Source organism: Tamandua tetradactyla, chromosome 7 (genome assembly GCF_023851605.1).
Source record: "Tamandua tetradactyla isolate mTamTet1 chromosome 7, mTamTet1.pri, whole genome shotgun sequence".
In the NCBI taxonomy this organism is placed as follows: domain Eukaryota; kingdom Metazoa; phylum Chordata; class Mammalia; order Pilosa; family Myrmecophagidae; genus Tamandua; species Tamandua tetradactyla.
Window position 1 is genome coordinate 173472165 of NC_135333.1, and position 72089 is coordinate 173544253.

The window sequence follows — 72089 nt, forward strand, 5'->3', positions numbered from 1 at the left end:
AGTTTTAAACTACAGTTATTTCAGACTTAGGAGACTTTTTTAATCTTCATAATAAAAACAATTTAATGCAATAAAATGCATAAATATTATTTGCTTTTTAGGTCTCTAAGGTAGAATGACATTTTAAGATTCATGTCTTATTGAGTAAATTCAAATATGCATTTGAAATTTATAATTTATTTATGCACTATTGGTACTTTGGCAAGGTAATGTTATCTTAGAAATTCAAGTGACAGAAGTTCACCTGGACCCAAATACCCAGTCAGAAAAGAGGAAAGATTTTTAAAAGCTTCAAGAAAAAAATTAACATGTAAATCAAAAAGGATAATGAACACAGAGAAACGGGGGAAAATGAGGTGATTCTTAAGACCGTTCAGATTTCCTGGCTGTGCACAGAGAGGGTGAGCCCTGGCATAGCCTCAAGGACACCCTGGGTTGGGATATAGAGTTGAGAATAACAAAGGAGCCAGAGTTCCCAGGGAAGAGTTCCCATGAGAGATAAAGAGAGAGAACTCTCAGGAAACCTGCAGAGGGTCCTCTCCGGGTAGTAAGCAGAGTGCTGGTCAGGGAGGGGCAAAACTGCTCTAGGTGGAGAAGCAACCAGCTGACAGGGTAGAGAGGAGCGAGCCCAGCACTCACAGAGCTTGTTCTCATCAGCAGAACTAGAAAACACCCTTAACTCCCGAGCACAGGGAGGAGCGCTCAGAGGGTCTTGCCTCAGTCGTGGAGAATTAGCCAGACTAAATGCTGCCTGCATCCTGCCTGACAAGTTTTATAAGCAAGATCCAAAAGAATCAGAATGTTATTAAATAACTTAACTGTGTCATAGAGCAAAGTACAAGGATATTTATAGGAAAACAAAAATGTTCAGCACCCAAAATGGTAAAAATCACAATGTTTGAAACCCAAACAAATATTCTCAGGTATGTAAAGAAACCAAAAAATACAGCCCATAATAAAGAGAAAAATCAATTAATCTAAACTAACCAAGAAATGACACACACTAAAATTAGCAGACAAGGATATGAAAGCAGTTTTAATGAATGCCATAAATTCAAACAGTTAAGTAGAGACAAGAAGACACTTAAAAATACCCACATTGAGCATGGAAACTATAATGTCTGATATAAAAAAATATACTGGATGAGGTAATGACAGATTAAACTTGTAGGAGGAAATCGAATTACTCTGAATACATAGAAAGAGAAACTATCCAAAATAAAACCCAGAGAGCAATGCTTTTTATTTTTTAAAGCATTGATGACATCAAGAAGTTTAATACATGTATAAATTGCTGTGCCCAAAGGAAGATGCAAAAAATTAGCTGAAGAAATAATAACAAAATTTCCAAATTGATGAAATTTGAAATCATATACAGTGATGCAAGAACCTCAACCAACTAAAATGCAAAAAAAAAAAAAAAATGCAAGGAGATAAAAGTAGAAAATTACTGTCAGAAATTTCAATGCCTTTCTCTCTCAATAACTCAGAGGATAAGTACACAGAACCTACAAGGTAAGTACATAAACTCACAGGATAAGTACACAGAACTCACAGGTAAGTACACAGAGCTCACAGGATAAGTACACAGAACTCACAGGTAAGTATACAGAACTCACAGGTAAATACACAGAACTCACAGGATAAGAACACAGAACTCACAGGGTAAGTACAGAATTCACAGGTAAGTACACAGAGCTCACAGAATAAGTACACAGAACTCACAGGTAAATATACAGAACTCACAGGTAAATACACAGAACTCACAGGGTAGGTACACAGACCTCACAGGGTAGGTACACAGAACTCACAGGTAAGTACACAGAACTCACAGGTAAGTACACAGAACTCACAGGTAAGTATACAGAACTCACAGGTAAGTACACAGAACTCACAGGGTAGATACACACAACTCACAGGGTAGGTACACAGAACTCACAGGGTAAGTACACAGAACTCACAGGTAAGTACACAGAACTCACAGGTAAGTACACAGAACTCACAGGTAAGTACACAGAACTCATAGGGTAGGTACACAGAACTCACAGGTAAGTACACAGAACTCACAGGTAAGTACACAGAACTCATAGGGTAGGTACACAGAACTCACAGGTAAGTACACAGAACTCACAGGTAAGTACACAGAACTCAAAGGGTAAGTACACAAAACTCACAGGGTAGGTACACAGAACTCACAGGGTAGGTACACAGAACTCACAGGTAAGTACACAGAACTCACAGGTAAGTATACAGAACTCACAGGTAAGTACACAGAACTCACAGGTAAGTACACAGAACTCACAGGTAAGTACACAGAACTCACAGGTAAGTATACAGAACTCACAGGTAAGTACACAGAACTCACAGGGTAGGTACACACAACTCACAGGGTAGGTACACAGAACTCACAGGGTAAGTACACAGAACTCACAGGTAAGTACACAGAACTCACAGGTAAGCACACAGAACTCACAGGTAAGTATACAGACCTCACAGGATAAGTACACAGAACTCACAGGTAAGTACACAGAACTCACAGGTAAGTATACAGAACTCACAGGTAAGTACACAGAACTCACAGGTAAGTACACAGAACTCACAGGTAAGTACACAGAACTCACAGGTAAGTATACAGAACTCACAGGTAAGTACACAGAACTCACAGGTAAGTACACACAACTCACAGGGTAGGTACACAGAACTCACAGGGTAAGTACACAGAACTCAAAGGGTAAGTACACAAAACTCACAGGGTAGGTACACAGAACTCACAGGGTAAGTACACAGAACTCACAGGTAGGTACACAGAACTCACAGGGTAGGTACACAGAACTCACAGGGTAAGAACACACAACTCACAGGTAAGCACACAGAACTCACAGGTAAGTACACAGAACTCACAGGATAAGTACACAGAACTCAGAGGTAAGTACACAGAGCTCACAGGATAAGTACACAGAACTCACAGGTAAGTACACAGAACTCACAGGTAAGTACACAGAACTCACAGGTAAGTACACAGAACTCACAGGGTAAGTACACAGAACTCACAGGTAAGTACACACAACTCACAGGGTAAGTACACAGAACTCACAGGTAAGTACACAGAACTCACAGGGTAAGTACACAGAACTCACAGGTAAGTACACAGAACTCACAGGTAAGTACACAGAACTCACAGGGTAAGTACACAGAACTCACAGGTAAGTACACAGAACTCACAGGTAAGTACACAGAACTCACAGGTAAGTATACAGAACTCACAGGTAAGTACACAGAACTCACAGGTAAGTACACAGAACTCACAGGTAAGTATACAGAACTCACAGGTAAGTACACAGAACTCACAGGGTAGGTACACACAACTCACAGGGTAAGTACACAGAACTCACAGGTAAGTACACAGAACTCACAGGTAAGTACACAGAACTCACAGGTAAGTACACAGAACTCACAGGGTAGGTACACACAACTCACAGGGTAAGTACACAGAACTCACAGGTAAGTACACAGAACTCACAGGTAAGTACACAGAACTCACAGGGTAGATACACAGAACTCAAAGGGTAGGTACACAAAACTCACAGGTAAGTACACAGAACTCACAGGGTAGGTACACAGAACTCACAGGTAAGTACACAGAACTCACAGGTAAGTACACAGAACTCACAGGGTAAGTACACAGAACTCACAGGGTAAGTACACAGAACTCACAGGGTAGGTACACAGAACTCACAGGTAAGTACACAGAACTCACAGGGTAAGTACACAAAACTCACAGGGTAGGTACACAGAACTCACAGGTAAGTACACAGAACTCACAGGGTAGGTACACAGAACTCACAGGTAAGTACACAGAACTCACAGGTAAGTACACAGAACTCACAGGGTAAGTACACAGAACTCACAGGGTAGGTACACAGAACTCACAGGGTAAGAACACAGAACTCACAGGGTAAGAACACAGAACTCACAGGGTAGGTACACAGAACTCACAGGGTAAGTACACAGAACTCACAGGGTAAGAACACAGAACTCACAGGGTAGGTACACAGAACTCACAGGGTAGGTACACAGAACTCACAGAGTAACTACACAGAACTCACAGGGTAAGTACACACAACTCACAGGGTAGGTACACAGAACTCACAGGTAAGTACACAGAACTCACAGGTAAGTACACAGAACTCACAGGTAAGTACACAGAAGGCCCCTAGGATATAAAAACAGTAGCAGCAATAATATCGACCACACTGACCTAATTGACATTTAGAGAACTTACACCCAACAAATGAAGAATGCACATTGATTTCAAGTACACACAGAAATTTTATCTAGATAGACAATTTTCTGGTATATAAAACAACTATTGATCAATTTAAAAGGGTTCAGGTCATACAAAGTATATTCTTTGAACAAAATGGAACTAAAATTAAAAAAAATAAATCACTGGAGTATCCTCAAACATTTGGAAACTAAATAACACACTTCTTTTAAAGTTCATGGATCAGAAAAGAAATAAAAAGAAAATTAGAAACTATTTTCAACTGAGCAAAACAAACACCCCACAATGTATCAAAATTTGTGGGTTGCCACTAAAGCAGCATTTAGGGGGAAATTCGTATCACTAAATGCCTTTATGATAAATGATGAAAGACATCTAATAAATGACCTCAGTTTCTACCTTACACAAATAGGCACAAAAAAAGGAAATTGAACGTCAGGCAAGCAGAAAAAGAAATAATCAAGATCTGAGTAGAAATCAATGAACTAGAAAGGAATAAAACAATGAAGAAAAGATATGAAACTGAAAGCTGAGTTTTTGAGAAAATCAATAAAACTGATAAACCTCTAGCCAGAATGATCAGGAAAAAAAGAGAAGATACAAAAGTGGTGACAACTCAGTTTTCCTTCATATAATTAATAGATAAACAAACTATGATGCATTTATATAAAGAAATACTATTCAGCCAAAACAAAAAGAAAAAAAAGAGAGAAGAAAAACCTACAGATATGAGCAACAATTTGGATAAATTTCAAAAGCATTATGCAAGGTGAAAGAATTCTGCCTCAAATATAGCCTACTACGTGATTCCATTTAAATGACATTCTCTGAAAAATGAATCTGTAGTGACAGAGAATAAATCAGTAGCTGCGGAGGGTTGGGAGTCAGGGAACAGTGTGACTCAAATGGATAGCATGTGGGAGTTTTTCCCGTAAAACCATCCTGTGTCCTCATAGCAGTGGTAGATGTGTCTCTATCCATCTGTTAAAATTCACTTTACCAGACACAAAAAAGCCAACTTCATCGGATATTAATTTTAAAAAAATTTAAAAGACACTGTTAGGAGAATAAAAAGGCTCGGCACAGACAGATTTATATTCATAAACTAGATATCTGATGTTCTTTTATATAAAGATCATATAAGGAACTGTCAGTTTCTTACAGTAGTAAAAAAAGATGGGGAAAAGATTTGAAAACACACTTCACCAAAGCAGATTAATGGGTAGCAAATAATCACATGAAGCAATGCTCAACATCATTAGTGATTAGCATGCAAATAAACTACACTTGACTGAAATTATAACATGACTACACAAAACGTTGGTGAGATCACAGAGAGTCAGGAACACCTGCACGTGGTAATGTAAATCGTGCAACGATATTGGAAAACAGTCGGACAGTTGCTTAAAGAGTTAAACACACTTCTATCATATGTTCTAGCCTTTTCCCTCCAAGGTATTCACGCAAAAGAAATGAAGACACATGCCCAGACAAAGATATGCACACAAATGTCTGTATTGTTGTTATTTGTAGTTGTGAAAATCTGGAGACAAACCAAACGCCCCGAACAAATTGCTGGCTGGTCAAACCATGGAAGACCATACCACGGAACCCCACAGGGGAAGAAGGGGCGCCAAGTATCGGTAGACACAACGCTATGGAAGAACCTCAAAAGACTTGTGCTGAAAGAAGCCATAACAAACAAACAAAAAAACCACCCATATAGTCCCATTTGTACACCATTCAATAAAATGCAAACAGACGAAACAGGATCGTGTTCTGGGGCTGGGGGCATCAGTGGGCATGAGGACACTGGGAGGGTCACAGCTGGTTCTCTCTCATGACTGTGCTGTTGGTTTCATACTGTGTACATCTGGGTAATTCCACCACATTTGAGCACTAGCAATATGTACAGGTTATTTTTGCCATTTATACACCAATTAAAATGTCCCCCAAATTAAGTTTATCTTACATTTTAAAGAAAGAAAGGAGCCAGACAACCAAAATGGGGACATAAGATGCCCCAGGGCTCTGCTTCAACACCTAGCAGGAACTGGCAGCATCATTGCCCTCAAAACTCTAACAAACAGTTAAAGGATTGTAGTAACTGGTTAATTGGGAATCAAGAAAATGCTGTTATAAAAATGGTAGAAATGATGTCTCTGCCGGCCTGTCCCTCCTTCCCCCCCAGGCACAGTGTGGAGCTGACCTGCAGCCCCATCGGGGTCCCTGGCCATGTGGCCAGAGTGCACACGCACTGCGGTGCCTGTAGGCAGAGGCAGCCCACCAGGTGCCAGGCAGGAAGTCCGAACTAGAGGACTCACCTCTCCTCTCACTCACCTTCTAGGTATTTGTCCTGCAGGCAGAAGCAGCTTGTGGACAGTTAAACAGTGTAAGAAACAATCAAGTAAAAGTGACCAGGAGCCAATGATTACCATCTTAAGTTACACAACACAGCACCTGGGAGGAGTTCATAGTGAGTAGAGGGAGCATTCAAATTCCTGCAAATGCAGGAACTCCTAGGGCCAAAAGCAGGCACAAGCCCAGGACATGAAGCAGGTTCAGAAAAGACTGACAGGGCAATGCACTTCTGCTCTGAGTGGTTACGCTGGAATTTAAATGTGGGTCCTGTACAACACAGTGGAAAAGTGAGGCCATGATGCAAGAGGAAAGATGGTTTCTCACTTACAGGTCCCAGAGAGAGGGTGCAGTGATGGGTTGAGAGGAAGCACGGCTGGCTGGGGAGCTCAAACAGCAGGTGGGGAGCACGCAGGCAGGGCAAGAGGACCTGTGGGTCTGGGCCTTTGCTGAGGGTCCGGGTAGAAGGTAGCAGAGTTCCCACAGGAATCAAAAGCTGCTTAGTTTAAAGCAAACGTCTGTGAACTCGGAGAGGGACTGGAAGTCTGAGGGTGGTGGGGACGGTAAGTTTATCATTTGGGATAAGCAGTGGGCTTGGGGTTGGTGTGTGGATGGTGTGGATACAGCTGAAGATGCAGGCTTGGACTGGGGGACGTTTATGCCCTGGGCTGGAAAGCTTACTAGCTAGGTCAAAGGTCAGGGCTGCAGCAACTGACTAAGCCAAAATAAGATGGATACCATGCAGCCCAAAAAGTTTTTGAGAGTTGTAACAATTTCACATTTGCCTCAGCTAATCTTAATAAGAGCGCTAATCTCTGAGGGAGAACACTAGTCAACATATACCCAATTTGCAAAGAATGTGAAGTGTGTTATTTACAGTGGTTTGTTTGTTTTAGTTAACTCCTGACACTCAAGGAAATCTATATATCACTAGCTAGATGCAAACTTAAGGAACAGACAGCTCAGGGACTAAACTACAGAGTGAACACTTTAAAAAATTAAAATGTACAGTATACAACAAAATATTATAAGACAAACAAAGAAACAGGTAATAGTGGCCCATCCAAAGGAACAAAATGAAAATCCAGAAACCTTCAGTGAAGAAGAATTGGACATAATGAACAAAAACTAAAAAAAAAAAAAATCCCTAATATGCTCAAGGAGATAAAGGAAAACACCTATGTAGAACTAAAGTTTACTAGTGGAAGAAAGGATGAAAAATATGAGACTCTCAATAAACAGAAATTTTAAAAAGGAACCAAACAAAAATACTAGAGTTGAAGACTGAAATAACTGAAATGAAAAATTCCTTAGAGGATTTCAATAGCAGACTGGAGCTATCAGAAGAAAGACAAAGATTTTAAATTATTCAGGCTAAGTAGCAAAAAGGAAAAGGTAATTTTTTTAAAAAAAGCAAATAGAATCTAAAGACCTATGGAACACCATTAAGCTTGTCAAAATATGTACTAAGGGAATCTCAGAAGGAGAAGGAAAGAAAGAGGCAGAAGGAATATTTAAAGGAATAATAATAGAAAACTTTCCAAATGTATTGACAGAACAATGTCATTAAAAATCTGAGAAGACAGTGCATATTTGCACATTCAAGAATTCCAGTGAAGCCCGCACGGCTGCCGGCGGAAGGGCGTCCTCGGCCCGCTCTCTTTGTGCCGCAGAGGAGCCGCCGGAGCCGCCGGGCTCGAGAGCGCGCCGAACTGACCTCCGAGACCCAAGGACCCGTTGTGTTCGCGACAGAGAAAGACAGGCGGCCATGGTCCAGCCTTGAAGGCTTGTCAGGAGGGCAGACTTCCAAAGCTCTTAACCATGAACGGCTCTGAAGATTTTCTGGAGTCCTATGACTATGACCTGATCATCCTTGGAGGTGGCTCCGGAGGACTGGCTGCTGCTAAGGAGGCAGCCAAATATGACAAGAAGGTGATGGTCCTGGATTTTGTCACTCCAACCCCTCTTGGAACCAGATGGGGTCTTGGAGGAACATGTGTGAATGTGGGCTGCATACCTAAAAAACTGATGCACCATGCAGCTTTGTTAGGAAAAGCCCTACAGTACTCTCGCAACTACGGCTGGAAAGTTGAGGAGACAGTCAAACACGACTGGGACAAAATGACGGAAGCTGTACAGAACCACATTGGCTCTCTAAACTGGGGCTACCGAGTAGCTCTGCGGGAGAAAAGGGTCACCTATGAGAATGCTTATGGGCAGTTTGTTGGTCCTCATAGGATTAAGGCAACAAATAATAAAGGCAAAGAAAAAATTTACTCAGCTGAGCGATTTCTCATTGCCACTGGTGAGAGGCCGCGTTACCCGGGCATCCCTGGTGACAGGGAGTACTGCATCAGCAGTGACGACCTTTTCTCCTTACCTTACTGTCCGGGTAAGACCCTGGTGGTTGGAGCATCCTATGTCTCTTTGGAGTGTGCTGGATTTCTTGCTGGAATTGGTTTAGATGTGACTGTTATGGTGCGGTCCATCCTCCTTAGAGGGTTTGATCAGGACATGGCCAGCAAGATTGGTGAACACATGGAAGAACATGGTGTCAAGTTCATAAAACAGTTCGTGCCAATAAAAGTTGAACAAATTGAAGCAGGGACACCAGGCCGACTCAGGGTGGTAGCTCAGTCCACCAATGGTGAGGAAATCATCGAAGGAGAGTATAATACGGTATTACTGGCAATAGGAAGAGATGCTTGCATGAGAAAAATTGGCTTAGAAACTGTGGGGGTGAAGATAAATGAAAAGACTGGAAAAATACCTGTCACGGATGAAGAGCAGACCAATGTGCCTTATATCTATGCCATCGGTGATATACTGGAGGGTAAAGTGGAGCTCACCCCAGTAGCAATCCAGGCAGGAAGATTGCTGGCTCAGAGGCTTTATGCTGGCTCTGCTGTCAAGTGTGACTATGAAAATGTTCCAACAACTGTATTTACTCCATTGGAATATGGTGCCTGTGGCCTTTCTGAAGATAAAGCTGTGGAGAAATTTGGGGAAGAAAATATTGAGGTTTACCATAGTTACTTTTGGCCGTTGGAGTGGACAATTCCATCAAGAGATAACAACAAATGTTATGCAAAAATAATTTGCAATATGAGCGACAATGAACGTGTTATGGGCTTCCATTTATTGGGTCCAAACGCTGGAGAAGTTACACAGGGTTTTGCAGCTGCACTGAAGTGTGGCATGACCAAAAAGCAGCTGGACAGTACGATTGGAATCCATCCTGTCTGTGCAGAGGTATTCACGACCCTGTCGGTGACCAAACGCTCTGGGGGAAGTGTCCTGCAGACTGGCTGCTGAGGGTAAGCCCCGGTGTGGGTGCTGCTGCCAAGGCTCCCAGCCACTGGCTTGTCTCCCTGCCCACATCTGAGATGAAGTCGTCAGGAAGGTTGTTGGGCTCTCGGCCCTTCCCTCCATCCAAGCCCTTCTTGGAGCTCCTGGGTAGGAGGTGGTGGAGAAGGCGGGCAGCACCACACTGGGGTCACCTTAATGGACTTGAAGCTGACATTTGGCAGTGCGTCTTTGATGCGTTCATGATGTCACCAGCCCTAAGCCCCTGGGGGTGGGCAGTGATAGAGTTGCTGTCAAATGTTTTAGCATAATCTTTCCTTTGTGTGGGTTTGCTTCATTCTCATTGTTAAGCTTTCTAAAGTTGATTATTTTCTCTTTTTTCAATGGTGTTAATGATAATAGAGATGAAAAATGTTACAAAATGTTAATCGGTCTTTGTCCAAATGCAGGTCCGAGCGAGAGCATCCAAATACGTTGTCTTGTTGCATGAGAGGGGCGTTTTGGCTCACTTTGGGGGTACATAGGCTTGTCCCCTGAAAGAGAGCTCGGTCCTCCTGTGTGCTTCTGAGGGTTAAGGTGCTCTTCACTTCTCCGGTCCAGGTTAGCAGTGTCTGTTTTAATGAATTAAATGCCCCCAAACAAGTAAATCTTTGCCAAGTTTATCACTGATTATTATTTTAAGTTTGTTTAGGCAGGGAAATGATTGCCTGCTGGAATCAGTACTCCTTTGCCAGAGGTAGAGCAGAATAGAACAGGCTGGCTGGCAGACTAGTGTGATTTTCACCACTCCGCATCATGGAGGCAGACGCCCACTGTAAATGGGGAAAACGAGTAAATGTCTTACATTATCTAGTTTATTGTGTCTTAGTCTAAGGGAACTGAAATCTTTTATAGTGGGAAACTTGTCTAAAACTTTTTTTGATGGCTTTAGCTTTAAGCTAAAAGCACAGAATATCACAACATTTTCATGTATGTTATATATTTAACCCTTCCTAAGAATGAACTACATTTATAGGAAAACAGTTGTTTCCACACTTAGGATTTAATGTTTTTTGGTAATTATTTTGTTAAGGAAGTTGTTAGTATCATAAGTTATTATTATTTTTTGAACACAGGTGAATGTGAAGGATTTTCATTTAAAAACCAAACGGTTTTTACTTTTTCAGTTGAAAAAACAGTTGTACCTGGAGGAATTTTCAGTAGACGTGTTTATGCACTGTTAGCATTCCAGCTTGTATTACTGCAGAGGTATTAACCCCTAGTGTTAGTGTTTGTGTAAGTGTCCTTGCTGAGCATTATCTTTAGGCTCTCTTTTCTCACTATATACATTCATTTTGGAACATGTGCTGCAGATACCAGGCTCCCACCATCCTTTTCCACCCTACCGCAGTCACCTCCTCTATTTCTCAGCCATGGCACTGGGTGGTTGTTTCAAAGTACGTTTCTGGGCCACTTGAGGAATTTGTGCGTCTGCCTAGCATTAGGTCAGCAGAGTATGCTCCTCCTCGCATCCTCCTTCCATTTGGCCATGTAGAGGAAGTGGGGAAAAGGTAAAACTAGAAGGGGATCAAGGCAGTTAACTGTGTTCAGTTTTATTTATTTTTTTAATTGTTTTTTTCCTACCAAGGCTGCCAATCCCTGAAATTAGGACAAGGGGCAGTGTGAGATGATTGTGCCTAATCATGTTGTGATTCTCTCTCTTAGTAGAATAAAATGTTTTGCCTCCATTTTATGGTAAAAAAATAAATAAAAAAGGATTTATTTTTTAGACTTGTCCTATTTAGATTCTATAATTGCCCAGTGTACTGAAACTTATACTAAATTCTATGTATTTTGGTTACAAATCTTCTGACAAACAATGTGAAACATTAAAATGTATTAATATCAAAAAAAAAAAAAAAGAATCCCAGTGAACCCTAAACAGGATAAACTCAAAAAGAACCATGCACAGACAATAGCAGTGGAACTGTCAGATGCAAGGACAAGAAGGAAGAACAGCAAAACCAAAAGTTGATCCTTTCAAAAGATCAACAAAATCTACGCATCTTAACTAAACTGACAAAAAAAAAAAATGAGAGGACAGAAACAACTAAAATCAGAAATGAATGTGGGTACATTACTGCCAATGCCACAGAAATGAAAAAGCATTATAAAAGGGTATTTTCAACAATTGTATGCCAAAAAAATTAGATGACCTAGATGAAATATGCAAATTACCTACACTGACTCAAGAAAAAATAGAAAATCTCAACAGACTAATAACAAGTGCAGAGATTGAGTCTGTCATCAAAAACCTCCCTACAAAGAAAAGCCCAGGACCAGAAGACTTCAATAGTAGTTTTTACCAAACATTCCAACTAGAATTAACACCAATTCTGCTCAATCTCTTCCAAAGAACTGAACAAGAGGGAGCATGCCCTGGCTCATTCTACATGGCCAACATCATTCTCATACCAAAGCCAGGTAAAGGTACTAGAAAATTACTGACCAGTATCCTGTCTGATGCAGATATCCTTAAAAAATACTAGCAGACCAAAAGTAATAGTATATTAAAAGAATTATGCATCATGGCCAAGTGGGATTTATCCCAGGTGTATGCAATGATAGTGCAACATAAGAAAATCAGTTAATGTAATTTACTCCATTAATAGAGCAAAAAGAAAGAAAAAACAACCTGTGATTTTGAAACAGAATTTGGAACAGAGAAGGGCTTTGGCAAAATCCAGCACTCTTTGATAAAAGCACTTTATAAAATTAAGAATAAAAGGAAACTTTTGTGACATGACAAAGGGCACAAATGAAAATCCCACAGCAAATGACAAACTTTGTAGTGAAAGCCTGAGTTTCCACTGTCGCCATTGTTATTCTACATTACACTGGAAGTTCTTGCCAGAGCAATTATTCAAAAAAAAAGTCAACCAAATTGGAAAGAAGGAGAAAAACATTCCTTGTTTGCTTATAACATGTTCCTTGTCCCAGTTTGAAAGGCCATGTGCCCTTCCAGCTGAGAGAGAAAGTTGAATGCCATCGGCCTTCTTGAATCAAGGTATCTTTCCCTGGATGCCTTAAATTGGACATTTCTATAGACTTGGTTTAATTGGGACATTTTCTCAGTCTTAGACTGTAAACTAGCAACTTAATAAATTCCCCCTTCTAAAAGCCATTCTGTTTCTGGTATATCACATTCCAGCAGCTAGCAAACTAGAACAGGCATATATATAGACAATCCTGAAAAAAATCCATGGCAAAACTACTCGGACTAATTAACAAATTCAGCAAATTGGCAGGATACATGATCAACACAAAAAACTCTGTGGTATTTCGATATACTAGTAATGAACAATCTCAAAAGGAAATCAAGAAAAATTGTATTTACAATGGCAACTTAAAGGAACAAAAATCTAGAAGTATATTTAACCAAGGAAGTAGAGGACTCATACATGGAAACTTACAAAATGGCACTAGAAGAAATCAAACAGTCTAAATAAACTGAAGGATACTTTATGTTCATAGATTGGAAGACTATCACAAGACATCACTTATGCTCAAAATGATGTACAGATTCAAGGCAATTCTAATCAAAACTCCAATATCCTTCTTTGCACAAATGAAAAGCCAATCATTATATTTATATGGAATAATAATGGACTCAATGGCCAAATCCCATCTTGAAAAAGAAGAATAAAGTTGAACTCACGTCCTGATTTTAAAACTTATTACAAAGCTATAGTAATCCAAATAGCATGTCACTGGCAAAAGGGCAGACATACAGACAAATGGAATAGAATTGAGAGTTCAGAAATAAACCCCCACATTTATGGCCAATTGAGTTTTTACAACGGTGCCTAGTACACTCAGTGGGGAAAGAATAATCTACTTAACAAATGGTGCTGGGAAAACTATATATTTATATGCAAAAGAATGAAGGAGGACTCCTACCTCAAACTATATATAAAAATTAATTCAAAATGGATCAAAAACCCAAACATAAGAGCCAAAACTTTAAAACTCCTAGAAGAAAACCTTTAGAAGCATCTTCAGGACTGTGTGTAGATAACAGTTTCTTAGACTTTACACCAAAACTATGATCAACCAAAAAGGAAAATAGATAAATGGGGATTCATCTAAATTAAAAACTTTTGTGCACCAAAGAACTTTGTCGTGAAAGTAAAAAGACAACTTACAGATTGGGAGAAAATATTTGGAAACCATATGTTCAATAGTAGTTTAATCTCTAGTATATAAAAGAAATTCCACAACTCAACAACAAAGAGACAAGCGACCCAATTTGAAAAGTGGGAAAAGATTTCAAAAGACATTTCTCCAAGTAAATGAAAATACGCTCAGCATTATTAGCCTTTAGGGAGATGGAACTCAAAACCACAATGAGATGGCATTTCACATCCACTAGAATGGCTGATATTTAAAAAAGCAGGAAATAACAAATGTTGAGAGGACATGGAGAAATAAGAACGCTCACTTATTCATGGTTGGCTGGAATAAAATGGTGCTGCTGCTGCTGTGGAAAACAGTTGGGCGATACAGCCGGACGTAAGTGTGGAATTGTCTTCATCCAGCTATCCCACCTCTAGGTGTACACCCCAAAGAATTGAAAGCAGGGCTCCAGCAGACGTTTGCACATTGATGCTCGTCAGAGCGATATTCGTAGTTTCCAGAAGATGGAGGCAACCCCAGTGTCCATCAACAGATGAATGGATTTATGACGCATGTACATGCAGTGGAATATTGATCAAATGTAAAAAGCAATGAAGTCCTGATACCTGCAAGAGCTTGGACAAACCTGAGCACATCATGCTGAGGGAAATATGCCAGACACAGAAGGACAAATATTGTATGTCACCAATAAGAAATAATTAGAAAAAGAAAATTCATAGAGCCAGAAACTAGAAATCAGGTTACCAGGGTCTAGAATTGGAGTAGAAGTGGGGATTTAATGGTTAATTGGTTCAGAATTTCTGTTTGGGGTGATGAAAAAGTTGTGGATGGTTTATGGATGGGGCTGATGCTAGGGCAGCACTGTGGCTGCAATTAACACCAATGAATTATAGATTTGAATGTGGTTAAAAGGGGAAATGTTAGGTTGTATAAATACTACCAGAATAAATTAAAAAAAAAAAACTCATAGGACTACACAACACATACAGTGAACCCTAATGTAAATTATGGGCTTTAGTTTATAATACAATTATATAATTATAATAACATTCTTCCTCCATTGTAACAAAGCTGCCATACTCATGCAAAGTGTTAACAGCAGAGAAAACACAATGTATGAGGGCAGTATATGGGAACTCTGTATTTTCTGCATGGCTTTTCTATAAAAGTACAACTTCTCTAAAAAATAAGTTCAAGGAAAGAAGGAAGGAAAAGAAAGAGAAGGGAAGAGAAAAGGGAAGACCCTGCCTGGATTAGTGTGGAAGGACGATGCTGTGAGGTGTCATCTCTTAGACCCCCCTGTCCTGTAATACTCTCCACCTACCATGCATCCATTGGCTATATTATAGAATCAAAATCTCTAAATAAGTAAATAGATGGATATATAGGTAAAGAGATAAAAATGAATAAAATATCCTCACCAAGCCAATCAGTTTGTGGGCACATTTCAGTGGCTCTTCCATATCGAGAAGTGCTTGGTTGGCTTAACCTAGGGCCCAGCAGACTCTGAAAATACTTCATGGGCCTCCCCAGCCTTTGACTTTTATCCAAAGGACCAGTTTTTCTAAGACCTAAAGGATTGAAAAGATATCAAGAGACGGTGTCAGATTTTACCTCTCATCCTATTTAGTCTGCACTGCATTATTTTACCGTTACAGAGACCTTTCCAAGGAGCAATGCCTTACTGAACCCCATTACAAAACCTACTCCACAAAGAGGGGGGTAGGAGAAAGAATGAATACGCATTTTGTACCTACTATGCTGGGCATTGTCTAAGTGTCCTAGCTGTACAATCTCTTCCAGCCCTCACATCTGACCAAGGGAGTCTTACTGCCCCAAAGGCGGACTAAGGAGCAGCTGAAACAAAGTTGATTAGCTCACACATACTCGTCAATCAGCAAACATCCTGGCTCCTTTCAGTTGACAGAAATCATGGAAACTCAGATTTCAAAGATCACATATAGATGCCTTTCCCTGCCTTGCTACAAAAGCAAGCGTACTCATAAACAAAGCTCCGTGGTAGAAACTACAAAGCGCAGAGCCTGCGGGACTGCACTAAATTAGAGAGATTACGTCAGTCTCCGAGGGGCAGCACTGATCAGAAAACTTCATTGTCCTGTCGCCATGACCTCTGACGCCCTTCCTCATGTCAAAGAGAAAATAACCAGACGAGTGCTGGGGCCGATTCAGGGTGCTGGCTGAGAACCCTTTCCCTCTTCCTCTGTTTACAGTTTACACTCTGCATCCAGGGCACAGGAAGCTCTAAAGACATTTTTTGACATTTGAAAAATCAAAAGAAGAATTAGAATTTTAGAACAAATCCAAATGAAATCATCCATTTTCAAAATACCAGCGTTTGTTCTCAATGTGATTTAACAAAACAAAAAAATTCTTAAGTTCACAAATGGAAACAAACCTCTTCTAAACCCAAGAACCTCATAAAATGGTTCTTCTCCAAGAGTCTTCCTATAAGAAATGGAGACATTTAAATCTTTTCATTTTTTTTCTAATAAGCATTTAAAACAAAGTCAATTCCATTTGATTCAGTGCAGTAAAATTAAAACACTCCTTTAAAAGGGAAAACATGCTGAAATCAATGATTTTTGTATCACACTGTGGGCAAAATTTTCCATTTCAAAAAGAATATTTACAAAAGTTGTTATTCAGTTGAGCCATCCTAAAAGAAGCAATACACCCATCCTAGAAATACTTGCTGACATGCATTTTAATGGCATGTGGGAAGCCAGCATTTTTACTAACGTCTGAATTCAAACACAGGGAGAAAGTCTAATGCTTTTCTCCAGGGTTGCTTGAGTTTTAACGCTGGAAATTCACTGAAGCAGCCCCTTATTAAGCACCACTAATTACTGTGTGCTCTTGTGCCATGAGTGGACATGTTCAAAAAAGAAATATTTATTATCTTTTTCCTCTTTGAATCCAGCCAAGAAGTAGCAGCCAAGCTCGGGCTTGTTATCAGATGTCACTTGATGGGGCCAAAATAGGGAAGGGCCATGCATGGGACAGCCCTCCTGTATTTGTTTAAAATGAAGCTGTTTCAGTCATTTTCAACATCATTATACCACAGAGGGAGCGTAAGGCAATTGGATCTCAGATCAAGATAAAGAAGTCAAGTCCGGGAGGTGTGACAATGGCTCAGCAGGCAGAGTTCTCGCCTGCCATGCCGGAGACCTGGGTTCGATTCTGGTGCCTGCCCATGCAAAAAAAAGAAGTCATGTCCACCTCATCTACAGGATGAAAATAATCTAATTAAAACTTCACAGAGGATGGGTAATAGTGGCACAGTAGCAGAGTGCTCTCCTGCCATGCAAAAAAAGAAAAAACTACTTCACAGAGCTGTGCCCTCATGACACAAAGGCAGTGGCAGCTGAAATGGGCCAAGATGGTGGCAGAGGGACACACACTGGACACTGAACCCCCTCATACAAAAATTATACAAAAAAAATATGCACACAGGTTGATCAGCAAAGGAACCCACAGATAGCAATGGGTGACATTGTGACACAGCAAAGGGACACAGCCCCTTTCTCCTACTCAGAAAGCTCTGTTTTCCATTAGTCTCTGCTTTGTTGTCCTCATCCCCTTCTTAGAGAAACTGGCCCACACACAGCTGGGTACTGTGTGCCCCACACAAACTCACCCAACACAGGGGTTCAATCTCCATTCTCAGCAATCTTACATTGAGTCACAGGGACTAAATAAGTTGCCTGGACAGTCTGATGGACCCGGGCGATGAGGGCATTTGAGGGCTGCCCACGATAGTCCATTTACAAGTGAATGGAAATGGAAGCTGATGGATAGAAAGAGGGAGGCAGATCTGCATAGAGAAGCAGAGACCAGGAGCCCCAGAGAGGGAGGGATGAGAGAGAGAAGAGGTGTGCACCAGGAAATGTGCCGCCTTGGCAAAGGGGAGGTAACGAAAGTTATAGGGGTCACAGCAGTATACTGGAAAGGGCACTGGACTGGCAGAAGGGACATAGGTTCCAGTGTAGGATTTAAGCAAATCAGTAACTACACCGGTTTCAGGTTCATGATGACAGCATAGCTTAGAACTAAGAGCATGGGCTTTGGAGCTGAGTAGGCTTGGACTAAACCTGTGCTCTGACTCTCATAAGCCCTGTGACCTTAGTCACCCGACTTGCCCCTTCTGGCCTCAAATTCGTCACGTGTAAAATTGGGGTAATAATTGGACTCCTTAGGAGGATCTAATCCTTCATAAAGAAATGAAATAGAATGATACATGTAAAGCAATTAGCACAGTAGCCTGCATAGAGAAAGCATCCGATTGACATAAGCCTTATAATGATGAGTTACTAACCTCTCTAGTGTAGAATTTCTTTCTCTATAAAATGGAGGTAATAATAGTACCTTATTCGTAAGATTGCTGTAAGAATCAAATAAGTTTACATGTGTAAAACAATTAGAAGAGGACTTGGCACATAGCAAGGGATCAATAAATTGCAGTTGGATTATCATCACTTCCGTTGTCACTGACGTCCTTATTATCGCCACCCGGCTGCCTTCCAGGCCCCGGCAGCCCTTTCCGTCTCACACCTTTGAAGATTCAAGTAATTGGTCGTAACTCTGTGGAGTTGTATTTGCCTCTGTATAAAACTTTGTAAGTCTTTGACGCTTCATAGAGATATGTTTATTTTCATGTGGTTCTTGAATCTATAGTGATAGGCATTTCAAAGTCACATATGAAGGAAAAAAATAAATAAAAAGCAACCTAAATGTCACAAGGGAGAGAATGCTTAATTTAATGATAGCAATTCAACAGAGTAGAATGTTATTCTTTTCTCACATAAAAGAATATGTGGAAACATTTGTTGAACTGAACAATAAAGCAATATAGAAAATGATGTGACAGTAAGTTGAAGCAGAACATAAAGTCGCACGCTGTCTGTGATTGCAGTGATGTGGCAATGACTCTGCATACAGAGGGGGTCTAGGAGACTCGTCACGAAAACGGTGTGTTGCCAAGGTATGGGGATCATACCCGTTTGACTGTATTTTTTGTAACGAATTTCTTTCATAATAGAAATAACTGCAGCATGCTCCATTGATTAGATTCTTCCAGTGTTAAGTGGCAAGAAAAGTCATAGGAAACAGGGCGTGCTACTTTCAGACACAAAGGAAGGAGATAACCCTCCCTTGTCCTCACTGTGATCAACTCCCTTATACTTGCATTTTTTACTCTTTTTTTATTAATGGAGTGTGCTGGATGTCTCTATAATTTGGTTCAGATGACTGCAGAACCTGGAGACGCTGTTGCTACTATCGATGCATAACATACTACTATTGGTCTTTTTATATATATATACAAAATTTGAATTTTTGGAAACTTTAGCTGCTCTGTCAAGTTTGGAAAAAATATCCCAGTTGTGCCGTGTTGAGTTGGCATTGTACAGAAATTAACAGCCATATTGGTCTAGAAATGTTAAACTTAATTATGTTTCCATTTGTACAGGGGAAACGCATCATATTAAATATGTAAGGTCTTATCTACATGGGTTTGATTACAGAAACTAGTAAAGTATTCTCTAAATAATGAAAAAAATTAAATTGGAATTGGTAAGAAGTTTAAATAATACACTAAGAGTATTAAAACTATAGGGGGTTAACTCCATCCTAATTCACTGCAACATATCACTGTGATGAGTGAATGAATAAATACTACAAACATTAATATAGAACCATACATGACTGAATATCCTTTTTCTAAGCCACTTCTGTGCCAAGTTAGAAAGTGGTGGAATAAAATGGGCTGCTGACAGATGTAGTTACCAAAGAAGAACTGTTCTTTGGAAGCACTGGTGCAACTTCAGGAGGAAAGTTGTACAAATGTACCTGTTTCTGATGGTTTGGTCACACTGGATTCAGTTGAGTCCCTCAGCAACTGACTGGTCTCCTCTTTCCAGATTCTTGGGTGACAATAGTCCTGTGAATTTATTATAAGATCAGATATCATCTTGGCAGAATTTCAGGTTGAAGCAAAGACTAATTCTTGATATATAAATATATTTGTAGCTATATATAGCAATTTGAGAGAAAGAATACTTTATCCTGAAGGCTCCAACAAACCTCCTGCAACCAGTCATTTTGAAAATAAGAAGACAGAGCCTTAATGAACAGAAACAGCAATCTGCAAAAGAACTGGATAAGATGGCAGGACAACAGCATTAGATGATTGAAAACAAAAGGATGGGCAGAAAAGACCAATAAGCAGAGATACAATAGAGCAGGGTGGTTTGGAACAAGTGCAAGGAAATTAAATGTCCACTAGCAAAATCAAGATCTTCTTCGGTTGAGTGCATGGAAATGGAATAACCAACGCTGCAAAAAAAGTCATATCACTAGTAAAGAGAATGCAGCAGACACAGTTGGTGCAAATAAGCACCATCTTCTTTGCAAAAGAAACTGTCTTTGGTCAAGTATCCACACTCAGGGAAGTAGCCCTGTTGCCCACTCAGTGGACATACCTATGAATGGTCCCCTCATTCTTCCATCCGGTGATTGGTTTATGTGACTTAGTTATAGCCAAAGAAACCTGAGGGGAAGTCTGGAGGGAGGGGGCGGGCTTCTAAGAAGAGTGCGGTCATGCAGGATGACACACAGTAGGACAGATCTTCTTCCAAAATGTGAGGTCATCTTGCTAATGTAAGGGAAGCCAGACTGAGAGTGGGCCACTCACTGGGCATGGCAGGTTTCTGTTAGTTATACTTGAAAGCATCTGCTATGCAAGGCCAAATTTTAGACACTCTTAATGAAGAAGAAACAGAACCCGTGAGAAGGCAGTAGATAAGAAAAATGAAAACATGTAAGAAATTACACTTAAGAAATATATGAGTTCACAGATAAAAATCTACAGAGAGCAACTGACATCTAAGCAATAAGTGAAGATAAATTTAAGTAAAGGAATCCAGAAATTAAAAGTCCTGTTAATTTGAAGCAAAATAATTCACTATTTCAGGTAAAATTAAGTTTAAATAAATCATAAATAGATTCATCCTAGCAATTCTTTTCATTTCAGTGATAGAACAATTATGTACATGTGTAAGCAGGAAAAGAAAGGATGTGTACTTCCATGCAGAAATAAGGCTGGTATCATGCTTCTTTTTATGCAACTTTAAATACCAAAAGAAAATGAAGCATTTGTCATCAACATGGCAATGTAAGACAGCCTCTGAAAACATCTCCCCAGCAATTTAGTGAATAAAAGGACTAAGTCCACTTGGTTAGGACCCTGGGGGACAGTAGAGATGAGAGACGAACTCCACAAATGGTGAACTGAAGAAACAGGAAAGTTCCTGGTTCTCCTGCTGCAGTTCTGTTCCCTGCCCCTCCGCCTTCCTCAGTCCCCTGCACCGGAGCAACACAGACAACGGGGTCTCAGGTCCTCCACTGCAGAGCCCCTCACAGCAGCGAGGAGAACCCCATGCCTGTCCAGGGAGGAGGCACAGAAGTCCACAGAGACGGGACGGGGAAAGCAGCGGAATGATACACTTAAAGCACCGAAAGAGAAAACTGCAAGCTAAGAATTCTTTATCTGCAGAACTGTCCCCTCAAAAATGAGGGAGAGTTTAAAATATTTACGGATAAACAGGAACCAAGAGAGGTCATCAACAAGAGACCTATCCTACAAGAAATACTAAAGGGAGTGCTGCAGACAGAAAGGAAAAGACAGGAGAGAGAGGCTTGGAGGGGAGTGGAGAAATGAAGATTATCAGTGAGGGTAACAAGAAGGAAAAAGAGAAGCAAAAATAAAATATGACATATTATTGTATGAAGAAGTTGATGACCCTGAAAGAAAGTATGCCGTTCTCTATCAGCTCTATCTGATGAGCCACCGGAGACCGTCAATGCAGTTTATGGACCTGCGGAGGAAGGATGTGAATGGAAACCAGATGAGGAAGATGAAATTTTGGAGGAATTGAAGGACAAAGCCAAGATTGAAGAGGAGAAAAAGGATGGAGAAGAAGACTCCCAAAGGAATTCCTGAGCTGTGGTTGACTGTTTGAAGAATGCTGACCTGTCCAGAGGTATAGTTCGGGAACACGATGAACCTACTCTGAAGCTCTTGAAGGATATCCAAGTGAAGTTCTCGGAGGCTGGTCAGCCTGTGACATTTTGTCTTAGAATCTCACTTTGACCCCAAAGAGTATTTCACAAATGAAGTGCTGACAAAGACATGGAGGATGAGGTCAGAACCAGATGATTCTGATCCCTTTTCTTTTGATGCACCAGAAATTATGGGTTGCACAGGGTGTCAGATAGATTGGAAAGAAGGAAAGAATGTCACTTTGAAAACCATTAAGAAGAAGAAACACAAGGGACATGGGTCAGTTCATAGTGATTAAAACCATCTCCAATGACCCTTTCTTCAATTTGTTTGCTCCTCCTGAAGTCCCTGAGAGTGGAGATCTGGATGATGACGCTGAAGCCATCCTTGCTGCAGACTTAAAAACTGGTCACTTTCTACATGAGCATATAATCCCAAGATCAGTGTTATACTTTACTGGAGAAGCAACTAGTCACACCCTTCCCTTCTCCCCTCCTTTTCCCTATTCCCCCTAAATCCCAACTGGACTCAGTTTTATATACAATCTGTCCCCTCCAAATCCCAACTGGACCCAGTTTTATATACAATCTGTCCCCCCCAAATCCCAACTGGACCCAGTTTTATATACAATCTGTCTCGGATTCTATCAGATAAACACATAAAAAGGCAGCTCTTAGAGGTCTAATATTTATTAACTTCCAGGGAAGATAACAAAGCATATTTGACATTGGAATCAGCAAATGGAAGAGCAAAGCAATATTCAGTGGCATCTCTCCCAGCAAACAGCCAGATACCCAGCTAAGGACTTTAGGTCTCTCTCACACACACACAGTGAAAAAAAACAAGGACTATACCTAGAAAAGAGTTTCTTTTAAATGTTCATGTCTAAAGAGGATGCTGTGGAATAAGAGCAAAAGGCTATTAGCTATGTCATTCCATTTGACACAATTGTTGAGAATAAGTAACTTGGCTTCAAGGCCACCCAGCATTTCCTGAGTAAGCACAAATTCATGATCTCAAGATATAATTCATCTGTGTCAAAGAAAAATGGTTTAGGTGTAGTGTAATGTATAAAGTCCATACTTGAATGTAATAGCTACTTAAGATCCTATGGAATCTTAATATATAAGATGTTGTTTTTTAGTAAACTATGAAGTAAACTTAGCAGTGGTTATTTTTTGTAGGTGAAAAGCATACTAAAGATCAAAATGGTATACACCATCTTATGGGATTTGCTTGTGACCAATAAATGGTTAGTTAAAAGAATTGGTTAAGCAATGACCAAAATATGTTACATATTTATCTTAAATATTTTAATTAAAAATATACACGTATTTTATTTGCCAAACTTTTGATGTATAGTTAAGGTCTTTCCTTTGAGCATGGGCCTGCTGATGGAATTTTGAGTTTCCTTCCTACATATATTGCATTCATAAAGCATATCTACAATTGCACTTCTACAACTTCTGGTTTCCATTTCCTAAGCTAGAATGGGATGCCTCAAGAACAATTAGAATGGAAATTATTTGTAAATATTAATAATTTGCTTTTAATTCTTTACAGCTATCTTAGATTTAATAATCTGACCATAACTTAAGAAATATTTCTAAAGTCTTCAAATTAATTTTCAAAGAAACAAGCCTTTACCGCTCATAATATTTTATTGTTACATAATCGTAATCCCAAATACAATTGGCATAGACAGGGTAGAGAATAAACTGACTCTTGGCAAGCATTCCACTCAACTGGTAATTGGGAAAACTAGAGTATAGCTTACTAGCAAAAGGCCGTAGGCATTAGAATGATCTATAAAGAAATAAAGGACATTGATTAATTTGGAGGAAATGGAGGGTCAGTTAAGTTGGGGGTTGTAAGACAATATTGGTTCTGGAATAATTGATAATCAGATGGCACATACCAGAAGCATTGATATAGAACCTCTACATGGGACATTGCATAGAGCTAAAATGCAATATTAGAGATTTTCTAGTCCCATGTCTTATTCTTATTCTGATCTTGACTAACCCATTATCCTATCTGCATAATGAAGAAAGACCCAGGAGCTAATTTGTGAGGGCAGAATTCTTTGCTCATAAATTTGAAGTAGGCTAAGTCAAAAGAAAGAGTTCTCACTCTGGAGAGAGAGCAGGGCAGGAAGATGTGTGTAAGGAAAAGAGACTACGAAGAATAAAAATAAGTGCCTTTACCCTACCATAATGACATTAAAACAAAAATGTTTTAAGATACCAAATGTCCAGACTTTGCTTTGTCTTCCCTGTGACTAGCCACCTCCCTTGTTCTCTGTCCTTGTGCCCTCTGTGTTTGTTTCCTGTTTGTGAAGTTTCAATCAGGGCGGTCCGATTTACCAATGATGGTACCCAAGTACTATGGGCTGAAAGAGGACAATACCTGCCATTCTATCATCCCTTTGAAGGAGGCACAATTCACTGAGAAACATGGAAGCCTGGCCTGGAAGTGTCGTCTGGTTGCTGAAGGCACAAGCCCATAGGAAAAGGAGGGCAGCGGGCTCGGAGGGCCCCAGGACTCACCTAGAGCCTCAATGCCACCCTAAGCAATGGCCTGGACTCCAGGCAGATCCCAGATTCTCCAGGTACCCAGGTACACTGTCAGAAAATGGGGACAGAATTGGCCTTCTCGTGGGATTTCTATGAGGATCAGATCAATGCTTAAGGTGAACTGTCAAAACCACACCTGGGACACTGTCAAGGCCTACACACATTAGCTAGTGCTATTTTTTTTTAAGCCTATCAGTCTCATTCACGAAAACAGGGAGCTATGTGTTTATGACAGTTAAATAGGCTAAAGAGAGTTGAGACCAAAAAGAAACAACACGACCTAGAGTTACTATGGCTAAGAGATATGAAACGGGGTCTGCAGGCCACACAGGTTACTCGCATGCAAATCTCAGCCAGGTGTCACAAACAGCTGAAGTCTGCAAAGCTTCAAGCAACGACACTCCTTAAAATCCTGAGGACATCATGACACCGTAAACAAACCACAAGACATAGAAATGAGTAAACTATTTACTTGGAACACTGGAAAATCCACCAGTCACAAACAACTTTTGTATCTTCTTTTTCTTTAAAAACACTTACCTGGAAGCACGAAGACAGGACCCCATTTGGGTGGCTTCCTGAATCTGTGCCTCAGGAAATGTAATTCCGAGAGCCCAATAAGCACCTTTGTTGCCTTGCAGCCCAATTTATTATTTCTTGGGCTCAGTGGGCAAGACAATCATGTACTCATCTAACCAACCCTTCCCTAATATCCCTCACCACATACCAAGAACTTTCATTCTATCCCTGCTCTTGTTTGCATGTAAAGAAAGATGATGTGTTACTTTCCACTCATAGCAAAACTAAGCAAGAGTTTAGGTCCAAAAAAATACTCTGAATTTCCCTCCAGGCACCCAGGTAACTATAAAGGCACAAACAAGAGTTTTGCACACTGAGAAATTCAGGGGGCTTAACTTCCAGGGCACCAATGGTCCAATGGACCATGGGCTTCATAAAACAGGCCATGCCTTTTGTTCTACAAGTTCCATGAATTAAAAAAAGGGGGAAGGAGTGGCAAGTACAAAGTCTGGGAGGCACCAGTGAGTGAATGTGACTGTGTTTTATTAATCCATGTGATTAATCCAGCATGCTAAAGAAGATTCTTCACAGAATTGAAACTTCTGTGGCTTTTACCCACATGGGTCAGGAAAACACTGCTGCGTTCACTTGCCATTCATACTTTGCTTTGTGCTTGGGTTTCTTTCTCCCAGATCCTACAGGAACAAAGAGGGAGCATTTGTATGAGGGGCTAACAGCAGAGGGACTTGGACAAGTGCTCTTCTCTCCCTCCTTCCCCTTCTGGAGATGCTTCTTAGGTTTCCCAAGAACTAAGTCCTGGATTCGTATGGACACTTTCTCCCCACAGTTGAACAAGTAGAAAGTGCCCCCCAAATGCTGATTTCCATCAGCCCATGAAAAGTGGTTTTCACCAAGGGGTGGGTGGGTGGCAAACCTTACCCCAAGATTTTTTTGCAAGAAAGTGGCAATAATGGTACAAAAGTCTTCATATTTCCAGTGGAAACTATCATTTCTTTACGAGGGTGAGTCACCTGAATGAGTCCTGTCAAATTCTCACAACTTTAGCATGAGGAACAAAGTTTTTTGGCTTCCAGAGAAGAGCAAGACAGTGCCAGGGAAACTGAGAGGGAACGTTCTTGGCAAGGGTCTCCACTCTCTCTAAGACTTTCCCAGTGCCAGTGGACTGGAAGTTTGGGTAGTAACTACACAACCCTTTCCAAAGCAGAGTTAGGGACCTGGGAACCATTTGACGTTCAGTTCTAGAAGAGTGAATCATGACTTCCAAGAAACTGGGCTAGTCCCTGTCTCATACCTGACCCCTGTTTTCTGCAGGCTATGATTCCTCATCCTACTGTAAATTCTGAAGTCACCTTGTTGAAATCAGCCAATGTGGATGCTAGGAAAGCTGACAGCTTCTGACTCCTACCTGTTGGAAATAATTTTACGCTCCCTTAAGCAGGTAAGACTACACAGTATTTCTCTTATGGCTGCCCCTAAGACCCAGCACCAATGCTTATCACAGAGTCAGCAGTTAGTAAATATTTGTAGAACTATATCACATAACTCATTATCAGCTACTTCATCCCTTATGAATTCTTAACCGTCCCATCAGATTATAAGGAAAATCACCCTATTGTGTTCATCCAGGTGTCATCACTCCTAGCAGGGCACACTGGACAGGGCAGGTTTTTAGCAAGCATCAGTTGAATCTGTGGCATAATATACATATTTCCAGTCTTCTTGGTTGTTTTATTGGCCTCTGGAGAGCACGATTTGTGTGTAGGTATATATGTGTATGTGAGCTGTACATGCACTCCTGCCTGCATCCCCAGCTGTTATTGATCTGTTTTGGGATCTAAAAGGAGTAGCACCAAGGTAAAGGATAAGTGGAGAAGCCACAAATTCTGGCTGATCACTGACCCTATCCTCACCTGAAAAAAATTTCTTCAACATTATGCTGACCGACCAGCTGGGTTCTTATTGGTCAACTGAAGAATATTAAAAGTGGTAGATTTTAGATCACCCCATCTTTTCCTCCCTTTACTTTATTGAGAAGACTGACCCAAAGGTTGGGCAGCATGCATTAAGTCGCAGAGCTGATGGCTGAGGTAAGGCTGGACCACCTGTGGTCTCCTCTTCACCCCTCCAGTCTCAGGAGCTTTGAGCTAATGACTCTACAAAAACAGCTCTTGCCAATGTTACCAAGACAACCTAATTGGTAAATCAAATGAACATTCTTAGCATGCTTCCTATTTGTCTTTCCTTAGTTCAAAAAGAAAAACTAGACTTTTTCTCCTTTTGAAACCTGTGACCTCCTTTGAATGTTGTAACAAATAATACTTTTTTGGACATTTGATATAGGCAAGGCACTATTTCAAGAATTTTAAATACATTGTAACATTTAACCTCATAATAACCCTAGGAATTACAAATATTACTACTGCCATTTTAACCTAAGAAAACTAAAGTGCAGAGAAGTTAGATAACTTGCCCAAGATTACTCAATTAGTTAATGGCTAATTTGGCATTCAAATGCAAAAAAAAACTTTCAGATTGTATTTCTAACCTCTATGCCCCTTGATACCTCCTGCTTCTTCCCTACCTCTCAGCTTGTCCCCCTTTCATGTCCCTTAAGTGTCATCCCTCTGAGTTTCGTTCTGTCTTCTTATCTTCCCCCGTTCTTGATCATCAATCCACACCCAAGACTTCATTATGATGATGACTGTTTTTCTGTCTATAGCTCAGACCATTATTCTAAGACAAACAAATATAACATCTATTAACTTGTCTATTTGAACGTCTGTTCAGATCTAAAGCGACATCTCTGTTGGACAGAATGGTCTCTTTGCTAACTTGCTGCTCGGATGTTAAGAAATTAGACTTACCTTTATAATATTCCATCTTCCCTTCTCTTTATGCCATCTGGGATTGGTCTATTTAAAGTAAAGTAGCAATTTAATCCCTATTTGTTATTTTGAGTAAATGATTATTTTTTGTTTTTAACCAAAAGGTTAGGTATGCTACAAGAAAAATGTTCTATCTGTCCACCGAAGGCAAAACCCAACCAGGCCAATTGGGACTCCATGCACTCGAGTCTTCTTTGATCATTGCAGTCATCCAGGGTTTGACTTCTGGCCTCACCATGATCAGAGCTAGGATGTTCCACAGTTCTGGTGTGAGTCAGTGAGATAACATGTAGCTAACTTTGACCAAAGACTCCAAGTTTCTGGCTGCAGATAAGTTTCAATCCCTTTCATTGGCCAGCTTGGCTAGGTGTTATATTTGTCCCACCATTCATTGGCAAATAAGACCAGGTGGTAAAGTCAGCCTTTGGCTAAACTCAGGTGGCAGTAAGTCTGAGATGGGTTACCACCATGGAAACTCTTTGTGGTGTATCAGTTAGTTTTTCCTGCATAGTAAATCACTTCAAACTTTCCTATTTCTCATGGTTCTGTGGTTGACTGGGCAGTTCTGGTCTGGGTCAGGGTGTCTCTGGCTGAAGATTTTAGGATAACCACCCTAACATATCTGACAAAGAGCAGACTGTTTAGTCTAGAGGAAGCTGGGGTGACAAGCTCATATTTCTCATCACCCACCAGGATAGCCTGGGCTCAGTCACAGAGTGATAGAAGGATTGACAGCAGTGAGAGAGGATAATGTGCAAGCACTTTTCAAGTTCCTAATTTTGTCATATTTTCTAAAGTTCCAATGGCCAAAACAAGTCATATGGTCAACCCCAGATACAAAGAGTAGAGAGACAAACTTACATTCTTGGTGTGGGAAATAGAAAAGCATATTTAAACATGGTAAACATTGAAGGGTGTGATGAATTATTGTGGTCATTTTTGTTATTCTGTTGCATTTTGCTTAGTGAAGTCCTAGGGAGAATGGAAACTAAAGATATACCAGGGATATGGGATTGCAGGAAGTATTCAAGAAATAGTGGGTCAAAAGGCATCCACTTAGAGGAGCCATTTCAATGGTGAAAGCTATTAATCCAGTCTGATCAAACAACAGCCTCCAAAAGCCCCCCGATTTTGTGACTGATTACCTGGGGAAAAGAAGACCTTATCTTACCCTCTATTTTCCTTTCTAAAACTGATCCTCACTCAATAAACCCCCAACCCAATAAATGGCAATATCATCACCCAGTTTGTTCACACAAGAAGTTTGGGATTGGTCCTGGATTTACACCCTTCTTTATCCCCACAGGCTAACTACTAACAAGTCTTAGAGCTTTTATTCTTCTACAAATTGTTTCTAACCTCTACCCACTCATTTCCGTTGTCATTTTCATTACCATCATCCAGTTCACCTCATCTTTCTCTTGGGCTTTTGCTGTAATCACCTAATGAGTTCCCGCTTTTTCGACACAGTATGATAAAAAAAAGTATGTCAGAAGATGGCAAATTTCTACCTAAAATCTTCAATTACCTTTCACTGCACTTAGGATAAAATCTAAAAACTCCTCATTGTGATGTAAACTACTCTTCAGTATTCAGCTTGTCTCTTGAGTGACCTCAATTCATGTCACTCTCCTATTTATTGGCTATCTTCTGACCACACTGATTTCCTTTCTCGTTTCTGAACACAACAAATACGTATATCTCAGGCTAAATGCCAAGCCCCCAGGGAAAGCGTCCCTGACCGCCGTATCTTATATAACCCCCAACCCTCTGTCATGCCCTCAATTACTCACTCATTGATCCCTTTTCTTTTCTTTCTTTTTCCATTTCTTTTCCATTTATTGTTTTGATAAATGTCCTAGTTTGCTAGCTGCCAGAGCACGATATACCAGAAATGGAAAGGCTTTTAAAAGGTAGAATTGTAAAATGCTCGTTTACAGTGCTGAGGCCATGAAAATGTCCCACCTAAAGCAAGTCTATACAAATGTCCAAATTAAGTCACCAACAAGAGGTTACCTTCACTCAAGAAAGGCCGATGAAGTTCACGGTTTCTCTCTCAACTGGAAAGACACATGGGCAAACATGGTGACATATGCTAGCTTTCTCCCCAGGCTTCTTGTTTCGTGAAGGGATGTTTTCCTTCTTCATCTCCAAAGGTCCCTGGCTGCGTGGGCTCTCAGCCTTGTAGCTCTGTGGCTCTCAAGACTCTCTCCAAAATGCTTCCTCTTTTAAAGGATTTCAGTAAACTAATCAAGACCCACCTGGAATGGGTGGAGTCACATCTCCCTCTAATCAAGGTTAATATCCACAATTGGGCATGGCACATCTCTGTGGAGATAACCTAATCAAGTTTCCAACCTATAGTGCTGAATAGGGGTTAAAAGAAACAACTGCCTCCATGAGATGAATCAAGATTAAATAAAACACAGCTTTTCTATGGTACATATCCTTTCAAACCAGCACACTGGGTGATTCAATTAATACACTATTCCGGAAAAGGCAGAGATATAGGGTTATAAAACGGGCTGGAGTTTAACAGAGGGGATGGCTTGGAAGAGATATGATGCAATTTATCAACCTAGTTTCTTCAGATCTTAAAAAATCTGTAATAATTGTGCTTATCTATTTGTTTACTTTTTAACTGATTCCTTCCCCCAAAAGGCACATTCTAAGAATGCAGGAACTTTTTCTGCCTTGTCCATTTCTGTGTTCCCAGAATGGCTTCTTCCACAGATACATGAAACCCTCTGCCAACTCGCTCTCCTCCCTCAATCCCCATCTTTAATCCATGGTCACGTCCTGTTGACGTCACCTCCTAAATATCACTCGTCATCATCCCCTCTAACTTGTCTTCCCTTTAACTTTCCTGCCATGTTCATGTTCATTTTCACTTAAATTATTGTTAACCCCTCGAGTGTGGCCTTCCTACCTGCAAAACTGCCTCCTTAATCCCTGCTTTCTAACTTCTGCTGGATACAAATTGAATTACATCAGCCACAGTCTTCTGCTCCTCTGTGGCTGACTCTGACCCCATGCTGCTGGCAGCTGGCAGGGGTTCTGCTTCTGGGCATCTTTGGCTTCCAGAACCAAAATGCTGCTGTTCATCTGTTCCAAGGATGAGGCCAGCCTACAACCAAGGGATGCCCTCATCTTTGGAGAATCCAGGCTGCATTCCTAGTCACACTCACCAGTGCCCTCAGCCCAGCATGCCCAACCCTTGATGGCTCCCAATTCAAGATAATATCAAAACGTCAACCACTTTGGAACCATGAGATTGTACCACGTAATTATAAACCACGGCATTTCTCAAAAGTATATCCATAATCTCAACTCATGATCCTGATAGTAATGGACTGAATCACATCCCCACAAAGACAGGCTCAAGTCGTGCCCTGGGTCCTGGGGGCAGGACCACACCTGTAAATAAGACCTTCAAGAGCCCATGAGGACGAAGCCCAGCTGACCAGGGTAGGACTCAGTCCAGCACGAATGCAGCCCTTGCAAACGAACGCTGTTCTTCTGGATCTTGACGCCAAATATCTGCCAGACAGTGATAGTTGCAATTAATGTTCTTTGTTCTTCCCCATATCTTGAGAAGGATTAAGAGGTCGGCCTCACACTTACTGGGTTACATCAACCGGCTGGAGCTAAACCTACATTGTTCTTTCTGTAAAACTAACAAATGTGGACTGGGCGAGCCCACTTTTAAAATGTGTCATCAAAGTTCTAAAAGATAGAACCCGTATTATTTCATTGGGGAATCACTAGTGTCCACCAAAGAAAACTAGCCGAATAAATTGAGATCTATCCATAAAAATCTGATTGTAATGGAAGGCAGCACAATATCGTGAATGTACTTAATACCTCTGAACTATACACTTGAAAGAAGTGAAAATGGGAAATTTACATTTTTATGTGTGTTGCGATAAAAAGTTGCTTTAAAAGGATACTAGGTAAGCAAATGGCAAGCTCCACACAACACACACACAAAATGAATGTGAAAGCTCTCAAAGTACTGATGGAGAAAAGCCTCCAAGATACGATGTCAGTGAAGACACTGGGTTGGTTGGGACTGCTGCTCCTTGCACTTCTCTTCGCTTAGAGGAAACGGGGAGCAAGGAACCAGCGGCAGTGGTTTCCTGGTGGTTGGGGAGAAGGGCCACTTGGAGTAGGAGAAGAAAAAGGTGTCCTGCTGCTCTGCGGCTCTTTTGTTGAGGTTGTTTGGGTTTTTGAGCCATGTGAGTGTATTACCTGCTGAAAGTTTTGTTTTGCTTTGTTTCTTAGAGAGAAAGAAGTGGTATGAAAATGTGCTACTCAAATCTCATTCCAACTGCATTACTCTAAAACTTCGAAGCTATTATAAAATCAACCATACCTTTCAAGCATGCTGATATCGACACACACACAAGGCATAAACTTGCCAATACATAAATACAAATAAATAAATGAATACACTCTAAAAGAATAAATTACCCAAGAGAAAAGCACAGGAGTTACCCATGTGAAGTAATGCACACAGGTCCAAGATGGAGCCACTGCTGCTAAGTTGCACATCAGCAAACTGAACTTTCCCTTAGCCCCTTTGGCCTGTCGGCTGTGCTCCCCAAGAACCCAAACACCAGGTAAACCAACCACAGCCCACCAGCTCCAAATTCAATCAACCCGTCATAGTCCACGAAGCCAGTCTGGGTTGTGTGTCCAGCCCTGGCCGGGTGGTAGCCAAACATGGGTCACTGTTCCACGCGGCCAGCACACTCCTTTATGCCACCAGCGTGCTCTTTGGTTGTGTGAGCCCCCAGTGCTGCCTTCCCTTCAGGGGAGCTCCCCCATCCACTGGTTGGAGCTGCTGGTAAATCTGTGACACCCCAAACTGCATGACACGTCTTTCTTTTAATACCTGCTTTACCAATTCTGGTTACCCTGAAACAATTGTTCTCTGGGTATATAAATTCACTTAACCTTTCATGTCAGGGAAATGGTCCTCAAGGAGGAATTTACGGATGGCTCCAGGTCATCTTCATAACACTCAGGGATGACAGTGTTGTTTAGAAATAGCTAATCAACAACACATCACCTGAGCACTGGTGCCAATACATATAAGCAAGAATTTGCTTGGGGAACCATCTCTTTACGTATGTCTCTCATTCTCTCTTTCCCTCTCACACCCCGAAACATGCCCATGTTCTGTGCACTTTCAGTGCAGGTGTCCATCAAGGACTCTGCTTCCTTGGCCTCAAGAGCAGCAAAGCCACCTGGAGCTCCATCCCCAGGCACCCAGCTACAGGGTGGACGAATGGCCCCAGGACCGGCCGTCGGAGCCACTGGGCAGGGGTAGGGGCAGCGGCACCGGGGGCACAGGGGAGCATGTTTCCATTCGCAGCCCCAGTGGTCCCGTTTGCCCGTAGCGGCCAGTCCCTTATCCCCAGCCACCCCCAACCAGGCCAACCTGGGAACGGAGCCACTGCGGAGGCCGGCAGGGGAGGGCCACCACGGGGTCAAGGAGCCCGGGTCCCCCGTGCTCAAGCCAGGCGCCCTCTGGGCTCACCGGCCTCGTCCGCCAACACATCTCCTCTTTTGCTGCCACTTTGAAGCACAGCTCAGGTGCTCTTCAGTGAAGTCTTGATAGTTTTCACCTGTGCATATTCCAGAGTTTCTCTGAAAACAAAGGTCTTTCTTGGGATTACTGTTTGTTTGTTTTTGCATGGGCAGGCACTGGGAATCGAACCCAGGTCTCCGGCATGGCAGGCGAGAACTCTGCCTGCTGAGCCACCGTGGCCCACCCAGGATTACTTTTTAATTTATCTGGAAAATGCAGAAAGTGCAGTTCACTAAATTTAGGCAATTCGGAGAAATTCTTCATATGAACAATGAATCTGGAGCAGGACAAGTTGTCTCTCACGACAAGGGCCGTGGTATGAGGTAGAGGGAAAAACAAAATAAAATGAGGCCAGTGGCCCCCAAAATAGCCCAACCACCTGTCACTCTTACTCCCTTAAACAAATTGTGTGTTTATATATATATATATATATATTTTCATTTGTATTCTGTATGGTGGGGTCACATTTCATTCTTTTTCCATGTGAGTGTCCCCTTACTGCAACACCATTTTGTTGAATTTTTGTTTGGTTTGGTTTTTCGTTTGTTTGTTTTGTTTTGTTTTTTGTGGGGAGGAAGCGCATGGTCCGCGTCTACCGCAGGACAGCAGCAATTCTACCACTGAACTCCCTCCCACCCCCATCTATAGGTTTTTAAGTATTTGTATTCCTTTTTTTTTAATGTAATTGACTCCAGCTACATATAAATGCTCATCTTTCTCATGTGTTTCATGAAAGAAGTAAACTGGTGAACTTATTCATTTGACAGTTTTTTCCTTGATTAAACTGTATGCCAGACATTGTCCCAGAAACTGGAGTCGCAATCGATGCAGCCCTAGTTTTTATGAAACTGACTTCTACCGGAGGTCCCAGAAAAAAAATGCATCTATTTTAAACTAAATGGAGATTTTTCTACTGCTAAAATGAAAAAGAAGGCAGTAAGGGGGATGAAAAAGGATAAGGGTAGATGCCGATTGTATGCAGAAATAAGGGTCGGGCTGATTGGAGCAGAGACCTGAAGGGGGGTGGGGAGGCCACGTGACTTCGGGTGGGGCTGGGGGGGTCTTCCCAGCCGGGGGACCAGCCGGAGGGTCAGAGCGGGGAGAGGCAGGGCTTGGGGGCGGTGGTTGAGCAGAAACTTTCAACTCAGACTCTGCCACCTTGAGAGAACCATAACAGAAAATGAAGACGGGAAGGAGATGCTGAGGTATTAGATGACTAATTAAGTGAACGAAGGTCATGGGTGCGTGTGGGCAATCTGATCTTATTCTAGTTAACACCAACTCAGCCCCCACACAGCCATCCCCCTGCGCGTGCTGGGGGAGACCAACACCTGTGCTCCATAAGCCTCAGGGCTTTTCACTACCAGCAGTCTTTATATCCAAGTCGCTTGATGGAAAGTGTAGTCTTTTTTGAAAAATCATCTCAGGTGAGCTAAGAGAGGTGAAAGGCAGTAGGTTTCCACAATTTTAAAAGGAGAGGGGGTACCTCAGGCAAAGTAGGGATTCAGACAGTAAGTAACCTTGAGAAAAAGTGAAATGAGTGGACATATCTGCATGGCTGTGTGGGCTGCACTTCCACCTGGAGACCATCTAGAGCTGAAATCAATGCCAAGGGCAGGAGCTGTGAAGTCATGGGAGTCCAGGTGGGAACTCTTCCCCACCCTCTGCTCGAGCTGGGGCGACTTGCCCTCCCTATTCCATGGTTCCCACCTCTGCGAAGTGGGACAGGGCTACCTCACAACAACCACTCTCCCGGTTTCACAGATGGAAAGCTAAGCATATTTCCAAGCCATGTAACTAGCAAGTGTTGCAGGCAGACCTCACATCCTCTTTTCCTGCTGCAGCCCCCCATTCTCCAGCCCTTCCCCACACTGCTTCCCCACCTTGGCGCTGGCTCAAGCCAACCAGAGCATGGAAGTCCACCTGGCCTCCTCCTGCCCGTCAGCCCCCATCTTCCCCAGAGACCCAGCCCCAACATCCCCACCTTCTGAACCCCAGCCTGTTCCCTTCTCTTGGTCCCTCTGCCTGAGTCTCTTGACCAGGTTCCCAGCTGGCGGAGCACCCCAGTGGAATTCTCTTTCCGTCCTCACTTGCCTTCTTAAGTGTTCAATGGCTTCCATTATTTCAGCAGTATTTCCCAAACTTTATTGTGCATTAAATCACCTAGAGAACATGTTAACATTCAGATTCTGAGTCCAAAAGTCTGGGGCAGGGTCCAGGAATGCACATTTTTACCAAATATCACAGGTGATTGGTGTAAGTAATAAGTAGATTCTTACTGCCTAGAGCATGACCCACAGACACAGGCAGCGTCGGCACAGGGCTTGTAGAAAGGAAGGGCTGAAGGAGGGAGGGTTGGAAGAGGAGAAGGGGAGTGAGCTCTGCCTGCAGCACTCAGACTGTGGGGTAAGGATCTGCAGTTTAAGAACCCCCAGCTGATCCGGACGCTCACTGAAGATGCTCACCAGCTTTGACCTAAGATACGCGACCCTTTCCATGGCGCGGGAGGTTAGTCACGACCTGGCATCCAGTGTTCAGCCCTACCTCACAGCACTCCCCCCTCTGCAACCTAAGTGAGACAAACTGGGGAAATTGAGGCCCTGAAAGGGGAGAGCAGCAAACCCCTCTTCCCTACCTCAGTTGCTCCTGGACCTAACACAGACACATGCTTCACACACGCGCACGGAGCCAAACCCAACGGAATTAAACTGCATTTTAAAACATTGGATGCAGCATGACATTCAAATCATACCTTTCATCAAGGGCTGATGCAATGGGAAAAAAAAGAATGAATGGAGAAAAGACTGGCGATGTCACAAGCCAGGGGCATTTGCTCCTTAAAGCACTGCACATTTCATCGCAGGCAGGAAAGGGGAGCCGAGTCAGGACGGAGACCTCGCTGCTTTTCAGTGGATTCATGGGCTGCAGGCAGCTCCACGCTCCGTACACGAAAGCGCAGCCCCATGTAAGTGTTTTTTAAAGAAGAACAAACTTTCACCACAAAGATACAAGAACAGTCAATATTGGCCTTCTTGGTGGGCGGTGCAGCTCTCGCCACGGGCCTCCCCAGCCCCTGCTTACCACTGCCCTCCCTCCCCTTTGTCAGGAAACAATGCCAAGTGGCCACATGTGCCGTGGGCTGCAGATTGCAAATATTTAAAAGAAATAAATTTCTCTGAATGTTATCTTTCTTTGTTATCCGACCCACTCTCCTCCAGAGTCCTGTTGATTTTGGTCCTGTGCATACTCCCAGCACCTGTACTTTTCAACTGTCTGTTTGCCCAGGTTGCTGTGAGCTCCTTGCTTGGTTTTAGGAACCAGTGTCCAACCCAGCAGCCAACGAGGGCATGTTCTCGCTCTCTCCGAGCAATAGTCAGGGAGGCGTCAGCTCCAGGGCACCTGACTGCAACTGTTGTTAGGGGCACGGGAAAAGGGGAAAAGGCATCAGAGCGCTGAAGAAAAAACACCACCATCACAGACCTGAAATAAGTTTGGCTATCTCAACAGCCTGATTATTTAGTAGAAAGTTTCTGAATTTGTGTTTTGCTGAAATCCAGAACCATTCTTTAACGCACATTAGGAGAAGAAGGGAGGATGGGATTTTAGCAAATGTAAATTCATCTTGTGGTTAAGGATGACCCCTTAGAATCTGAATCCAAAGCTCTAAATATAGTGAATAAATCTATCATTTCTTCTGTATGAAGCATTACCCATTTGACGCAGCACGGTCATGTTCGGTGTGATTTTTTTTTTTTTTTTTTTTTTTTGCATGGGCAGGCACTGTGTTTCCTAATCATTTCACACCTACGCCCACACAGCATCAAATGGATCATTGCCAATTACTGTCTATCTATACCGATGTCAAACTGGATTTAGGAGCAAATAATTTGTGTGTAAAATGTTAGCCTATTCTCTTGCCCTAAACTGACATTTGTTACTTTTTTGCTGCCCCACCTACTTTTACTCCACCTTCTGGAATAAGCACTGGAAGACCCTTTCTCAATCCATGTGGCTGTGTTAGGACAAGCCCCTGCCTGCCACCAACTCCAGGGGTAAGGCCCAGATCTGACTGAGCACAGGAGCATCTCATATTCTAAGGGCTGCAGTGATCGGGGTTCAGAACCGATGGGTATAATGAGATTTATTGGGAATGAGTTCTGACTTTGAGAGGTTGCCAAGTCAGGCTGCCACAGCCATGTCACCAAGGAGACAAGTTGTCTTTGGCTCTGAATTCCTTTCCCGGAGCTACAGTCGGACCAAGTGGCATTCTCCTGGTCTGCTGGCACCCAGAGGCACGTACTGATGGCATTGTGATTTGAGATGCAGCCTGTGGTCATGGACAGTTTATTTTACTGTGAGTAAAACTGGTCAGTTCTCATAAGGACAACTCATTCTCTAATCATCCAAGGAAAAAAATCCTAGATAATGTACTTCTCCCAAATGTGAAAGAGATGATCTTTGCTACCAACCTTTCTATGTAGATAAAGAGAGATTTCACTGTTGTCTGTCTATATGTAAGCCATGGGATGGGGAGCTGAGGCCAGCCTCTGAATTTGCACTGGGTTGGAAAGAGCTCCAGGGACTTGCGTAACAGGTGTTCAGAATTCGATACAAATCATGAAACCATGTTGGGTTTCTTGTTACAACCTCTACAAATTACAGGGAATGTCAGGGAAACATTAGAATGCCATTGCACAAATTTACACTTAAAGTTAAATTCAGATCTGCCCCCAAGCTGATTTGCATGAAGAGTTAAATCTTTTTAGAAAGTCTATCCTATAAGAATCATCTCTATATAAACTAAAATTTATAATTTAAAGTAATTTATAAGAAATATCCCAGTGTTGTCAGTCTATAAAATACTCTTGACAGCCCTAGTCACAGTTGCATCAGTTAAGAGATTCTTCTAAAAATTATCAAAAATTGTTGGCGAGCTTGAAAATGAAGTTGCTAGAAGCACCAGTTGTGATGACATAATAATGGATTTTCATAAAGCTAGCCAGGAAAAAAACTTATAATTAATCAACATATCAGATCAATAAACTATTATCATTACTATATTATATAAAATTATGACATCAAAATATCAATTTTTGCAGACTGTAAGTTCATATTGCTCATATTCAAATATTGAGATTGTCCTGATATATATATTTGCATGCTGTAAGGCAAGGTCAGTTTTCGTTACTTTTCCATGTGAGTTTCCTGTTATGGCAGCACCATTTGCGGAATGTTTGTTTTGCCTGTTTGTTTTTTGGGAAGTGCATAGGACCGGGAATTGAGCCCGAGTCTCCCACATGGCAGGTAAGAATTCTACCACTGAACTACCTTTGCACCACCTGATTATATTTTATAAGTAATAAAATATTTTCAAGGGAAAAAGCTTTATATTTTAGTACCATTAACTTCACTTCTTTCCCTGCTTTTTGGACAGGGAGCCCTGCATTTTTTATTTTGCACTGGGACCTACAAATTATGTAGCTGGCCCTGATTGTATCTATATCACTTTTTGTCCAATGTTTAAATTCTCACAGTCAAATGGACAAGATAAAATATTATGAGCCAAATGAATTATATCTGCGTTTCCTACACATGAATTAATTCTGCATTCCTCACCTTTTGTCATTTGGAAGTACCTTCTTCTGTCCTCAAAGGTCACTTCCTGCCGCTTTGAGGGAAAATAACATCTACCTCTATTGGGTGTCTTTAATGGGCCACATGTTTTCTCAAGTTAAACAAAATATTGCCTCTACAATGCATAGATAATTTTGAGAATTTTGTAGAGTCTAATGGATGATTAACGATGATGACGGTAGTGATGGTGGTGAGGGCAATTATGACGGCGAGGCAAACGGGTGGCACTCCTGTCCTTGTGTGCCATCATCAAACCCACATTTTTAGAGTGGTCAAGTTCTCCTGCCCTACAACCCATGACACATGGGACGTGACAGGTGAAATTCCTAGAAATGCAATTTAGAAATTGCTTCCCCATGCTGCAGTTTGCTTATTTACAGCTTTGTCACAGGTACCTCAATCTAATCCTAATATCCAACCTGGGAGGCAAGTAGAGCAGGTCCTTTTCTTACTTTGCAGGTGAAGAAGCTGAGGTAGATCTGTGCTGTAGTTAGCAAACGCAAATGCCTAGGAGGGTCAGGCAACATAAAGCAATTAAGAGAAATGGGAGTCAGTCACAGGACTGTGGCAACCTGATATTGTCTGCCCCACTTAAAGGCATTTCTAGGAAAGTACGTGGTCTAGGCAGGTAGGTAGGTAGGTTAAATAGATAGATAGACAGACAGACAGACAGACAGACTGACAGATAAAACAGAACTGTGCATTCTGTTCCTGCCGTGATCACGGCACTTACCATGCTCTTTGGTTTTTGACGTTGTTTGTTCTCCTAATTTTCCCCTATACAGAGAGCTCGTGCAGGGTGGAGATTTTAACTCTGACATATATGCATCCAGCCTAGAATAAGGTCTGACACTAATGGATGTTCAATAAATGTCTAAGAAATGGATGAATAAACATTTTTTCTAAAGGAATAAAAACAGCTTCTTGACCAAAATGACTTCTTGGCTAATATACAACTTCTGTTGAAAATAAGTGTTGAGCTCAGTTTCACAGACATTTTCAGCCATGTACAGAGATAAAGGGACTCATGCAAAACACAGTGTGAGCACGAAGTAGAGCTGGGTTCTAAATTCTCAGGCCTTCAGCTGTACCCATGATCGTTGCATCTGTACCATCCTGGCCAAACCACCACCTCTGTCAGCTGGCTGTCCACAGGAGCTTCCGAAATAGCCTCCCTGCCCCTGCTCTTGCCATCCCTGAAGTCTGTTCTCATACACCAGTCAGAGGGTGCCTTGGAAGGTGATGTCTGATGATGCTGTTTCTCAGAACTCTCCAATAGCTCCCAACTCATTCAGGAAAAGACAAACGCTAGTAGTAGAGCCTGCAAGGTCATCATGATATGCACTTAACTCGCACATCTCGTCTCTTGTTTCTCTGTAATTTGGAACACACCACCACCCTCTCCACCAATATGCTTGGGCTGGGCACAGCCTACTCAACCATGGATGGCCTACTCAACCATGCAGAGCCTACTTAATCCTCAACCATGCAGAGCCTACTTAATCCTCAACCATGCAGAGCCTACTTAATCCTCAACCATGCAGAGCCTACTTAATCCTCAACCATGCAGATCCTACTTAATCCTCAACCATGCAGATCCTACTTAATCCTCAACCATGCAGATCCTACTTAATCCTCAACCATGCAGAGCCTACTTAATCCTCAACCATGCAGATCCTACTTAATCCTCAACCATGCAGATCCTACTTAATCCTCAACCATGCAGAGCCTCCTTAATCCTCAACCACGCAGAGCCTACTTAATCCTCAACCATGCAGAGCCTACTTAATCCTCAACCACGCAGAGCCTACTTAATCCTCAACCATGCAGAGCCTACTTAATCCTCAACCATGCAGAGCCTACTTAATCCTCAACCATGCAGATCCTACTTAATCCTCAACCATGCAGATCCTACTTAATCCTCAACCATGCAGAGCCTCCTTAATCCTCAACCACGCAGAGCCTACTTAATCCTCAACCATGCAGAGCCTACTTAATCCTCAACCACGCAGAGCCTACTTAATCCTCAACCATGCAGAGCCTACTTAATCCTCAACCACGCAGAGCCTACTTAATCCTCAACCATGCAGAGCCTACTTAATCCTCAACCATGCAGAGCCTACTTAATCCTCAACCATGCAGAGCCTACTTAATCCTCAACCATGCAGAGCCTACTTAATCCTCAACCACACGCAGTTTACTCAACCCTCAGCCACACACAGAAGCCCTAGTTTCCCTTTTCCAGAATGGAAGCTCCATAGGGCAGGGATTTCTGTTTGTTTTATTCACTACCATTTCCATAGCATCTGGAACAGTCCTTGGCACACAGAAGGTTTTCAGTAAATATTTACAAGATAAATGAATACACTCATAAATTAATTAGCTAATCAACAGAGAGATCTGTTTTTTAAATATAGAGAAGATGACATAGATTTTATTCTAAAGTGAGTTTAATCAGATAAATGTCTGTTTTTTGCAAGCCTTTATGGGAAAGTCTATAAACTTTCCCAGAAATAAGAAACAAAAAAGACCTTCTGTACTGGTTTGAAAGGATGTATGTCCCCTAGAAAAGCCATGTTTTAATCTAAATCCCATTTCATAAAGGCAGAATAATTCCTATTCAGTACTGTATGTTTGAAATTGTAATCAGCTCATCTCCCTGGAGATGTGATTTAATCAAGAGTGGTTGTTAAGCTGGATTAGGTGATGACATGTCTTCACCCATTTGGGCGGATCCTCATAAGTTTCTGGAGTCCCGTAAAAGAGGAAACATTTTGGAGAATGAGAGAGATTCAGAGAGAGCCAGAGAAGAACGACATAGCCACGAGAAGAGAGAGCCCACTAGCCAGTGACCTTTAGAGATGAAGAAGGAAAATGCCTCCCGGGGAGCTTCATGAGACAGGAAGCCATGAGAGAAAGCTAGCAGATGACGCCGTGCTCGCCATGTCCCCTTCCAGCCAAGAGAGAAACTGTGACTGTGTTTGCCATATGCCTTCTCACTTGAGAGAGAAACCCTGAACTTCATCGGCCTTCTTGAACCAAGGTATCTTTCCCTGGATGTCTTTGATTGGACATTTCTATAGACTCGTTGTAATTGGGACATTTTCTCGGCCTTAGAACTGTAAGCTAGCAACTTATTAAATTCCCCTTTTTGAAAGCCATTCCATTTCTGGTATATTGCATGCCAGCAGCTAGCAAACTAGAACACCTTCCATAAAAAGATTTCTACAATTGGTTAAAACCAAAACCAAAACCAAAAATTAGCCACATTTTTTTCTAGAAATGTGCACCAAAAAGTAATTAAAATCTTTGGCAAATATAATAAGCAAAGTAGGTAAAAGAAAAGACCCAGATTCCCGTTGTTAACTCTTTAAAAATCATTATTTAAAAAAGTTTTATTCACTAAAGTAAAGCATGCAAATGGTTTTCAAAAGCACTAAAAGTCTTGAAATAGAAAAATAATTTCCTAACTGCACACTGCCTCACTCTCAGATCCTGTGCTCTCAAGGCAGACACTCTCAACACTTTCAGCTATTTCTTCTGATGTACTTACCTCCCCACTTCTAAATCAATAATAAAGTCTTTCTCGATTTATTATTTTCGGGCGTCACCCACTGAGTTCCTCTGTGGAAGATGAGGACTTAGCTCTCTCAGCTGGCTCCAGCTCCCTCCCCAGACACACACTCACTTTCTCCTTGTCTCCCTTGCCCTGTCATCCCCAAATAATTTTACCATAATTTTGGTTAAACCAGTTGTCAGTATTGCAGTATTATGTCCATGTAAAAGTCATTCACTACTAAATATCCTCTGATTATGTTTCCTTTCTCATTAGACATTTTTATCTAGTTAGTAATTGCCCCATATTTTGTTTTGTTTTCTTTGTACCTATCATTAAATTTTTATAAATGTACTAACATATCATCAAAAATGAAACATTTTTTTCTAAGTAATACTGATTCAGTTAATTTTCCAATCTCTGTTTCTTCTGGGGCCCTCTTTCCCATGTGTGTCTGCCTTTTGACCTCCCTCTGGACCATTGCCTGTCAGGGGTATAGCAGCTGTCCTGTGACTTCCTTTCACTCTCCCCCTGTGTTGGGTCTGGCCCCAGAGTGAGATCAAAAGGTAGACAGACGTGGGGAGAAGGGCTCCAGAAAAATGTGCAAGATTCTATGCCACCTCTTTTTGGTATTCCCTCCTTTTATGACAGCACATCCTCTAGTAGTTTCCTCATAATAGTGGGTATGGGAACGAGCTTGCTGAAACCTCACATATCTGAACGTTCCTTGTTCTACCTTCCACTAGGTTGGTGGAAATTGCCTAAAATAGAATTCTAGGTTCAAGATTGAGTTCTCTTGAATTTACAAAGACATATCTTCTGGCATAAAAAGCTGATGCAGTCCGAAGCCATTCTGATTTACATGCCCTTGTGATCTGTTTGAAAACTTTATGATCTCGTCACTGTTGAAACAAACTTCATAACAAAATGTTTGAGTATCAGTATTCTTATGTTGGAAACTCAAGTAGGTCCTTGCAATCTGGAGCTCCTAAACTTTAGTTACAAGAAATTTCTTTTGGAAAAAAATATAATTCCCCACCACCACCTCTCCCCACCCCAGAACTCTCGGGATTGATTAATCAGATACTAGATTTCCTGGGATAATCCCACAAAATGTCTAACTTCTTCTTTATTTTCTAATTTGTAGAAATTTGGGGTTCTACTTGCTAAGAGAGTCCCTCGACTTATCTTCTGGCCGTTCTGATTATTTTACAAATTTTTTAAATAATGTATTTAATTTCTAATGCCTATTTACTTTGTTCTCATTGTGAATTTTTTATGGTGTTCTGTTCTTAAATTTTATGGCTCTCTTATCACACCATATTTCCTCCAGAGTATTTTTTTTTTTTTTTTTTTTTTTAAAGAGAGAGGGAGGAAGGGAAGGAAAGACAGAGAGAAGGAAGGAAGGATGGAAGGAAGGAAGAAAGGGAAACATCTTTAAACATTTTCTTGTTTTATTGTATTTTGTTTGTTTGCTTGTTTTTTACATGGGCTGGGGCCGGGAATCGAACCGAGGTCCTCCGGCATGGCAGGCAAGCACTTTGCCCGCTGAGCCACCGCGGCCCACCCTCCAAAGTATTTTTAATCTAGGGTTTAGGTTTCATTGTTATTTGCTCAGATTTGTATTGATTAGTGTCATTCTGACTCCTGTGCTGTCCCAGCTCCCTCTGAGTTCCTCACCGCAGTGTGCTCATCTCACCTTGGAGGCTGACCTCTGGGGTTCTGGAGACACTTGACTACACGTTCACACTGAACAGTAAGGCACGGTTTTCGTTTTCTGGGCTACTCAGGCAGATACCATGAAATGGATCAGGTTAAACCCGCCAGTTTATTAGTTTATAGTTTTGAGGCTAAAAGAAAGTCCAAATCAAGGCATCAAGGCAATGCTTTCTCCGCCAACACTGGTGTGTGGGGGCTGGTTGCTGGCAGTCTTTGGGCCCCAGCTTGTCACTGGCAGGGTCTCCTGGGCTCCCCCTTCTCTTCGGGTCCTGTGGATTTCAGCTTCTGGATGCTTCCTCTGTAGTGTTCTCTCTCTGTCTGAATTTCACTCGCTTATAAAGGACTCTAGCAGTAGATCAAAGTGGGCCACACATTCTGAACTGCAGTAACCTCATCAAAAGGTGCTACTTACACTCAGTCCACACCCACAGGAATGCATTCTATTTAAGAACATATTTTCTGGGGTACATAGAGAACTACACCGCACCCCACCCTCTGGACCCCCCAAAGACATGTTCTTTCTATATGCAAAACACGTTCACTCCACCACAAGATCCCAGATCCTTATGTCATTTCAGTAGCGATGCTTAGTACAAAGTTTCATGAAAATCAGTTCTGGGTGTGTCCTGGTCTGGAGCACAGCTTCCCTCTGTCCATGGACTGGTGGAGTCTAGAAAACAAGCTATCTGCTTCCAATATACAGTGCACGGCAGGCATAGAATAAATGTTTCCACGGAAGGAAAACAGGATCATTGCTCCTAAACTATTCAGAAACCCTGCAGGGAGGACTCCATCAGATTTCAAGTTCTGAGTCATCTGCTGAAGGATGCTTTGTCCTTCAGGCCTGATGGAGTGTCCGACCCATTCCTTCCAAGCTCTGGGCAGCAGTCATGCTCTCCAGGGTCATGGGGACACAGGCTCCTCCCTCCCAGAGCCCTGGGTGGCAGCACTCCTCCTGAGCCACAGGGCAACAGGCCCACTGTCTCCCAACGCGGGGGAAGACCCACCTTCTCCACACACCCGAGTAGGCCCCTCTCTTGGCCTGAGGAGATGTCCTTGATCCAGGCCTCCACTTCCATGGTTCTGCCCTTGAACTGATTTTTCCTTTACTCTGTCCCTTCTCTATCCCTTTTAGCCCAGGTTGGCAATGTTTCTCTTCAACAAGTTACGCAAAACCTTGTCAGTTTTGCATGTGGCTCACAAGGTTCCAAACCATCAGACAAAAGGACATTGCACAGATCCTAAAAAGCCGACTGCACACTCACGATTCGCTTGGACAGAACCCGTGGACTAGTGGGCTTCACTGCGGCATGATGAGCTCATGAGACTTCCTGTCACACTGTCACAACATGAGGGTCTTTTCTCCGGTTTCTCCATGAACCCATCCCAGAGGCAGGTAAACAATTCCTGGGCTGGTACGTGGAGGGTTCTATGGAGTCCCACAGGCAACTACATAAAATTGCAAGTAACTCCCAGTTTTGAGCCCTCACATCACATCTGTGCCTGGTGTCACTGAGTTGGGCCCTCTCTAACTTAATTTTCCCAGGGAATAAATCCTTGTTCTGACTGTGCAAGGTAAGCCAAAGGGAAACAGTGCCTTGCATCTCAACTTCCTCTCAATAGCTCAATAGACTTTCAATAGCTGCCTATTCTAAGCCCTGTGCTGACTCTGCTTTAGAAGATAACGTGAAACCTCCCCTCTCCTTGTATGTCCCCTGTACAGGCCTGTGTTGATGCTTAGTCCATTCCCTAAACTCAGTTACCACTTTTTAACCAACTTTAGTTTTTAAAAAACTGTTGAAATTGCTCTTTTTTAAATGTTTGTCCTTGCTGGTGAATGCATTGTGTTTTTAAAGCAGTGCATTCCAATCTTTTTCAAAATCATGTGAACATAAGAGCTTCACATCTGCAGGTAATTCTTGGGAAAATGGATGTGATTGCCCAAGATCAAAGGCCACTGCTCTGGCCTGGCCTTGCTGTCCCAAATGCCACAAGGCCACCAAGAAGGCCGATGGACAGATAACTCTGCCTGCCTGGACCCCTCTGCAGCATGCGATTTGGAAAGTTTGGTCTAACACCATCTTGGTGAGGTCTGGAGAGAGGAATAAGGGGTCAAGGTGTGGCCAGTCTCCTACGTTTAACAGACACCCCTCTCCGTGCACTCTCCTACACCACACAGGTGAGATGTCCCGCCCACCCTCTGGACACCTTTCTGGTGACCCCAGATTGTCCATCCAGATGTTCTAAATGAAACCTACCTGGTACATTGACCAGGGTATCACAGGCCCCCAGCCCTTCTGTAGGATCATTCTCCTGGAGGTTTAAAGGTGAGGCTTCTCACTCCCACCAAGACAACTGCCCTGCCCCAGCAGGGGACACTCAAGTCGCAGGAGAGAAGGGAGAGTCTGCCAGGGCTGCTGTGAAGACAAAATGAATAATCCCAAAGAAGCTGCAGGGCAGCCCTGTGCCCAGGGCCGTGGGGCTCAGGACCAATCAGACCTCAGGTGGGATTGGTCCCACCACTTCCTGGATCCCAGGGATGTGGTCCTACCCTCCAAGCTCCATGCTCTCATCTGGGAAGCGGAGCTGGAAAAGGAGCTCCTGTGAGCGTGAATATTCAAGAGAGAAAGCAATGGCAAAGCGTCTGGTACAAACGGGTTAAGGGAATGAGTGAGAAGAAAATATTGACAAGAGGCGGAAAAGGAAAAGATGGTGCTTGCAAAGAAAAAAGGGTGGGGTCTTATAGGAAGATGGTAAGCAGAGACTAAGCAGGGATGCAGTTGGAACACACAAAGCCACCGAGACCCGCCACCACACAGAAACGGGTGTAGTGTGTGTGTGTGTAATTGTGCATCTACAATATCGCACATATAACATGATCACTACTAACACCAGCTGAGGCCCTTATAAATTCTAGTACTTGGCTTTCTGATATTTTCCAAAACAAGAACAAAGTTAGTCTTCCCCCTTACTACTAATAAGCCCTTCAGATGGGGTCAGGCATCCTTGCCTGTTGTCAGTCCTCGTTGTACAAGACCATAAACGAAACACAACTATCTCCTCGTCACTCAGATCCCTCTACGCTGCAAAGAGCCCAGAGTGAATGCTGCAGAATAAGCCTCTTCCAGCAAGGGTGGAGATGTGTGCAAGGCCTGACCATCACATGCTTCTAACCATGTGCCCCACGGACAACAGGGACAAGATGACTGGCCCAGGGGGAAAGGTAAATTGGGTCAACAGCTCCTTGAAAGCTACTGATGCATATGTTATCAAACCCCAGATGCTGCCCCTCAAGAAAACGCAAACTCAAGTTCCTTCCAGGATGATACTTGGACAGAGGAATCATAATTCAATTATCCAGTGATTTATTACAAAACACTTTGCCCACACTGGGTATTTTGATGTGTAAACATCAGAGTATTACACTCCCTCCTGTCCCAGGCTTCGCATTTCAGATTTCATTAGCCAATAAAGCCAGGTTTATTTGTAATAAAGTTAAGCCCTCCAAACCACTGACCATGAAAACCAGATTTTGAAATAATTCAGATTTGTGTTTCTGGTCTTTCTAATTAAGGGCAATATCGGGAAGCACAGACAGTGCTAGCATTGTTCCAGCACCAAGGCTTTAAGCAAGAAAATCTGATTATCAGCGCATGTCAGAAGCCAAGCGATAATGCAGCTTAGCATTCGTTTGGGCTTTTTCTTTGGCCAAAAGATAATTACCGTACGTGAGGCCTTACGTAAGTGTATCTAATATCTAAGGCCCTAAAATTTATGAATAGCAAAAGCTCACAATAGGCAGAGAAGAATTACTGTATGTATTATTTCTATGGCTGTTCCACCATGATAATTTCATTATCCAACAAAGTTGAACTTCTAATATCAAAGTATAATTTCTTAAAGGATAAGAAGTTAAATATGTTCACAAGGTTTTCTGCCTGATTTCCTCTGATGGAAGTTATTTCTAACAAATAAGAAGTAGGCCAGTCAGAAGTCTAATAGGAAATTTACCAATGGGAACTAAGAATTAGTAACCGAGGTTGTTGAATAAAACAGGTGTTAAGCTTCTGTAGTGAGAATTTTTTTTTCATAAAGTGTCATTTCTCAATCCTGTCCTGTTCATAAGAACTGCAATGCTTCCTACCAAGCAACACTAAAACTCTGACACTTGAGAAGCCCTTAGCAAAGACAGATACAAAGTTGTGAAATTTCCAAAGTTTGCTGAGATCCTCCAAATCATAAAGAAGCAACCACTTTAGGAAAAGCAGCATAGAATAACTGTCCTTACCTACAGATTTTTATGATTTTAGGAATACATTTTGCTGTGCATTTGCTCAGTGTACACCAGCAGCAATGAACATTGTATTGACACCTTAAGTAAGGAGATGTTCTCCATACACTTCAGGTTTGTTCTAAATACTTCATACATGCTAACATGTCAAATCCTCATGACATTCCTGCAAAACCAGTCCTTTATTATCCCCATTTTACAGGTGAGGAAATGAGTCAGAGACTAAATAACTTACTCACTGGCTCCCAGCACTCCAAAGTTGATACATAATACCCTTAGCTTTATATGTCTTCACGATTTGATTTGGTTTTACCTATAGACCTTCTAACCCCCAAGTTTCCCAGAATTTATTCTGCCTGTATTGCAGCTGTGCCCACTCTGACACCATTGTGAAGACAAAGGAACCAGCACCTTCGGAAGCCTCGGACCAGTTCCACGGCGGCTCCCGTTCCATAGTCAGCTCCCCACTCTTGGGCAAATCAATAAGCTTGCTGTTGAATATTCGTCCAGCGGGAATACTGTTCTTTTCCATGTCCTCCCAGGGCGCTGGAGACAGCATGGGGAATCTGAAAGAATTTTGAGAAGGGTGAAGTCCATTGGCAGGATAAAGCGATGTCCTTCCTTGGGGAAGGTTGGGACCAGAGGGGACAAAGCATCAACAAGGCCAAAGCTAGAAGGGTCCTCCCAGCACACTCCCCACATTCCCAGGCTCTCACTTGCGGCGGGGTTCACAGGAGGGGTTGGGGGAACCCTCAGGATTACAACAAGGCAGCGACACCATCACCGTCCATACATGCCCTCACAAGACAGGCCGCCCTGGAGCTAGATTGCCCAAGTCGGTTCCCCGCTCTACCTCTTGAGAAAATTGTTTCACCTTCCTTTGTCTCAGTTTTCTCACCTGTAAAATGGGCATCACAATAGTCCCTGCCTCACAGAGCAGCTGTAAGGACTAAGCGACAGCATCCATGAGGATGGAGGGCAGCGGCAGGGTGCCCATAAGCCCGTGAGCACTGGGAGAAGCACTGGACTAACTGCTCGGGGCAGATCGTACTGGAGCATTCAGACATGGAATCAAGGCTTTTACTTGTTGCCATTTTCCATCTTGATGAAAAATTAGTGACCTCTTAACACTTTTGTCAACCAGCTAGAACGGGAACTTTCTTTCACCTTTGATGTAGCTAATTTCATCTACTTCTGCTCACTTCTACGTCTTGGTAAAGAAACGTCCTCTCAGGCATTGTGGCGCAACTGTCAGACTGTTGGTTCCCTGGGACTTCATGGTTTCTTAGCGACTGTGTTTACGGAGACCCTGAAGGCAGCAGGAGCCGAGGACAAAACAGCCCACCGAGAGCAGGCACAAAGCAGCAGGAAAAAGGAGCAGCTGAGCAGCGCTTCTCGAGCCCTGACGTCTTTGGCCTGAGCCCCTGCTCTTCCTCTGACCCTAATAAGATGCAGTGAGGTAGAAGGGAGCATACAACGGGGGTGGTTCTGAGCTGGACGTCCACCGCTCTCCTTGAAGGCTCCGCAGGAGACGGAGTGCATTGTGCCCATTTTACAGGTAGAGAAATAGTGGTTTAGGAAACGGTAACTAGACCAAAGGGGAACCAGCGACAGATGGGAAGGAAAGACCCTTCTGCATTGGAAGGTGGAGCCTGAGGTGCTCGCTCCTGGTCTCTGGGCCCTGCACGTGCTTGAGTAGCAAATGAATCAGAAACCCTTGATGCTTTCAGGTAGTGTTTTCTCCACATATTCAAGACTGAACATTGAGCAACTGAAGACCCAAACTAAGGATTTTCTGCTACTATTATGTCAACCTCCATAAACCCAGGTCGTGCTGTCCAGGATGGAGGATTCCTTGGCTGAGAGTGGGATAGAAAAGCAGGTGAGAGGATAAACCAGGACTCAGTGACGGAAGCAGCAGAGGACCAAGAACAGCCTGTGGGCACGAGGGCTCCTGCTCACAGCCTCTCTGACGCGCTGGTAAGGAAGCCCACGCTTGGAGCCAGTCGCACCCTGTAGTTCTGTTCCTGTTTTTTACATTCACTTTGATTACTCTCTGACTGCGTCTGCACGCCATGGTTTTCCTCTAGCATTTTTCTTGCTTTCACTTTTTGCTTCATACTCTGGGAGATTTCTCTCAACTTTTTCCTGTAATCTTTTTATTAATTTTTTTAAAATGTCAGCAATCACTGTTTGATTCCATAGACACCTTCTGTTTACTGATCGTTCTAATTGCAAAGAAAAACCTTTTCGTATTTTATGGATTTTCTCAGAATTCCCCAGAAGGTGCTAATTAGGAGACTTTTTCAGTGAAAACTCTCTTCTGGTTTCTGAATTAAGTTAGTTTCCTCCAAGGCCTGTTTTTGTGTGTGAGGTTCTTTGTCCCTCTCTTTGGTGTCATTGATGCTCCTTAAATTCTGGTTGTCCTGATATCATAAAGAGGAGCCTAGTTGCTGGGTTTCTTCTTTCTCTGTGCAGATGTGATTCTCATGTTAGAGAAGTCAGGGTTCCTCCCCAACCCCCTTGAGCTTAGCATGGGTGCTCAAGGCATGTGAACCGACTCCACAGGTGTCAGCAGGCTGCCTCGGCCTCCTCCAAATGCCAGAATGGGTGGTTTTGTTCTAAGGCATCAACGCCCATCTTAGGACACCTCGTCATCACCCTTAGAAGGTCTTCACTTTCTTGGGAAAAAATGCTCTCCTCTTTTGTCCTGTGGAGTGCACTTTGCCTGCAAAATCATTCTTAGCCTTCTTTCCTACTCTGGAGATGGAGTGACTCTTGATGGGGGAATTTGGGAGAAAGAACTAAACAAACTTGACTCAGCCCCTCTCTTCTCCTTTGTCTTTGGGTTCTACAGAAACAAGAAGCTCCAGCCTGCTCTCAGCCACAGGGCAAACTTATCAGGGCAATAGTCCTGCAGCCTCCAGATGGTACCCTGGGCAAGTCTGCCATACTGGAGTTTTGTATAGAAAGCCCACTTTGCCACCCACCTAAATCATATCGCCAGCCTCTCTGATATTCTGACCTTCACCATCCAACTCCTTGTCTCTCTCACTGGCTCAAAACTCATGCAGAGAAGAGTGTTCTGTGTTGGCCGCACAGATCCCAGTGTGAACATTTACCTGTTTCTGTTCATTGTTCTTTTGTCTTTCACCATCCAACCTTCTTTGCCGAGTAGTATGTAGGGAAGACGTTCCTCACTGAGTAAATTCTGAGGTTGAAGGAGGCAGTGCCCAGTAGAAATTGAAGGAGCCAACCCTCCGTCTTCCCCGCAGCCCCCGGTGTCTTCGTTTCCTATCCTTACGGGTGCCTTCGATGCTATCTGTTTTCCAAGGTCAGCGTCTCAGGCTTACAGATGCCGCCAACCCCTTGTAACCTTTCTGGGATTGGAACACGCACAGGTCCCTGACACACTCCTCGGTGGAAAAGTGAACCTCTCAAGGATTTAGCAAGGCCCTCCCTTAAGTGTTGTTATTACCTAAACTTAAGGTCAGCACTTGAAGCAGTTTTCTCCAAAATTATATTTTTAAAGGCTTTTAAGGCAAAAACATAACTGTTGTTTAGGCATAGCTCTTCCATTAAGAAGAATATAGCTATTCCACTGATAAGGCATAATGACAGATACCAACTATATCATTAACACATGTTTATTTTTCATTTTAAAGGTAATAAACACTCACTTTAAAATCTTAAACATTATAGAAGAGGATACAGATTTCATAATTATCTCTCAAGGCATAATTAACAAGATTCCTTGGGTTGCTTTCAAAAAGCTTTCATGCTTACATATTACTATCGTATACAGATACACACAGAGACACATTATTTTTTTACACAAATGAGACCATAATGCAACTTCATCAGAGATCAGATGAAGCTGCCCCACCTCAGTATGGCAATGACATTCCAAAGAAAGCATGCCTACATCTAAAAATAGTTGGAAAATAACTGAAATCTTTACTACGGTCACTCAACAATTAAAGTGCCATACCCTTGCTCGGCAAACACCACGCGTCCTGAGAATCTTCCACACCCTCACTTCCTCCTTAAAGTCCGCTCTTCACAGCAGGTGCAGTTTCTCCAACTAAATCACTCCCTCTCTCTTTCCCCCTCTTGCTTTCCTTCCAAAAAACTGTCTCCTCCAAACTCAATCCTTTCTAGCTCTTGTCTCTTCTCCCTTCTTCCTGCCTCTCCTGTATATTCTTTTTTCCTTAAAAAAGAATACTTAGTCCCTTCGTTTCTTTCCATCCCCAAATTACTAACCTCTCTGGGAGTCTTTCAGTTCTCTATACTCATTCCTGGATCAGCCCAACCAAAGGCCAGACATGGCTTTGTGCCCCTCCACAAAAGTACTTTCCTCTTCAAAGGCTGAAGGCTGGAGAAGGAGTCGACATTACAGGTCTTCACCTGCGCCTTGAATTTGCGACAACATGACACTTACTGTTGTAAGTGTATCATGATGCACTTACATGATACAAACTCGCTTGTGTCATGATACTTACAAACTTACATGATACACTTACATGATACAAACTCACTCCTTCTTCTACTTACACACGTATCACTAACAGTTTTGCTCATCAGCATATAAAGTTCTGCCTCCTTGTTTTTCAAAGGACATAGGATTCTATGACATTTAGAATGCATTTAACAAGTTGCCTGCTGATAATATTTAGGTTATTTTCTAGTTTTTCTAGCATCACTAGCCATGTAGTGTTGCAGTCACTAGACTGATGCAATGTGTAAGCTCTGACACCGTCTCCTCCACGTAAAGAAGGGCAGCTGCGCTTTTGGCAAGCATTGCTTGTGTCTGTCTGGATTATTTTCATACACTATAATAACAACTAATATCCACTGACTTAATTAAATTGCTTAATTCATTAATTACTGAGAAATTAAGAAAATAACTGAGAGTAATCATACACCAAGCCCAAGATAAGTGGCCCAGCAGTTGGCCAGTGCCTCAGGGCTTCACCTCTCCATAACTGTTCTTGAATTCAACTTCCCTCACCTGTAAAATGGGGAAATACTTCAAAGAACTGTTATGAGGATAAAAATGACATAACATCAGAAAGATGCCTAGCTTATAGCAGTGTAAGCTATCATTATTGTGCTAAAAGCAAGCACCCATGTAAATCATTTAAAGAAATGAATGCTGGGTGCTGTGAAGTGAGTGAAAATCCTGAGATGTGTCTGAGGGTTACAAGGAGAAAAGAGCTGGTTCACACCCTCTGGCGCCTTCAGAAGTCCCGTGGTTCCAGTGATATTCACAGCTCCACCAAAGGCATCATTATTTGCCTCCATTTTCCAATGACAATTTCAGAAACAAACTTTACAGGTACACATTTTCTTGTTCTTAAAATTAAAAAAAAAAAAACCACAATTGCAGCTAAGTAAGAACTCCAAGCCTTGAGGAATTTCTATACCATCATAGGTAAAGGGTTTTTCAAACAGTCACTGCATGTGGGACTTTGCTAGATGCCAGTAATTTCAGGTGAAAACACATGTCAAAGGCTCAGGCCTCCACTTTGTAAGGTATTTGCTGTCTGAAGTTGAACTGCAGTGCACCTTTTCCAATACCCAGAAATACTTCAAAACAGGTAGGTGAACTTTTTCAGTCTGGCTCTTTTGTATATTTTACCCTAAAATATTAGGCATGGACCAGTAAGTTAGAAACACTCACCGTTGCAAAAAAAAAAAGTTCTATTTTAAAATGTAAAGACTAAAATTAACCAGTCACTTCATGTTTTTAGCAAACACACTTACCATTGTGTGGGACCCCATTGTCCGCTGGTGAATAGAAGAAGCCTTTAAAAGTGTCCACGCCTGGACCTGAATGCCGTGTCCAATCTGTCGGCACCTCGTGTTTAAACACCTGCACCTCGCCACCAGCCCCCGTAACATTGTTACACAGTAATTATACTCATGATGAGTAATGCGTCCAAATATATTCTTCCTTGAGATGTACTCATTTTATATTACAAGTAACCCATTAATAGAACATGAAAGCTACTAAGGAAAAACAGGATTCATAAATGCACCCATGTGATACTCAAAGTTCTAAAATGATTATAATAAACCATAATGATGTCATCCATATTAGAGAATTCTCACCTCATTTTCCAGAGGATGTTCCATTTTATCATTTTTGTTACCAGACTTCTATTTTAAATAGAATTTAAATAAATTTAAATTTAAAGCTTTCAAAAAATTGCTTTATTTTGAAATTCGGTCAAGTTTATTTTTATTTTTTTCATACTTGGAACAAGAATGAAAACTTGAGATAAAGGCTGAACTTGCCTCAAAGACCCCACACACTGCTTGAAACTGACATCTGCAGATGGTTTTAGAGAGAACATTGGAGGAAAGAATTCACCTGCTTCCCAGGTCAGAAAGACCTCAACATGCTGATTATTTCAAACCAAAAAGAATCAGCCCTGTGATTCCATTTCTTCCCTTTTGCCAGGTAGCTTGCTTTCAGAATTCAAATATGAATGAAACAGTCGCGGTGCCTGATTTGACAAAATGTAAGTTGACCCTGAAAAGAAACAGGCAGTTACAATAGCGTGATAGGGGAGAGTATGAGTGTGAAAGGGTAGGAAAGAAGCACAAACGAGGGGCTGAGGAAGACTTCTGGGAAGCTGAGTCCAAGCTGACCCCTGAGAGATGTACGTGAATCGGCCACGTGAGGAGAGTGAGGAGATGATCGAAGCTGAGAGCAGGTGTGGAGGCCTCAGGGTGGAAGGCCCAGTCCTTAGCGGGGAGGAAGACGAACCCGCAGCTGGCAGGTGAAGGGGCTGGCAGGTGAAGGGCAGATCATGCCTCCTCAGGGTTTGGGTTCTTTACTGGGAGCAATCCACAGCTGGACCTAAACTCTGTGACACCTGGTATCTGTGTAGCAACTGCACAATTCTTGGCACGTAACAGGAACTCAAAGAGTTAAATGATTAAATGACTGACTGGTAGGTTAAAGGGACAATTTTAGGTTGCATATATGTTACCAGAATAAAAATTGTGGACAATGAATGGATAGCAATGGAGAGCTATTGAGGGATTTTCAAAATTTTAATGATTCCTAATACTGCAATGTCTATTACTCATGCAAAATATTTTACTCCCCATTAAGAGATAAAAGACTGGGTGGGCCACAGTGACTCAGCAGGCAGACTTCTCACCTGCCATGCCAGAGACCCAGGTTTGATTCCTGGTGGCTGCCCATGCAAAAAAAAAAAAAAGGTGCACGGGTACTCCAGTGGCAGAATGGCTGCCTACCATGCTGGAGACCCAACCTGAACTCCTAGCACCCCAGGACCTGCACTCCTGGACATTTTCTCCCCATCTTCTATCTTGTCTTACAGAGCAGGAGTGAACTCACTCCATTCTGGTCTGCCAACTTCCCTGAAGTCTGATTCTTGTACCATATACTTAACAAGGGGCTGAGTTGAGATAAAAGACTCAACTTACTGGTCACATGAGCAAACTTGTGCACACTAAAAAAGTAATCAAAGTGCATACAAAATCAAATATTTCCTTATTTGAGAAGGGAGAACTGAGCAGAAAGACCATGGAAGGGAAATCCTGATGAATTCACCTTTTTCCTGGAATTCTCTTGTCCCTGCTGAGAAAGATCAAATACAAGCTGGGCAGGACAACATATGGCAATTTCCAATGGTGAAATTTTAGAAAGCAAGAGAAGGGTGGCCCATGTAAGATATTGCCAGGTTTTTCAGGTTTCAGGACCAAACTCCAGCCTCTGGCACAGAAATGCCAGCACAGGGTCTAATGTTAACAATGATGATGTTACTTAGCCCCTTGTCAAGTATATAGTACAAGAAGCAGACTTCAGGGAACATGGCAGACCAGAATGGAGTGAGTTCGCTCCTGCTCTGTAAAACAAGATGAAGATGGGGAGAAAATGTCCAGGAGTGCAGGTCCTGGCGTGCTAGGAGTTCAGGCTGGGTCTCCAGCATGGTAGGCAGCCATTCTGCCACTAGAGTACCCGTGCACACTAGCCTACCTTATAATAGACCCTTAAGTTGAATTGTATCCCCTACATAAGATCTGGACCTTGATTTGTGTAAAAGGAAACATTCAGCAAAAACTAAGTAAATACAAAACTTGAGAAGAGTGACTAAAACCAGCTTGCATAATAACCATATCAAGATAAATGCACAGAGCACAACAGAAAATCACAAAGCACACAAAGATCCAAGCAGAAATGGCCCAGCCAGATAACCAAATCAAAATTACAGTGACACTATTCACAATTGCCAAGGGATAGAAACAATCCAGATGCCCATCAACAGACGAGTGGATAACAAAATGTGGCATATAGATACGATGGACTATTATGCAGCATTTAGACAAAATGAGGTCCCAAAACATATGGCAACATGGATGAACCTTGAGGACATAATGTTGAGTAAAATAAGTCAGACAAAAATGGACAGATACTATATGATTCCATTATTATGACTCTGATAAAGCCGCCAGTGTTTTGGAGCAGCTAGAAGAAAATATCTGAGATGAGGGCATGGTAGCGCATGACAAACTCTGGAAACTGTTCTATAGTTGCTTGTTGAAGTGTGCTTTGAAAGTTATTGCTTTTTTCTTTCTTTGTGTATACATATATATATATATATATATATATATATTACATTTTACAACTAAAAATGGTTAAAAAAAAAACTATAGGCAGTTAGAGTAATATTAGATAAAATAAATTCCTGAAATCAAAAATTTGAAAATGTTTGATAACATAGCATATTAAGTTGTTATTTGTAATAACGTTTTACTTGGTATTTTGAGAATGCACACAGTTTTGATAGTTAATCAAATGGTATTAACGTACTGTTTAATATTTAGAGTTCAGATAACTATGATATCTGTATTTATAGATTTTGTTCCTTCCTTGCTTTAATTTTAAATTGGTTTATGAAACATATTGTACAAACAGGCTTTTTTAATATGCCTATGAATAAGCTAACTAAGATTCCATTTTAGGTGGTTAAGATTACTATATGTTAATTGTAAAAATATTTGTGTCTTCATATCTTCCTGAATAAAGGAAAACATTTAGTAACGTAGGTCATTATTATAGCAATGCAGATATTTGTAAGAACTTTCTACTTAATATTTTGCAAAGATTCATAGTTTTGACAGATGATCAAATGTCCAAATTAAAAGTTAGTTTTTAATAATTTGAATTTAAGAGCAATGCTGTCTGAATATGTAGATTTTTTCCTTGTTGCCTCAATTTTAAATTGGTTTATGAATTTACTGTGCAAACACGGGCTCTACAGTGATTATGTGGATACTTTATTTAAATATGCCCATGGTTGAACTAACTAAGATATCCATTGTTGGTGGTTCTAAGTGTATTGTTTGTTTTCCTAAATAAAAAAAAAAATTTTTTTAAACAAAAGGAGCAACTGCCATTCCTGGAGAGGGGTCTCCAGGGGTCTGGGAGGAAACGTTTGACCCTGGCTAGGGCAGCTGTGAGGAAGTGGGGGCATGGCGAGGGGCAGGCGTCCCAGGTAAGGGCAGAGCCGTTGGCCACAGAGGCCCTGCCCCGATACCCTGTGTACCCCACGTCCAGCCACCCAGCCAAGGCCAGCAGCTGAAGGCTCCTGAGCAGGTGTCAGGGGGCAAGGAGGGTGCAGGGGTGCAGGTCTGACCAGGGGGTGCAGGTCTGACCAGGGGGTGCAGGTCTGACCACGGGGGGGTACAGGTCTGACCAGGGAGATGCAGGTCTGACCAGGGGGTGCAGGTCTGACCATGGGGGGTGCAGGTCTGACCAGGGGAGTGCAGGTCTGACCAGGGGGGGTACAGGTCTGACCATGGGGGTGCAGGTCTGACCAGGGAGGTTCAGGTCTGACCAGGGAGGTATAGGTCTGACCAGGGGGGTGCAGGTCTGACCAGAGGGGGTGCAGGTCTGACCACAGGGGGTGCAGGTCTGACCAGGGGGGTGCAGGTCTGACCAGGGAGGTGCAGGTCTGACCACTGGGGGTGCAGGTTTGACCAGGGGGGTGTGGGTCTGACTAGGGAGATGCAGGTCTGACCAGAGGGGTGCAGTCTGACCACAGGGGCTGCAGGTCTGACTTCTGAACACCTGGCAGGCCCAGGACAAAGTTCTCTGCTTGGTCGGCTGCAGAATGGTGGAAGATAAAGAAAACATGGCCCAGGGCCACCTGAGCAAGTCCTTGCGTGATGGTCACCAGGGCGTCCGAAGGTGACTTCCAGGCTGGTGCCCATATGTGAGCAGGGGTCAAGGGGAAGGAGGCTGGGGCCGCCCTCCACAGACCGGCCTGGAGGGCCCTTCTGATCCCAGAAATGGGCTGAGCAGACTGGGTCTCAGCTGCCCTGTCTGTGGTTAGGAAACAGACAGGGTCTGTGTGGGTTTGGGGGTTTGGGGGAGGGTATCAGGCCTGCATATTCATATGACATTCACGAAGCTGCAATGAGCACCCTAAGCTGCTCCGATACAGGGTGTCCCGCCAGGCGAAGGCTGGGCCACGCATGCTCCGGGGCCAGCAGTCACCCAGCGTCACGGCCAGCGCTGTGAACCTGCCACCTTCCCCGTCCATGCAGCCGCATGAGAACGCACGCATTCAGGTGTGTAGCGTGGGCCCAGCTCATACAGAGGGCCGGTAAAAATGGGACTACTAAATCAGAGAAGGTGAGGTTTCCCAAAAGATTACACATAAAATGGAGTTCCCCTACACCACCGTATTAGTAACACCCTGCACGAGTGTGGCACATCTGTTACAACTCATGAAAGAACATTTTATAATTGTGCTATTAATCATTGCCCATCATTACAATGGGGTTCACTGTGTTGGACAGTCTTATGTCTGTTTTTAAATTTTTGTTCTAGTAACATATACACAACCTAAAATTTCCCCTTTTAATGTGAATAGTTTTTGTGCTTACTGCAAATTGTTCCTAGCTTATATTAATGAAAAGAAATACAAATTTATTAGATATTATTCATTATCAAATTTTAAAATGTAAATTTCATATTTCTCATCTTTAAGTATCTGGATCAGTTTAATTGAAAAGTATTCTGAGACTACAAAATGGGGTGTTAGAAAAATACTGTAACTACAGAGCTGTGTAAATCAAGAAGTTTTCATTGTATAAGATATGGATATAAATTATGTGAGAAGTTGACATAAACCTGTTAGAGTAACACAGTCCCCATTCAAATATTTGCCATCAAAGAGTAGGTCTGTGGTTCGTGCTGATTCCAAGTGTTCTAAATTTGAAGCTATTGAATAGATGTATGCTACTAAAAAAAAGTATTTTTTTAATTGGAAAAAAAAACAAAATTAGTCAAGAGAAATAACTAGCAGGCATGGCGGGATTTCCCCCTCTATCAACACATCCTGGGTATTCTACATTTAACTCCATTCCCACATGAACCTGCGAGGTTGCAACTTTTACCCTCATTTGGAAGATGAGGAAGTGAGGGCATGTGCCCCAAGCACAAAACAAAAAGCAAGAGGGCCAAGATTTGAGCTCAGGATAGCTTTGCTGCAGCCCATAAATTGTGATACATTGTGTTTTCATTTTAATTTGCCTCAAGATATTTACTGACTTCTCTTGTAATTTCTTCCTTGATCCACTGGTTGTTTAAGAGTGTGCTATTGAGCCTAAACATATTTGTGCATTTTCTATCACTCTGCCTGTTATTGATTTCTAACTTCATTCCTTCATGATCTGAGAAAGTGTTTTGTACAACTTCGATCTTTTTAAAATTTACTAAGACTTGCTTTGTGATAGATATGGTCTATCCTTGAGAATGATTCATGAACACTTGAGAAAAAGGTGTATCATGCTGGTGTGAGGTGTAATGTTGTAACTGTCCATTAGGTCTAGTTCATTTATTGTATTGTTCAGATTCTTGATCTTTGTCTAGATGTTCTATCCATTGATAAAAGTGTGGAGTTGAAGTCTCCAACTATTATGGTAGAGGTGTCTGTTTCTCCCTTTAGTGTTTTCAGTGTTTGCCTCATGTATTTTGGAGCATTCTGGCTTGGTGCATAATTATTTATGATTGTTATGTCTCCTTGTTGAATTGTTCCTTTTATTAATACATAGTATCCTTCTTTGTCTCTTAATTGTTTTACATCTGAAGTCTAATTTGTTGGATATCAGTATAGCTACTCTGGATCTTTTCTGATTGTTCTTTGCATGAAATATTTTTTCCCAACCTTTCACTTTCAATCTATTTTTGTCCTTGGGTGTAAAATGAGTCTCCTGTAGACAACATATAGATGGGTCCTTTTTTATAATCCATTCTGCAAGTCTATGTGTTTTGATTGGGGGGTTTAATCCATTAACATTTAGTGTTATTACTGTAAAAGCAGTACTTTCTTCTACCATTTTGCCTTTGGGATTTTATATGACATATCTAGTTTTTTTTTCTCTCTCTCTTTCTCTCGCTTTACCTTTTCTGTTAGTTTTCATTTCTACACTCTTCTCTAAACCTCTCTCTGCTGTCTTTTCCTATCTGCCTGTAGGGCTCCCTTTAGTATTTCTTGCAGAACTTCTAGTTCTAGTATTTTTTGCAGTGTCTTGGTCACAAGTTCTCTCAGTGATTGTTTGTCTGAAGATGTTCTAATCTCCCCCTCATTTTTGAAGGATAATTTTGCTAGATTTAGAATTCTTGGTTGGCAATTTTTCTCTTTTAGAATCTTAAATATATCATACCACTGCCTTCTCACCTCTGTGGTTTCTGCTGAGAAATCCACACATGGTCTTATTGGGCTTCCCTTAATTGTGATGGATTGCTTTTCTCTTGCTCCTTTCAAGTTTCTCTCTTTCTCTTTTCTCTTGCTCCTTTCAAGTTTCTCTCTTTCTCTTTGACATCTGACAGTTTGATTAGTAAGTGTCTTGGAGTATGTCTATTTGGATCTATTCTGTTTGGGGTATGCTGTACTTCTTGGAGCTGTAATTTTATGTCTTTTATAAGAGATGGGAAATTTTCACTGATTATTTCCTCCATTAGTCTTTCTCCTCCTTTTCTCTTCTCTTCTCCTTCTGGGACACCCACAACATTTATATTCGTGTGATTCATGTTGTCATTCAATTTCCTGAGACCCTGCTCATATTTTTCCATTCTTTTCCCTAGATTTTCTTTTGTGTCAGATTTCAGATGTCCAGTCCTCTAGTTTACTAATCCTTTCTTCTGCCTCCTGAAGTCTATCTTTGTGTGTTTCCATTGCTTTTTATTTTTCATTTTTTCTACTGTGCCTTTCATTTCCATAAGTTCTGTAATTTGTTTTTTCAAACTTTCATTTCTTCTTTTTGTTTACCCAATGCCTTCTTTATATCCTCCCTCAACTCATTGATTTGATTTTTCAATGAGATTTTCCATGTCTGTTCCCTGAATTAGTTGTTTCAACTCTTGTATATCATTTGAATTGTTGGTTCATTCCTTTGACTGGGCCATATCTTCAATTTTCCTAATATGACTTGTATTTTTTGCTGGCATCTAGGCATTTGATTTCCTTAATTAGTTTATTCTGGAGGTTGTTTTCACCCTTTTACCTAGGATTTTCTTGTTGGATGGCTTTGTTTTCTATCTGTTCTTTGGCATTCAGTTCAACTTATTCTAGACCTCTGACATAGGTTCTGTTTAACTGATCAGAATTTTTCAGTTCTTGTTTTTCTGGTTTTTGCCCTGCCTATGTGGAGCTTTTTTTTTCTGATGGGGGTCTTCTCAGATATTACAGATCCCCAGTCAGACTTTCCCGGACTGAACTGGCCTCTGGTCACCTGCATCAGTTTTCCCTGAGGGTGAGGCCCAGCAGATTGTCAGACTTTCCTAAATGTGATTCTACTCATTCCAGGTTGGTCTTGATTAATTTACTGGAATCCTTTAAAAGCGGAAGCATTTTGGAGGGAGTCCCTTTTTAGAGCCACGAGAACTACAAAGTCCAACAGCCTGAGACATTTGGAGATAAAGAAACAAAACACCCCCAGAGGAGCTTCATGAAACAAGAAGCCTGGAGAGAAAGCTAGCAGAGGCTGAAAAGTTCACCATGTGCCTTTCCAGTTGAGCAAGAAACCCTGAATTTCATCAGCCTTTCTCGAGTGAAGATAACCTCTTGTTGGTGTCTTGTTGGTCTAAACATTCTTATAGACTTGCTTTAAGTGGGACATTTTCATGGCCTTAGAACTGTAAACCTGCAACTTAATAATTTTCCCCTTTTAGAAACCATACCATTGCTGGTATATTGCATTCAGGCAGCTAGCAAACTAGAGCAGGAAAGGACAGTCTTTAGTGATTTAACTCCTTTCACCTGACTAGTTACTTTGTCTCTCAGACAAATTCCACCCTTGCCTAGGGCAGTGCTGGAGACTGGAAGCCTTGCAATTCTAGCTAGTGAGCTGTTAAGTAGCAGAGATAAAGCAAAAGAAGAAAGAAAGAAAAAGATCCTTTCCAGAATAGGACCCCTGCTCCTCAGGTTTTCTCAATCAAGAGCTTAAATTGGTGCATGTGTCTATGTATCTTCTGGCTCTATGTGACCCCCTTTTTAGGGTCCAGCCCTTTATAAAGTATTTTGTGCTATTCAACTCAAAAAGCCTCTGTTGTTGTTTTTTCCATCAGCCTCACCAATCTCTGCTGAGGCAAAAACTCCTAGTACCTTTGTCTCTTATTCCAGGTTTATCTGAACTGGGGTCCTATTTTCAGAAGTCAGAATTCGTTCATTAATTCCACAAGTGGAGCTTGGTTGAGTTGAGTCCTTGCTGCTAGTAAAGTCTGTTTCCTTTCCCTTCAGGGAACCAGGCTGCTGTGCCTGTGGCAGAGGGGCACCGGCCTCCACAGCTTGGGGGACTTAATAGTTCTGGGTGGGGTCTCAGCTGGTCCAGCTTGTCCAGACTGGTGGACGCTGTCTGTTCAGTTGCCAATATGGCCCCAGCAGTTGTCCTGTACTTTTCCTGGATATTTACTAGCTGCTCTGGAGGACGAACTAAATTCCACACCCACTAAGCTGCCATCCTGCCCCCAGCTGTACCTCATTTAATCTTAAAAAAGAACCATCAATGCCCCCCAGCCAGAGACCACCGAGAACGAACCTATGGTCAAACAAAGTTGGGTTTGTTGATTCATCGCAACAAAGAAAACCAAGCACCATGAGGAACCAAGAGCAAGAGAGTTATAGGAAGGAGTTATTATATGCTCTGTGTCAGTTAACTCAGGGAAGCGTCAATAAAGTGGGGGTTTGCTCTGAATTGGACAATTTCAAGAAGCAAGGGTAATTCAGTAACTGAAATGTTTAATTCTTATCAAGAAGGCAAGGAAGTGAAGCAAGGGTAAGTTGTAATTGTTAAAGAAGCCACAGTCATTCACATTAGCCAGAACGGGATGCTGGGTTGTTTTTGTGATTTGGATATTATTATTCTAGTCTGTGCTTGGTCATGATTATGAAGTTGACTTCTTTGTGTCTTTACTCGCTCAAAGTCACCAATGGCCTTATCTCATGTTTCTGCTCTGTGAAATTGTTTAGGTTCACTGGGAGAATACGGTGGCCCCGCTGAGAGTATCAGGATGAATCAAACTGATAAGGGCTGCTTTTCTCTTTCTTCAGAACTTCTTATATCCCTGTTCTACAGAGAAAGTAAACTAAAGCCTGGCCATTCCATTAACTCTCCCCAAAGTCACACAGCTGAAAAATAGTAGCTGCTGGATTCAAGTCCAGGCAATCTGACCCAAAGTTGTGTTCTCCAACTCCGTCACAATATTGTTTCCTACATAGCAAGTAGTCAGTAAAACTGTTGAATGAACAGCTGACCTGGTGACCTCGACCTCCTCCTCCAACCACTCTGCTTCTGTGGTCCTAGCTCTGGCCGAGTTGTTGAACATAACCCCATGGCCTTATCAAGGCACCAGAATCCCAGACCCTTGCCCTAGTTGTACTGTTAAACTCAGAGATGCCACATGCCCCTGCCTAGAGCTCCCACCTCTGTGCCTCAGGCCGTGGGACAGCTTGCTGTTGCCCTGTCTTTAGACCCCAGCCAGTTCCGCAGGTGTCCTTTCTGGCTCTTTCTGCCCTGGGCACACACAGCCCTGCAGTGACATCAAGCCATTCTGGAGAGAATTCCCAAGGAAAATACCATGCAATACTGCCATTTTCCATATCCCAGTCAGCACTGTTCTTCTGGCTTGGAGAACCCATAGATGTATTTTCCAACCTAGAATGGCTAAAATGCCCCATTTCCAATTCATCGTTCAGAGTTCTGCTCAAAACAATGTTTACGGCACTCCCCATCATCCTCTAAATGTCTCTTACTGCTGTTAGCATATTTGTAATTGCCTTGTTTTTGTATCTGCTAACATGTCTAATATAAGTTCCATGACAGCAGGGGCCTCCCCATCTAATTCATGACTGTCACCAGCTTTGAGGATGCTACCAGGCACAGTGTCTATGCCCACTATATATTTTTTGAATGAGTAAGCTTTACCAAAGACAAGAAGTTGGGCATTAAATTACAAACAGCATTACCATCAACATTCAAAAATCCTGATGAACTAAAGCACTGGAAAAGACTAGAAAAACCTAAATCTGACTGCCCTACAAAGGGGAAAATGAGACTTAAGGAGACTTACTTAGGTAGGTTGCTTAGCTGCTTACCTAGTTAGTAGTCAAGTTATGATGTGAACCAGATTTTCCTTGGGCCACATTCTAGCATGTTTACCGTTGTGGTAGCTAGAATAATGGGCCACCCAAAGATGTCCACCACCTACTCCCAAGAACCTGGTTATAAAGTACCTTACATGGAAAAAGGGTGATTTAGTTTAGGACCTTGAGATTGGGGATTATCCTGGACTATCTAGGTGGACCCAGTATAATCACAGGTGTTCTTGTAAGAGGAAAGCGAGAGAGAGTCAAAGGTGAGAAGATGCTATCCATGGAGGGCAGACAGAGAGACGGAAAGATTGGAAGATGGTGCTGACTTTGAAGATGGAGGAAGGAGCTGAGAAACCCAGGCAGCCTCCAAAAACTGAAAAAGGCAAGGACATGGGTTCTTCCTTTGAAACAACAATGCAGCCCTGCCAACACCTTGGTTTCAGGACTTCTGACCTCTAGAACTATAAGATGATAATTTTTGTTGCTTTAAGTCAATAATTTGGTGGTAATTTGTTACAGCAGCAGTAGGGAACAAATACAACCACCATCCTATAAAATAATCCTATTGATTATCCATGACTAGATTGACCTAGATCAAAATTAGGGCTCTGCTGTTATTTTCTTTTATAGCCCTCTTTTCCATCCTACCTCTTATCACAATCTCTAGTTTTATAAGTGTGTGTTTGTATTATGTCTGTCTCTCCCAGGAATCTATAAATTCCATGAGCACAGAAATCTGGATTATCTTGTTCACCATTAAGTACTTGGTATCTGTCATAGCTTACCATGTATTAGGCAATATGGGTTGAATGAATATTTCAGAGAGCCAAAATCTCAGAAGGAAAACTCCAAATATTCAAGCAAGCCTTCATTGACTTATAGAAATCTTACTGTGGACTTCACTATGACACTGATGATTTAAATATAAGTTAGATACTACCCTTAACTATGGCCAGCATAAAGGTATAATCAGAGGCTTACAATGCAGAATATAGGGGATGTAGAGATACATAGAAGCTAGAGATGGTGAACCATTGGTTAGTGAGGTTGAACTCCAATGTAAGGGAATAGATAGGAGTGAAGGTGGTTCTCCAGTGGGTCTATAAGTAATATTACCATATTGAATATGAACAAGATTGAAAGGGGTTGTATAGACCTATGTGTCCCACTGATTCACACTAGAAATATGAATTAGTTCCCTCAAGAATTACTTCAAGGATATGATTCTTCTACAAAGAGTGATTAAGTCCAGGGTACAGGGGGAAAACTGCTGTTGCATGCTATGAGCTATGTTCAAAAGGAAACCATCAGCACAGCCACAGCAACAGCAGAGGTAAATAATGGGGGGAGGGACAAGAGTTAAGATTAGGTTTAGATTTCTTACCTGGAAAGGGTGTGTTTATTGCTTTTCTCTCTCTTGGGAACAATAAAATTATCTGAAATTGAGAATGTTGATGGACTGTGGACTGTGGGCCCTCTACATGATGCCCAATGAATGCAGGTGGCTGAAGGATGCACTGATGGAGAAGTAGATTGGCGAATGATGGCGTAAACTTATGAACGAAGGTTGTGCTGCTACGAAAAGGAACAATGTCGTGAGGCTTGCAATGATGTGAATGAACATGTGGCACATTTGGTGAGACAAAATAAGCCAGAAACAAAAAAAAAATAAGAATGGTATGGTCACCTTTAGAAAATGATAAGAAAACAGGGGCCTAGATTGTAAACTTTTAGAGCAGACACATTAAGTCCAGAGTGGGTGATTATTATTTCTGGGTTTTGAGAGGCTGTTTTATATATATAACCTGATATTTAGAGATAAGAATGAAGCTGAGTAGGTTGGGGCTAAAATAATTCAGAACATAGAGGCAATATTTTAGAACCACACATACTCTTAAAGACCAGTGGAAGAAGGGTTTATTTGGTGTGGAACTTAAATTTTCTAAAGTGCATAATCTAATTCAACCTATCTGCATAGCTCATTTGAACAATTGAAACACAGGAAGCAAAGAATAAGAAAGGGGTCCTTTAATTCTGTATAGATTATTGCAATGCCTGGATACATCCTAGAGTATATTAAGCAGATAATCAAAAAGTATTGGCAAAGTTCCTTGAGGGAGGAGAGAAAGAATATGGAACTATTAAACATTACATTCAGGGAATCCCCTGTTACTGTGTAAATTTTAGGGACACCCAGATCAATAGGCCAAGCCCTCGATCCTGAGGCTTACTCTTGTGAGGCTTGTGTAGGTAGCATAGAAGCTTAGACAACTATAGACATGCCCAAGTCTGGAGGACCTCTGTTGTTGCTCAGATGTGGCCTCGGTCTCTCTAAGCCCAACTTTCCAAGTAAAATCATTGCCCTCCCCCCTACGTGGGACATGACATCCAGGGGTGAAAGTCTCCCTGGTGACATGGGAGATGACTCCCAGGGATGAATCCAGACCTGGGACCGTGGGATCAACAATCCATCTTGACCAGAAGGGGGGAAAGAAATATAATTAACAAAGTATCAGTGGCAGAAAGAGTTCAAATAGTGTCAAGAGGTTGCTCTTATGCAAGCTTGAGTTAGACATTGCTACCTATTATAACCTGCCAACCCCCAACCAGGACCATTCCAGCCAATCCTAAAGCACACCTAGGGCAATATATAAGATTCTACAAGGGTTCCAGGCAGTAGAGTAACTTTCCAGAAATCTACAACCTCCAGATGGGTCCCTGGACCAGATAAGTCCTGAAACCTAGCCCAACCTCTCCAGAACATCAGATAGTTCCATCTCCCTACTCCATATTAGTGACAGACCCTTCCAACATGAAAAATTTAGAATTGCCATTGCCCAAACACCCCTAAAGAGAGGGATGGAAAGATCAAAGGTGATGGTGGAGTTATACAGAAAAGAAAGGATTTAACAAATGAATATGAATGCTGAATCATTAAATTGATATCTCTTAGTCTCCAGTATTTTAGAGCAGCTAGAAGTAAAAAATTGTGAAATTGTAACCCCTGTCAAACTCTGAAATATGTTCTACAACTAATTGTGGTACTATGCTTTGAAATTTATAGCTTTTTGTATATATGTTATTTTTCACAAGAAAAAGAAGGAAAAAAGTTGATTGTCATGGTAAAAATATATTCAAGCCCTCTAGTCTCCTATGTTTTGGAGCAGCTAGAAGGAAAAATCTGAGAGGATCATATGGCCCATGACAAACTCTGGGATCTGTCCTGTAACTACTTGTTGAAGAGTCTTTGAAATCTATTGCTTTTTTATTTCTTTGCTTTGTATATATGTTATACTATACAGTAAAGAAGTTAAAAACAAACAACCAGGATGGAGCCTCATCATACAGGCAGGACAAGCTAATGCCGCATGCCTGCACCACGGAGCTTGAGACTGGAGCCCTTACAGTCTGTCAAAAGTATTAATGCTCAGGGATTTCCAGGTCTCTGTCTGGGAACAGACCTCCAGGTTCTCCAGGCAGGGAGCAGCTAATACAGAGGTAGCAAAGATGTGTTAAAAGCACAAAAGCAGAGAGTCATGATGTCAAATATAAAAGAAAACCAGGAGGGTTTTTGGAGCTGAATAACTTTTCACATTCTCCTGTCTTAGCACAAATGGGCTATATGATCACAGTCAAGTGCATAATATATTCTGTCCTAAAACATGAAGTATTGTAATAGTTAAACTGTTTTCTAGCATGCCACAGTTCAAAGCCAGCTAGTGTCCATCAAGCACAAGGATGAAGTAATTCATTCTTAGCTGCCATCTGACGTTCAGCCTTTTTATTTGAGGGTCCTTCACTAAGAATTCTGAAAATACTAAATGGGTGACTTTCCAAAAACAGCCTTGGAATCAAAATTACAAAAACCAGTGTGCTATAATCCTTATGCAAATTAAAGAATAATTGAAGGAAGCAGCCATCACTTAAATTCACCAAATTCAGCTTTTGGTGAATTTTCAACAGTTAAATGTGTTGTGTGTGTGTGTGTGTGTGTGTGTGTGTGTGTGTGGTGGGAGTGGAAGGAGGAAATTACTGAAGGATAATCAACACTGAGAAAATGTGAATCTTTGACGTCCACTATATGGAATCCAAGACCCCATTATTTCTCAGTGCTCAATGCATAAAACCTGGCAATCATTATTTCCAAAGGGCTTCTATGTCCCAGTAAATTTGGGAGGCACTGGGTTAGACCAAGTTTAATCCCACAAGTATTTGTTGAGTACCTGCTACTCAGGCACATTAACAGTTTCTCTACTGCAATATTTCTTAATGCCTCTAATATGCCAATATTTCTTGTATATCTCTGAAAAGAATAGTGAGCAATAGTTTCCAAAAGTCTGACCAACCTTCTTTTTTTCAGTTATTTGAGTTAAGGCAATGAGCTTTTGTTAAGTTTAAATTCCCCTATGAAGAATGACACATGAGAAATCATTGCCTTCCCCCCATGTGGGACTAACATCCAAGGGTGAAAGGGTCCCCGACGGCGTGGGAGAGGACTCCCAGGGATAAGTCCGGCCCTGGCACTGTGGGATCAACAATGTCATCCTGACCAAAATGGGAGAAAAGAAGTGGAGTAAATAAGGAAATAAGGTATCAGTGGCTGAGAGAGTTCAAATAGAGTTGAGAGGCTACACTGGATGTCACCCTTATGCAAACTTCTGTTAGACATTGCTACCTGTCATAACTTCCCAATTCCCAACCAAAACCATTCCAGCCAATCCTAAAGAACACCTAGGGTGTTACATAAAATTCTACAAAGGTGTCATGCTCCAGAGTAACTTTCCAGAGACCTACAATCTCCAGATGGGTCCCTGAACCAGATAAGTCCTAAAATGCAGAGGGCCAGCCTCTCCAGAACATCCACTAGTCCCATCTCCCGATCCTGTATTATTGACAGCCCCTTCCAATATGAAAAAGTTAGAATAAGCATAGCCCAAACATGCCTAAAGAGTAGGAAAAAAGATCAAAGGTGGTGGTGGAGTTATTCAGAGAAGGTAGGGTTTACAAATGAGTATGAGTGTTGAATCATTATAGCAATATTCTTTTAGTCTCCAGTATCTTAGAGCAGCTAGAAGTAAAAGCACGGTGGAATTTTAACCCTACTAAACTCTGAAATCTGTTCTACAACTAATTGTTGCAATGTACTTTGAAATTTCTTGCTTTTAGTATATATGCTATATTTCACAAAAAAGAAAAAAATACATGTATCTTCTAGCTTCCAGTGTTTTAGAGCAGCTAGAAGGAAAAATCTGAAATAGTGGAATGGTAACCCATAACAAACTCTGAAATCTGTTCTCTATCTTCTTATTGAAATGTACTTTGAAAATCATTGCTTTTTTTCTTTTCTTTGTATGTGTATTTAATTAAAAAAAAAATTTAAAAAAATGAATGACACATGAAGCTATTACCAGAGGAAGAGTCCACGCTCACGGACCAGACTGGCACCACTGCATTCTGCCCACCTAAGTGGCCGCCACAGGGACTCCAGGTGGGACTATTAACCACGCTGTGTCTGGGGCAGCAGCCTGAGCCCACAGATCATCAGTTAATGGCGTCTCTGTGCCCAATGCCCGTGTAGCTCCCCTTGTCAAGGCGTGGAGTCTCTTTACCAACACTGTGGTCTCCGCCGGACAGGGGAGACAGTGGTGCCAGCGCAGAGCTCAGAGCGCTGGCGTCCTGTGCGTGTGTTCTGTCTTGGAATCCTGTTACCGGCTGTGAAGGGAGCCGCTTGGAAGCTGAGACCAGGTGGAGCAGAGATGAGATGGCCTAGTGCATCATCTCAGGCTGCCCCAGCTGACGCGCCAGCTGGCCCGGACGAGACCAAGCTCGCTCAGTGCAGGGCAGCAGAAATGCCAACGCCCTGTAGACTCCCGAGAATTAGTAAAGGATTATTCTTTTAACTACTAATTTTTAAATGGTTTTTAGGTGGCATAGTTATAGTCGTAGGAACTGACATCCTTGATTTCATCATCTGTATGGGAAAAACAATAGACCTAGCTCATAGGATTATTGAGAGGATTAAATGAGATAATACACATAGAAGTCTTAAATTGGTCCTTTGAGCTTAGTAATTTTTTAATAAAATTGGCTATTGTCACTGTTATTCATTTGAATTAATTTTAGCTGTGTCACCCTGGCTAGGAGTGGGGTTGAAGGGGCCTGAGGGGTGTAGGGCCCAATACCCTACAAGCATGGACAAGTCTGGACCAGTCTGTGCTACAGGCTGAGAATTCCACAACGCACCGTGCACAGCTCCCTCACCACGTGACCTCCAGCGTGTCATTTTCACTCCTTTTGTCCACCTAGCATAGAACCCCTTCCTCTGGGGGCACTTTCCTGGAAACCTAGCCTAGCTCTGTTTCCCTAGCCCTCCCAATAATCTTATATCCTATTTTATTTTGCTCAATCCTTTCCTGATCACTCAACCAAGATAGTTTCTGATGCCTG

The 72089-nt window shown here is 42.0% G+C and overlaps 2 pseudogenes; both read left to right on the plus strand.

Annotated features, from left to right (window-relative positions):
* The first annotated feature begins 8271 nt into the window (after nucleotides 1-8271).
* Nucleotides 8272-11833, plus strand: LOC143642878 (thioredoxin reductase 1, cytoplasmic pseudogene; annotated as a pseudogene).
* An 8910-nt stretch (nucleotides 11834-20743) lies between these two features.
* LOC143690737 (uncharacterized) lies at nucleotides 20744-50422 on the plus strand (annotated as a pseudogene).
* Nucleotides 50423-72089: the final 21667 nt, after the last annotated feature.